Here is a 68,274-nt window from a genome sequence, read left to right on the forward strand (position 1 = left end):
TTATTTTTAATGGAAGGAAACAGCAGCATTTGAGAACCGGGGCGATTCAAGAAGGTCCTTGGGTGTGACAGTCACGGATAAGGACTCATGTCTTAAAACAAATACTTATTGGTGCCTAGCGTATGCCAGACCCTGAGCTGGATAGAGTGGTGGACAAGTTATGACCAAGGGCTTAGTGGGTTGCTCCGTGGGACGGTGGCCTGAGCTGAGTGGTGGTCCTGGCTCCAGCCTGATCAGCTGTGTGGGTGGCCTTGAGCAAAAGTCACCCAGATCACGGAGTGATGGGTCAAAGCAGGCTTAGAGGTCATCTGGTGCCATCTCTTAGGTTACCCAAGGGTGCACAAGTCTCTGCACCCCGCCCTACACCCTATGGGGCCTCAGTCTTTAAGTGTAAAATGGGGGCATTGGTCAGATGCCCTTGAAGTTCACTCTGGCTTTACTATTCTATAACATTACAAATATGAGGAAGTTCTAGGGAGGTGGATTTGGTGCCATCCCACCGTGATCTCTGTCCTCCACCCTTAATACCAGGGGGAGGGGTGGTAGAGTCCAGTTCACAGAGATGTTTCTCAAACACATTCACGGAGCCTGGAAGGCAGGCATCTGGCTTTCCTTGTTGCTGCAAGGTGGTCCCCAGGGGGGAGGGTTTGGAGGTGAGTCCTCAGTGGGATTCAGCCCATTTCCCCGATTCTCTTTCTAGACCCCAGAGTGGCTCCACGCTGCCTCCCTCTCCATGGCACACTCGGATTTCCTGCTGGGATCTTTTCGCTCTTCTTCTCTTCCTCACTGGCCCCTTAGCGCTTCGATCTCCTTTGTTCTCCCCACCGAAGGCCCCATTACTTCTTCCCCTTGAGGTCATCTGTGGTTCAGCTTCGTTCAGGGGTGTGCCAAGTGGGGTGAGAAGAAGGAGGAAGGGGCTTCTAATCCTCTGGAGGGAGGGGAGACTTGCTCACTGTTGTCTGGCCTGCGGGTAGGGCAGCCACAGGATGGTTCACATTGCTAGGACTGACTTCCTCATAGCATGTCCCTTGAGTGTCCATTATGCCGAGTCCCTGCTTATGCTTGCTTTGAGTTACATTATCAAAGGCACAGTATCCTAGTATCAGGGGCCATCCGGCTCTAGGAGCAGGCGGGTGGCGGGGAGGAAGAAATTGCCCTCCCACCATATAAAGAGGGACCTTTAGAAATTTCTAAAAATCCGAGCTGTCCAATGCTGCTCACCAGCAGTGGAGGAGCTTCAGGGAGCTTCAGTGGTGGTGGCTGGATGCCCCCTACCAGGCGTCCTGGACCTGGTGGGAGGCTCACGGAATACCAGAGGGCAGATACAGAATCTATCCTGGGGGGAGCCCCAGACTCCTGTGTCTGCTCCCAGTACCCCAAGGGAGTATTTTTCTTTTTCTTCTTATTTTTTTATTTTTTATTAAAAAAAAAATTTTTTTTAACGTTTATTTATTTTTGAGACAGAGAGAGGCAGAGCATGAACGGGGGAGGGGCTGAGAGAGGGAGACACAGAATTGGAAGCAGGCTCCAGGCTCCGAGCCGTCAGCCCAGAGCCGTCAGCCCAGAGCCCGACGCGGGGCTCGAACTCACGGACCGTGAGATCATGACCTGAGCCAAAGTCGGACGCTTAACCGACTGAGCCACCCAGGCGCCCCTCTTCTTATTTTTTTAATATAAAATTTATTGTCAAATTGGTTTCCATACAACACCCAGTGCTCATCCCAACAGGTGCCCTCCTCAATGCCCATCACCCACTTTCCCCGGGAGTATTTTTCTAAATGCATATTTTACTTCAGAGCCCAGGTGCCTCTGATCTCTAAGCTGATACACTCAGTGTGTGACCCAAGTGGATGGGCCTGGGCTGCGTGCCTGTGGAAGGAGCAGGGACACAGGCTGGGCTTGGAAATGTGCCACTTGCCCAGATCCTGGATGGAGATGCCTGGTTGGAGTGGGGTGGCGCCTCATGGATGATTGCTGGGTTGAGCAAGAGGAGGGACTTGGACACCCTGTTTTTCGGTTTCATTTCCAAATCCTGGAGCGTCTTTCAGCCAACGATGACAATAACACCTCTATTAACCTCGTAGTTTCTCCCAGTGCCACCAAGCGCCTTCCTTCTCCAATTATTGCAGGTCGATTCTCCCTCGAGAAGCTTCACTCTCTTCTGTCCAGTGTTTCCTGGGCACTCAGATGCTCCATCTGACCCCGTCTCTCCTTTGCCACCCCCCCCATCTCCTTCTCTGGGAAGCCTTCCTTGAATGACCCACAGTGACTGCTCGGGGCCATCGCTCCCACCCCCAGCCCCGGGGTCCAGGTCTCGGGCTGCTTCCTTGTCTTTGGGACGGGCCCAGCTCTCCTGCTGGTCTGGGAGCTCCGAGGGCAGGGTCTGGGCCTCCTTCTCCCTTGGGCTCCGCACGTGTTGGGCCCCTGTTCTACAGCCATGTCGGAATAGGTCAGCTGGAGACAGTGACAGATACAGTCAGGCCAAGAACATCTTGCTCCCCAAGGCCCAGCCCAGGCATGGGAGGGGATAAAAGTCTCGTGCTGGGGCCTCAGGGCAGGAACTCACACACTTCGATTATTGTCCGTCTGTCTGCCTGCAGCTGTGTGACCTTCTGTCTCTACCATGTCTCACCCCTCCTGCCAGGCCCAGAGGGGCTTCAGTGTTCGCTCGGCCTGCTCTCCTCGCTCTGGGGGCTGTGGCAGAGGCAGCTTCAGTAGCAGGAGCTTCGGTTCTTTTGGGGGGCGCAGGGGGGGCTTTCGTGGGAGGGCCTGGGCATCAGGGGGAAGGCTAGGGGTGTGGCTTGGGGAGGGCCGCTGTGGGCCTGGGCTTTCCCTGTGCCCTCCGGGGGGCATCCGGGAAGTGACCGTCGACCACAGTCTGCTGACCCCCTTGAAGATTGAGATTGACTCCCAGTTCCAGGCGGTGCGGACTCAGGAGACCCAAGAGATCAGGACCCTCAACAACCAGTTTGCTTCCTTCATCGACAAGGTGAGGGTCAACTCGGCTAAGCCCCTCTCTCTGGGCCTCCCTTGGAGGAACTGTCCTCAGTGGGTTTGGGAATGGAGAAGTTTCCTTGGCTACCACTTTTCTAATCACTTCTGCAGTGAGGAAGTCCTTCCAGTGGTTTAACTGCAGTCCTGATTAGGCTGAGGCCCTGCTGTTCTGTGGTTGGGGCACAGGGACAGAGAACAGTTGTTCAGCAGTGGGAAGCCCCTCCCCTGTTAGCCATCCTGATCACTTTGATGTGCTCAGAGCCTCATGCGAGGGCGTGAGGCTGCCCGTGCCCAGGCTGGATTTGGGAGGTAGGGGAAAGGTGGGCTAAGTGGTGGTGGGGGGTTCCTGGGGCTTGACTTTCCAGAGCCTGTGGCCAGGGAGTCCTACCGGAGCCTCAGGGACCCTCTATTTGTGCTGCAGGTGCGGTTCCTGGAGCAGCAGAACAAGGTCCTGGAGACTAAGTGGCACTTGCTACAGCAGCAGGGGGTAAGCGACAGTCCCCAGGGCCTGGAGTCTTTCTTCGAGGCCTATGTGGCCCAGCTCAAGAGGTGGCTGGAGCAGCTCCAGAGAGAACGAGGGGCCCTGGATGCCGAGCTGAAGTTTTGCCAGGACCAGGAGGAGGAGTATAAGGCCAAGTAGGCAAACCCCAGTGCCCCCGGGGGCCCGGGTGGGGTCCAGGAGGATTTGGATCGGGGCTGTTGGTTGGAGGGTCTCCCACATGCTGAGCTCCCAGAGACACATGGGTGGCCTCCCTTCTGCATCCCAAGCCCTCTGATTCTCAGGGTGCCCCGCTGTCACAGGTAAGGAGGCCCCACAGTGCCTGATGCCCAGGTCTGGAGAGCCTCAGTTCCAATAGATCCAGCTACAAGGGCCACGTGTCCGGTCAGGGCTGGGAGGGGCCTGTTTAAACAATGCCGCAGTGGGTTTTTCCTCGATAAATCCTGTTGAGCAAGCTGTGGGCTAAAATGACTCAGATGTTCTCTGGTCTCGGTAGTGGAAGGGAATCCATTTAGGGGGACCATCCCCAGGCTTGTGGCATGATTCACAGCTGGGCTGTGTTTCTGGGCTCCCCACCTAGGTCACCTGGTGGTGTGGAGAGAGCCCTGGACTAACCAGAGGCTTGGGTTTGGCGACTGTGAGCAAAGGGTAGCTGTGTGGCCTTTTGCCTTTGCCGGCCTCAGTTCCTTACCTGTAGGTTGGGAACATGTCACCTGCTCTTCTCAACTCCCAGAGCCATTGGGAGGATGGCTTGTGAGGCGGGGTGGGTCCTGCAAAGAGCCCAGGATTGGGACCGGGAGAGCTGGTCTTAGATCTGCTCTCGCCACCTAATTATCTACGACTTGGGCAAAGTCACGTGATCTCCCTGACACAATCCAAAATGTCCCCTTCACATGACGATTGTGAGTAGTGAGGAGAGGTGTGGGAATGTGCCTTACAGACGTGAAGGAAAGTGGCCTCATGTGGTCGGGTGGACACGGGCTGAAAGAGTGGAGAGGGTCATAGCCAGATTGTGACAATGACCTCCTGATAGGGAAGGTAGGGGAGCTGGCTGGTTATGTGTCCTGCTTGGAAGCATCTAAAGGCAAGAGGGGCCTTTTCTGGGAGGTTGTGCTTGGAGGCGGGGCATGGGTTCTGATCTCACCACCTCAGGCATCGTCCTTCTGTACGTATTTGACAGGTATGAGCAGGAGGCCTACAGGCACGCCACACTTGAGAATGACTTTGTGGTCCTAAAAAAGGTGAGGGGGGGTGTCCAGCTGCTTCCCGCGGATCCTGAGCACCCACCATGCACCTTTAAAGCCCAATTCAGGGCTGGGAGGGTAGGGGGTGGGAATCCTAATGCAGCACATGATCTCATGCAGCCTGTAGGGGGCCCCAGAGAAATGAGACATCTATGTAGACAGAGGGACCCCAGGATGAGATCGGATGGAAGGACTGCATGATGAGCTCTGGGTGTCACTGTGGGAGAGGGTGGGGAGGGAGTGGAAGAAGCAGAACTGGTTGAGAGTAATCCGGGAAGGCTTCCTGAAGGCAGTGTGGGTCAGTGTCAGGCAAAAGGGAGAACAGGGTGGGGCGGGGTTGGAGGAGGAAGGAGCGGGTCTGCGGGGAGAGCTGTGGACGAGTATTGGGCAGTGCGCGACCAGAATTCCTGAGCCAGAGTGGGACCCACAAGCAGGAAGTGGGAGTACATGGCTGCTGTCTTCCTGTCCCCAGGATGCGGATGGGGTTTTCCTGAGCAAGATGGAGCTAGAAGGCACACTGGAGTCTCTGCAAGGGTACTTCTGCTTCTTGAGGCATCTGTATGAAGAAGTGAGGATCCACCAATGCGGGGTGGTGGTCTGCTGAGGGCAGGTGGGAGTGAGGGGAGGGGAGGGGGCCGGCAGGCTCCCTGGCCACAGTGGGAGTGGCCAGGAGGCGAAGCCTGGTTAGGGTGACTTGGATCCAGTCCTGCAGACATTTGACAAGCAAATACTGAGAACGTACTGTGTGGATTGCTAGGTCCTGGAGATGCACTAGTCAATAACCAGACACAAATCACAACGCCTGCTTTCTGTTGGGAGACAGGCAATAAACAACAGACCTACTAAAGAAGTAAATTGTAGAGTACGTTAGAACGTGATCAGTGCTATGGCCAACAGGAAAAATCAGAGCAGGGAAAGGGGGCTTAAGAAAGTGGGGAGGGGGTAAGGCAGGTGGCAATTTCAGATAGGGTGGTCAGAGTGGCCTTAATTAATTTTTTTTTTACGTTTACTTGTTTTGATAGACCAAGAGAGACAGAGCACAGGTGGGGGAGGGGCAGGGAGAGAGGGAGACACAGAATCCGAAACAGGCTCCAGGCTCTGAGCTGTCAGCACAGAGCCCGATGCGGGGCTCGAACTCACAAACCACGAGATCATGACCTGAGCCGAAGTCGGACGCTTACCCGACTGAGCCACCCAGGCACTCTGAGGGCCTTATTTGGAAGACAAAGTTTGAGAGAAGATTAGAAGGCTGGTGGGGAAGTTAACCAGGCAGGTGGAACCGGGGAATTGCAGGTGGAGCGCAGGGCCCCCAGTGGAGCACTGGTATCTTTGTGGAAATGAAGAGGCTGTGGGGGTTGGAGCAGAAGGAGCGAGAGGGAGGCAGGTGTGATAAGAAGTCAGGGCAGTGATGGGGACCAGGCGATTTCGAGCTTGCAGGACATTTACCTTGAATGTCCACGCTGCAAGAGTCATCAGACATCACCTCCTACAACCCTCCTTTTCAGGAGAGGAGACAACAGAGGGCATGCTCAGCACCACCCAGGGGAATGAGGGCTGCCCCCTGACGGAGTGTGGGCAGAAGTCAGGCATCCTGACAACCTGCCCGGGACTCCAAGGGGGAAAGGGAGCAGGGGCAGGTGGACACTGAGTCAGTCTTCCCTGCAGGAGCTGAACCAGCTCCAGACCCAGGCCAGCGACACGTCCGTGGTGCTGTCCATGGACAACAACCGCTGCTTGGACTTCAGTGACATCATCGCTGAGGTCCGTGCCCGGTACGAGGAGATTGCCCGGAACAGCAAAGCCGAGGCCGAGATGCTGTACCAGACCAAGGTGCCAGGGCCAGGGGGCAGCACCGGGCTGGAAAGGGCTGTGTCTCCATGCCCATGCCCCAGGGTGGTCGTCCCCCTCGGTCCCCTTGGGGCAGTTCTGATAACCTCCTTGGGGCTCCAGAGCTGGGTGGGCATGGCCACTTCCCCTCTCCAGGAGGGGGGCAGTGAGGGAAACCAGGGGACACCAGCCCAGACTGGCGTGGGCTCATCCCACTGTGTCCTGCCTTCAGCGTTTCACCTGCATTCCGAGTGAGGATGCGAGGAGGTGAAGAATTGGGGACACGATGTTTCTCATGGTCTTGGGGTCAAAGGTGAAGGTCCTCTCAACTAATGGTGTCACCTCTGTCCCCCTCAGTACCAGGAGCTTCAGGCGTCCGCCCAGCTTCACGGGGATAGCATGAAGGAAACCAAAGTCCAGATTTCTCAGTTGCAGCAGGCGAGTCAGAGGCTGCAAAGTCAGATTGAGAACCTCAAGAAGCAGGTAAGGCTCCCAGAGCTCCCCAGGCCCTCCCGGTACTCTCTTGGTGCCAGGGTCACTGCTAGGTCTGTGTCCAGGTTTGAGTACTGGCTGAAGCTTTGGATAATTTGGGTGGAGAAAACCTCAAGCCCCATTTCGGAGGAATTTGACCTCCTTCTGAATTCAAGCCTGTGTGTGTTTTGCACTGAACAACTCCAGGGGGCGCTGCTCGCGCTGCCTTTCATGGCCAGGTGTACATTTGGCTTTTGGCTCCTTGGGGGAGAGTGTTAATCCATCTGTTTTCTAGTCTCTTCGTTTGAGTCTTACTCCTCAAGCCCAGCGGAGACTCTAAGGCTAGGTGCTGACTTTCTGGGTCCCGCGTTGGGGAGTGTGAGAGCCAGGAACTCAGGGGGCAGGCGAGATGGGAAGTGGAATGGGGGTGCATGGGGGGGGCGAGCCCTCCGTAAGCAGATGCTTTAGATGCTATGTGTGGGTTGGAGGTGATGCTGTAGGTGCCTGGTGTGGGCTGGCAGGGGGAGAGGGAGAGGGCAGCAAGGAGAGAGACATGGTTTCCTGCTAGTCCCGGAGACCTCACTTCTAGACGTGAAGGATTACAGACTCTTCAGCTCTCGGTATCTTTGCACCCACTTTCCCCAAACCCGAAGAATTGGTTTTGGGATCGGCAGAGGGTTGAGAGCCGAGACGGCAGATCAGGCGGGCTCCTCACGCACTTCAGCTTGGCAAGCAGGGCGCGTGTGACCCGTCCACTCCCCGGTGGGGCCCCCCTGGGAAAGCCCTTGGAGCTCAGGCCATTCAAAGCCCAGACGCAGTCTCCACCCATCCTCACCTGCTCTCCTGTGGGATGTGATTCGGGACCCGAGATGAAGGTGACCAGGTCCTATTGTTCAATTTGCTGCCAGTGTTTTGTCCATAGATTTGAATTCCTTGCTTGCGAATGCCTCGGCGATGTCTGTTACAATGCAGATCCCTGGGCCTCTGTCAGACTGAGGGAATCAGTATCTAAGGGCAGAGCCCAGATACTTTCTAAGCTCAGTTCGTTCACCAGGGTGACTGAGGGTGCGGAGCCTCAGCCCAGCAGCCAGTACTTAGGAGTGCTACTCTGTCCCCACATCTGGGACCCACAGCTTCTGCCACACAGCAAGGTGCCTGTCCTGCGAGAATCCCTCTTGGGAATTCTTCCCACCCGGCCCCATTTTCCTGCACACACATGGTGGACTGGATATCCTTGTGCCAGACCTAGGGCAGAGCCCCGCGGTCTAGGACCAGACATCAGCTGTCCGGGGTTAGGGTCCCAGTTCTGCCCCTCACCGTTTTTCTGAACCTCAGTTTCTTCATTTGTAGGATAGAGATATTTCCCAACAACAAGGTGCTTGTGAATAGAATACAAAAGAAAAGAAAAGAATAGAAAAACATAGAATAGAATAGAATAGAATAGAATAGAATAGAATAGAATAGAATAGAATAGAATGGAATGAGACTACACTGGGACTAGAATAATGAGAGCCTTTAGGGAATGCCTTCTTTCCTGACCCAAACAGGAAGGTAAACCCACTGGATGGCAGATTAGATAGAGAAGTTTTTCCCCTTCTGGGAGTTTTCTATCAGATCAGAGAGGTAAGCACAGAGAGCGTATTTCTCAACCCCCAAACCGAGGCACATGGTTTGATATATAGTAAAACCTTGGCTTGCAAGTAACTTGTTCTGCGAGCGTTCCGCAAGGCGAGCAAACGTTTCTAATATATTTTAACCTGACAAACGAGCGATGTCTGCCAATACGAGTAGTATGTGACACTGAACGTCACATGATCACAACGGAGCCAATGGTTCTTGAAATTCGCTTTGATATAGGAGTGCTTTGGATTACAAGCATGGTTCCGGAATGAATTACACTCCCATACCAAGGTTTTACTGTACTTTGTTAACAGGACAAAGTGTTTGAAATGGGGCTGTTCTCAAACCATCAAGGATGGTGGTCACCCTCAAGATGAGACTTGTAGATACTGCTCCATACAGGACAGGAAGGGCATTAAGTGCCTGGGTAGAGCTAAAGTGCCTCGGGTAAGGAGCTAAGGGGCAGGAGTGGGAAGAAATAGGGGAAGATCATCGGAGGAGGTGAGACAGGAAGCAGATGAGTTTGCTGTGGCTGCCGTAACAAAGTACCACCAACTTGGAGGCTTGAAAACACCAGACTGTGTATTCTCTCAGTTCTGGAGACTAGAGGCATGCCATCGGGTGTTAGCAGGTGCGCTCCCTCTGAAGGAGCTGGGCGGGGGAATCCTTCCTCGCCTTTTCCTAGCCTTTGGCGGCCCTGGGACTCCTGGGCATTCCTTGTCTTACGGTTGCATCACTCCAGTCCCTGCTTCCGTTGTCACATGGCGTCATCTCTCTGTGCTTGTCTCCGTGTTCTCTTGTCTTTTTCTAGGGACACAACTCATTGGATTTAGGGCTCATCTTGCATGCAGGATGCTATCATCTTGTGGTCCTTAATGCATTACGTTTGCAAAGACCCTCTTTCCAAATAAGACCACAGTCTGAAGTTCTGGGTGGACATGACATTTTTGGGGACACTAGTCGACCCACTCGGGGAGTTAAGGAAGCAGAAGAGGCAATGCGTTCCCTTAGGATGAGAGCAACGGGGAAGTGGGGGTGACCATGGATACTTTGAGCTCATGAGATTGTGGTCTACCCTGGGCTTTAAGCTCCATCCATAGCAGGTGACTTGGGAGGCTGTATTGGGCTTGCAGCCACTTTCTCCCTCATTTCTATACACATCCCAGAATGCCGACCTGCAGGCCACCATCGCTGATGCTGAGCAGCGTGGGGACCTGGCCCTGAAGGACGCCCAGGCCAAGCTGGAGGAGCTGGAGGCTGCTCTGAGAGCGGCCAAGCAGGACCTGGCCCGGATGCTGCGGGAGTACCAGGAGCTCATGGGCATGAAGCTGGCCCTTGATGTGGAGATCGCCACCTACCGCAGGCTGCTGGAGGCCGAGGAGTGCAGGTGGGGGGCCTGGGAACTCAGCTGAGGGGGCAAAGGGCGATGGACTGCCACTGCAGTGCTCTCCTTGCTGAGGGGGATTCTGAGATTTCCTGGCACTCCGAGCCACTAAGGGCAACCCATTCTGCTGGGGGGCGGGGAGGCAGAGATTTAAAATTAGGACTGTGGGTTTTATCTGCTGATTGGGTATGTGAGCTGCTCCAAGAAGCTAAAAAGCATAGGGAATGCATTCTTTGCAGCCCTTCTTAGCATTTCCTTCTCTTGTCCTTTCTCCATCAGGATGTCTGGGGAATGCACCAGCCAGGTCACTGTCTGTGAGTATCAGGGGACTTGGGGAGAGGGGTCCCGGTGGGGAGCTGAGGACCCTGCAGTGACTCTGGCGCATTTCTTGGCAGCTGTAGGGGGAGGCAGCACCATTGTGTCTGGAGGAGCTGGTGGTGACCTGGGGGGCGCTTGTGGACTCAGAGGTGGGAAAGGAAGCTTCGGGTCTGGCTGCTCCAGCATCGTGACCGGAGGCTCCAGCGTCACCCTGGGCTCTGGGCAGGGCCCGGTTTGGGGCCCCTGCTCTGTGTCCGGCTCCGATTTCAGCTCTGGCTCCAGCTCTGGCGGTCACACCATCCTGAAGAAGACGGTGGAGTCAAGTCTGAAGACGTCCCTCACGTACTGAGTGACTTGGCAGCCGCTTGCTCCTCTTGCCTTCCAGAACCTTCTCAGTCCAGTTCCCACCTCCACCGCCCTTCCTGGCCAGCTCTGTGTCCCTTGCCCACCGCCCTTCCTGGCCAGCTCTGTGTCCCTTGCCCACAACCTGAGCCAGCTCACAGGGGACTCTGCACAAGTCAATAAAATCATGCCTGCCCGCTGTTCCGAGTGTTTGCCCAGTCTCCCTTGCTCTGCATACTGACCCACATCTCCTTTGCCTGCTGTCCACCCCAGGCCAAGTCCACAGCACCCTGTCCTCTAGCCAGCCAGCCTCGTCCTCTCCTCCCCGCAGCCCTCAGGAGGAGCTGGGAAACCCCTGATGGGCTTGGCCAGCCAAATATTGTCCTTTGTGGGGAGGGGAGAGGCCTGAGGCCCACTGACCAGAGCCTGCGGGCTGGAATCACGGGCCAACCTGCCTACTCCTCTTCCCCTGTCTCTGGACCATTTCTCTAGCTCTTCTGTGACATGAAACAGCACCCACTTCTCCCTGAGGGGGCATCTTCCCTTCTCTCTCTCCCCTCTCCCACTCTTTCCCTTTCACGAATTCTACTGAGTGCAAACCATACTTGAGGCACTGTGCCAGGACTGGGCTATGCTGGCAAGCTGGATCAATCCCAGCCTGCCCTCCTAATGGGTTCAGTCTCTCTTTCTCTCTCTTTGAGTAAGTTCTATGTCCAATGTGGGGCTCGAACTCATGACCCCAAGATCAAGAGTCACATGCTCCATAGACGGAGCCAGCCAGGTGCCCCCGGGGTTCAGCATCTTCCCCGTCCCCTTCAGTTTCTGGGTTCTCCAACATAACCCCTCCCACCCATGAGAGCCAGATCGTCCTTCCAGAGGCCTTGGTTACCAGGGCCAGAGGCCAGCCTCCTGTAGCTAATTCAGACAGCCTCCGTTGGGGGGATGGGGGTTTCTGGTGAAGTTCCCTCTGTGTCCTGCCCCTTTGTACAGTCTCCTCCAGGGACACGCTGGCTCCAGCTCCATCCGAGGTAGCAAGCTGGATCCTGTTGCCACAGCCCCACCTCATCTCTGAGCTTTAACCTGGCCCTTCTCCTGGACAGCAGTGCCCCCAGGAGATTAACAATTCAGCAGTGATGCTAAGCACTAGCTTTAAACAGGTGATCCCAGGGCATTTAGAGGGGAGGCTGAAGGGCAGAGATGAAGGTGCCCTGTGGCGGTGTGCAGTCTCTCTGCCACTCCCTCTGGCAATTCAGCTCGACCCCCAGGCTTGCACCTCACCCAGTAAAACAGAAGCAGGCCTGCTGCCCAGCCCACGCTCTCCGCAGAAGTCAACCTGGGAAATATCGATCACTGTTTGGGAATATCCAACGGGCATCCCACACCTCATCCCAATCAGCTCATCGGGGGGCTCCTTCTAGCCCTCTGCTCTGCTCCCTGGGATGTCCTTCATTCCCTCCATCTCTGCTGATGTTTCAGTATCTCTTCTAGCTTGTTCCCTGGTAAATTGGCTGTACTCCTGACTGAACACAGCCCCTCATCCCTGTTCTTCCTTCTTCCCATGCCTGCACCGGATTTTTCTCCTCCTGGAAACCTTCTCTAATTCCCTCGGTCTGAATGCGCCAGACCCTTTCTGTCCCCGGCCCAGCCTGGCTGTACCCGTAGCTATCCTTGGCTCTGTCTCTGTCTGGTTCTTGCCTGGGACCCAGGTTTTCCCATTAGCCTGGGACCCATGGGCAAGTTCTTCTCTTGCACCCAGGATGGGGACCAGCTGCTCGGCTTGTGCAGGGGGGCTCTGGTGGGCACTTGGGACTGAAACTCAGCCCATCCCCTTACCTCTTGACTCTCATCCCACCACTGGGCCTGTCTGAACATGAGACTGGAAAAGTCTTCTTCCCTCTTCAGTGGGAAGCTCTGCAGGAGGCCAGGAGTGTGGGCATCAGGGCCAGATGCTAAGAGGGTGGGGAGGGTCACCTTCTCCCCCCGGGCCCCTACCCCAGCAGCCCGCTGGCTCCTACACGGCTCCTCTTGTCTCCTCCCTCCCTATGTGGCTAACACCAAACTCCATGGTCTTGGCCACAGGAAGTCAGGCCGTTCCCCAACCCCCGTCCCAGTTTTAAGGGGAGGTCAGCCCTTTTCTCAGACCATCTCCACCAAAAATGTCTGAGAAGGAAGCTTTTGAGCCTTCTTTAAGGGAGACAGGGGTTGGGGGTACACAGCTCAGGAGCCAGGATTCCTGGGCTTGCGTCCCAGCTCTGCCACTTACTAGTGGTGTGGCTTTGACCAAGCTGTGGAACCTCTCCAGTTTCCTCATCCGTGGAAAGATATTAATAACAGCGCTTGCCTCACAGGGCTGGCAGAGGGGCGTGCCATTTGGCGTCCCAGCAGGAAACGAAATTCACCCGAAAGGTCGGCTAAATGGACTTTAATGAAAGGAGTACCTATGGAGGTGTGGGCGTGGCTAAGGACACAGAAAGGATGGAGGGGCCCAGAGGCTGGGAGCAGTGGGAAGCCACTGCCATCCCCAGAGATAGCGAGGCTAGTGGTTTGTCCAGGACTGAGCCTTTTTCCAAGACGTGGGGCTTTCAGTGCTAAATAAGGACAATCCTGGAAGAACCAGGGTGAGGAGGCCACCCGGTGTAGAGCCAAAAGACAGGAGGAAGGAGTGACAGATGAGACAGGAGCAGGGACTCTTGGGGGGATCACTTGGAAGAAGCCATAATCATGGAAGAGGCTGGGGAGAAATACCAGTCCTCCCTTCCTCTCTCCCAGATCTCCTACTGACCCCACCTCCCGCCCCCCATCCCCTCTGCCTTGGCCAACCCACCTGGAAGCCGGAGAGCGAGGGAGCAACCTACAAGGGTCTAGAAGGTAGATGACTGATCTGGGGCAGGAAGGAGGTGGACGGAGCCTACCCATCATGGACGTGAGATGTGTTACTGCACTGATGTGTCTGCCACGTAGGAAGTGCTCAGTAAATGCTGATTATAAGAACCATTGCTGTTAGTTTAGAAAGTCCTATCCTTGTATGAGGGCTCCCAAGGGCAGCAAGTGTTTTCTTTACCCCGTATCTTTCTTTTTTTTTTCCTTTTTAAAGTTTGTTTATTTATTTTGAGGGGCACCTGGGTAGCTCAGTCGGTTAAGTGTCCGACTTCGTTTCAGGTCATGATCTCGCGGTCCGTGGGTTCCAGTCCCGCATTGGGCCCTGTGCTGACAGCTCAGAGCCTGGAGCCTGCCTCGGATTCTGTGTCTCCTTCCTTGTCTTCCCCTCCCCGGCTCACGCTGTCTCTCTCTCTCTCTCAGAAATAAACATTAAAAAAATTTAAAAAAAAAGTTTATTTATTTTGAGGGGGGAGGGGCTGAGAGAAGGAGAGAGAGAATCTGAAGCAGGTTCCCCACTATCAGCCCAGAGCCCAGCTCCACGAACCATGAGATCATGACCTGAGCCAAAATCAAGAGTCAGACACTTAATGGACTGAGCCACGCAGGTGCCTGGCACCCGTATCTTTCCTACCGCTCTGTCCCCAGCCTGGCCTATGTTGGGTGCTCAGCTGACACCATCAGCCATCTTACCTTGTCCCTCCTGCGGCAGCCTGCCATCCCCTCTGCTCTTGTGTCCTGCCACAGCGGGGGAGAGGGGGGACCCCAGGCAGGTGACAGTCTGCAGACACAGAAGCCCTTGGTTGGAGCGGCAGCAGAGGGGAGGAAGCGATTCCTAAGCCACAGAAAGAAGGTCTAAGCTTGGGTGTTCAGTATGAAAGCAGAGAGGACAGTCAAGGCCCCAAGAAGAAGGTCCCAACGGTGGCTGGGTTGGGACCCGTGAGCCCCCCATCCCCCCCACTGCCTAGGAGGGAGCATGTCTCCAAGCAGTAACTCAGAGAACAAGCCCTGGGCGGCCTGTGCCGCTGTCTGTCACCAGCTTTCAGCACAAAGCCTGGCTCAGCGTGCCAGGTCAATGACATGAGGCTGTCGTTCCTGGGGAGCGGTGGAATGTTTGTTTGTGGCCGAAGCTACTCCCACCTCCCCGGCTGCCCTGACTCAGATGGCTGACATCACTCCCTTCCCCACCTTCCCCAGAAGCCCCACTCCCCGCATCCCCTCCCACCTTCCCCCTCCCACACCCCTGCAGGGAGAGATAAAGGAGGCTGAGAAAGTGATCACAGCCTCGGGGACTGCAGGCAAAGGTCAGTGGGAAGTAATGGCTCAGTCCTGGGATGGCTGGCCAAGGCTTTTTGAAAGGATTTCCCCTGCGGGCTCTGCTTATAGGCAGAGGCAAAGGAGGCCCAGCGAGGTTGAGAGAGCAGCCCCAGGACACACAGCTCAGTGGGGATTCCGTCCCAGCCTGGCTTGCCCCAGTGCCTTGTATCCGAGCTCCCAGCAGGGAGGAAGAGCCTCTCTTGGGCAGTAAGGGTCTAGTTCTCTGAGTGCCCTTCACCCCATCCCTCCTGGGTGTTGGGTTTGACCTAACTTGCAGCCTCTCACAGTGGTCCTGGGAAAGAGTCCCATAGCCTCCCCTGGGCCTGGAGTGGGCCCGCTCTCCGCCTGACTTCCTTGGGTTGTGGAGCAGGCCATGTCCTTTCCTTCGGGATCCTGGGGACACAAGTGGCCACAGCCCCAGCTCCCTGCCCAGCCACTGTGGGAGAAGCACGGCAAGCACTGTGTCTGCTCCTTCCCTCAAGCGAGTTTCTCTCACCTCTCTGGGCCCATTTTCCAGTTTTCCAGATAAAAGCTCAAGCGGGGAGGAGGGACATCTCTGAAGTCACCTCCTCGACGACGTTGTCTCAGTCCTAACGGCTGACACCTCCAAGTCTTCCTTTGGGGCTGTGCCTGGGACTGTGTGAAGTGATTGAAAAGCCTCCGGCCCTTGGGATTCAAGCATCAGGATCCTTGGGGGCTGGGAAGATGAGAATGTTGGGACGCCCCGTGGGCCTCTTGTGGTCTTTGTTGGACACATACTTCTCAGATCTGTACTTATGTCCAGTCCGAATGGGGCCTCCAGCCCCCTCCAAAGTGGCTGGGCCCTTCTGGGGATGCTCAGCTGCAGGGCAGAGGGTTGGGGGGTCTCAGGTGATGGTCAAAGCCCTCCATCTCTCTTCGGTCCCTAGAAGAATGTGCTTTTCCCCACTCATCTCCCTGGTCTCAGGGACCCCACCCAGCAGACCATCTGCCCGTGTATGACTGAAGAGCAGACTGCTCCCGCCCCCGCTCTGTCACCTGTGCCCCCCACCCTGGACCTGCCAGGAGGCAGTGAGGCCGTGGGTTGGGAGGCTGGGACTGGAGCAGGCCTGGGCACCCTCTCCCCAGCCCATTGCTCAATGTTCCTTCCCTTACCGCCTGTGCAGCCATGGGCCCTGGGGCCTTGGCTTACGACAGGGGCCTGGGCCAAATCCCACAGAACAGAGCCCCATTGATGGCGGCCATCAGGGCTGAGTAGGAGGAGACCAAGCCAGCCACTGGGTGGTGGGGGTGGCCGTGGGAGACTGTATCATCCTGTTCCAAGTCAGGAGAGCCCCGGGGGGAGAAGGTGGCATCCTGCCCCACACGGTCTGGGCTCAGCCCCAGCTCTGGAGCACAGGTGATAACTGGGCAGCTCCTCCCTCCCACTGGGGGAGAGGGGACTCCCCTGGCCCCCGGGGCCCCTCCCTCTCTTCCTGGGGCAATGGGGCAGGAGTGTCTGTGGATCCCAGGAGCCAGCCCAACCGGGAAAAGATAAAAAGCCCTTCAGTGTCACAGAAGCTCACTGCGTTCCCTCACAGCTCTCTCAGCCTGTGCTCCGGCCCCTCTGACAGCCATGAGGTCCTCTATGTCTCGGCAGACATACTCCACTAAAGGAGGCTTTAGCTCTAACTCTGCAGGTGGAGGAGGCGGGTCCCGGGCCCACACCAGCTTCAGCTCGGTGACGGTGTCCCGGAGCAGTGGCAGTGCCGGGGGAACCCGCTGTGGCCCCAGCAAGGGGGGCTTTGGCAGCCGAAGCCTCTATAACTTGGGGGGCAGCAAGAGCATTTCGGTCAGTGTGGCTGGAGGGGCCTCCTCAGGGAGGGCCCTGGGGGGCTTCGGCTTTGGCGGTGGGGCCTATGGGGGCCTGGGCGCCGGCAGGCAGACATTCGGGCCTGCCTGTCCTCCCGGAGGCATCCAGGAGGTCACTGTCAACCAGAGCCTGCTGACCCCTCTCAACGTGGAGATAGACCCGGAGATCCAGCGGGTTCGTACCCAGGAGCGGGAGCAGATCAAGACCCTCAACAACAAGTTCGCCTCCTTCATCGACAAGGTGAGCCTGGGTGGAAGGAGGCCGGGAGGGGCCCTTGGAGTAGAAGCAGGGTCCCTAAGAGAGGGTGGGCTGGGCAGAGGCTGATGTAGCCCATGTGCAGTGTGGTGGGGTTGATGGAATGACTTTTAGAGCTCTCCCGCCTGCGCCTGGGATGCCCAGACGTGGATGGCTGGAGACAGTCTTCTGGATCTTACTGTCATTGCTCAGGTGAATCTCAATTCTGCTCAGGAGGTCTGCGGCCAAGCCCACCTTGACTGTGGTGCAGCCTTTTCCCTGGCCATCATTAACACGGTCACATAGCAGCCTATCCCACAGTGAAGGAGCAGACTGTCCTCACTGCTCCTCTTAACAGGGTGGTCCTTATGGCCTCTTGTCATTTCACCGCTGGGAAAACTGGCTCAAAGGTCACACATGTTATCCAAGGAGCCCCATCTGTTTCCTGTTCTCTCAGTTTTGGAGAAGGCCTAAGGACAAAGATGTGATTGGGCGCGATAGAGGGGGTTGTCCTGGGAGAAGTCACCTTTCTCTTCTATTCCTACTTGCTCTTCTGGCCAAGAAGGTCAAGTGGGGATGGACGGTGAAGAGGGTGGTCACCAGAGCTAGGGGTATAGAGTTTGGTCTGTTCCAGATCGGGGGCGTCCTGACTCTTTCCCTGGCCTCCAGACTGACCGCGTGGCTCTTGTACTGCCTTCCGGCATTTTCAGGTCCATTTCACTGTATCGTCTACTTCTACTCCAACCCCCCAGGTAGAGGGACCATGATGGGGAAAATCACGGCGGATGACCACACCTTGGTTCAGTGATGTGTGGGTTCCCAGAGAACATTCATGTCCTTTTCTGACGTGAAACCTACAGTGTCCCATGAGGAATCAGAATAGGTGATATTGTGTCTATTTTAAAGAAGAGAAAACAGAAGTCTAGAGGGGTCAAGAGATTTTCCCAGGCTCACACGGATACTTGGAGGCAGAGGTGGGCCTGAAACTCAGGTTCATGGGCCCTATGGTCCTTGGCATTAAGAGGCCCTGTCACCGCTCATGGCAGGTGCACCTGCTGCATGGTTCCCAGGCCATGTGATTTAGGGCCTGGGGTGCTGTGGAGGTGGGACCTGGAGAAACCAGATGGTGGAAGGTGAAGCAAGCTATTCCGCCCACCTCCTCACCTTCTCCCCTAGTGACTTTTGGTCCTCCTGTGGGACTGTCCCAGAGGTCAGACAAGCAAAAACCTCTCCCAGGCTCTCAGCATCACAGTCTAGGACGTGGTCTGTGTGGTTGTCCCTGTCAGCCGGGCAGAGAAGCCCCCCAGAGCCCACCCCTGAGCTCCCTTCTAAGTCTTTAGAGATAGGACTGGGCATCTAGAGTTAAAATTTAAAAAAAAAAATGTCAAATTTACAGAAAAGTTACAAGCACAGTACAAAATATTTCTAACTATTTTTTCACCCAGATGCACCCATTTTTAAAATTTAATTTTATTTCCAATACGGTTAACCTACAGTGTTATATTAGCTTCAGGTGAACAGTATAGTGATTCAACAGCTCTATACATCACCCTGTGCTCATCATGACAAGTGCCCTCCTCAGACCCTGTCCCCTACTTCACCCGCCTCCTCTCTGGTAACCATCGGCTTGTTCTCTCGAGTTAAGAGTCTGTTTCTTGGTTTCTCTCTCTTTCTATTTTCTTTTCTTGTTTGTTCTGTTTCTTAAATTCCACACATGAGTGAAATCATATGGTCTTGTCTTTCTCTGACGGACTTATTTTGCTTTAGATTCACCAATGTTTACATTTTGTCACATTTGCTTTCTCTGTATATGTGTGTGTGTCCACACGTCCATACATACATGTTTGTATATATGCATACATACATTCACATACAGTATATATGCATTTGCATTAAAAAATTTTTTTTAATGTTTATTTTTGAGAGAGAAAGAGACAGAGTGCAAGCGGGGGAGGGGCAGAGAGAAAGGGAGACACAGAATCCGAAACAGGCTCCAGGCTCTGAGCTTGTTAGCACAGAGCCTGATGCGGGGCTTGAACTCACGGACCGCGAGATCACGACCTGAGCTGAAGTTGGACACTTAACTGCCTGAGCCACCCAGGTGCCCCCATCATCTGCATTTTTAACAGATGATTTTGATGCAGAATGAGGGTTCACAAACATTGATCTAGTCCAGTGTAATCAGTGTAAGTAGGAAAGGGAGATGCAGAGAGAAGTGATTTGACCATCACCAACCACCAAATGACTGAGCTGGGGCTTTGATGATTTATTAACTCTTTAGAGTCTTGTCATTGGATTGGACTGTCTTTTTCCAGCAAAGAATGTTTTCTCAGGAACTCCTCCCCTTGGCAATGTGTAGTCTGCACTGGCCCTGTGATGTCCTGGTCGGAGATGGGTGGTGGTGATGGGCCCAGTCCTGGGTCCCTCCTGGGACCAGAGGAATGGTACCAGCCCACCACCCTTCTTGCTCTGGCTCAGGTGCGGTTTCTGGAGCAGCAGAATAAGGTTCTGGAGACCAAGTGGGCACTGCTGCAGGAGCAGGGCCAGAACACGGGTGTCACCAGGAACAACCTGGAGCCCCTCTTTGAGAGCTACTTGGGCAACCTGCGGAGGCAGCTGGACAGCCTCCAGAGCGATCGGGGGAGGCTGGACTCAGAGCTGAGAAATGTGCAGGATCTCCTTGAGGACTTCAAGAGCAAGTAAGGAGGACTGGACAGGCTGGGAGCTTGTGGGGGTGGGGAGGGGACAGCGTGGGAAATCACCCCATTCCCAGGCTCCTGGGACCCACCCGGGGCAGTGCCCAGACAGAGCTACTCCCCTTGGGTGTCCAGGCTCTGGACCCATTGCGTCCTGGAGAATTGTCCCACTTACTTGTGTATTGTTCCTCATTGTAAAAACTCTAAGGTAGGGGGGACAGTGCAATGAACATTTATGTCCTCATTACTCAACTTTAATAATTCTTAACTCGTAGCCCATCTTGTTTTATTTCTACATCTACTTGATTTTTCCCTTACCTTATTGTCTTGAAGCAAATCCCAGCCATCGTGTGATTCCATTCACAAATATTTGCTGGTTATATTCATAGAGCCTATCTGCATAACTTGACTTAATAAAACATAAACACAATGCCATAATCACACCTAAAACTTTAAAAATTAAAAAAAAAATTTAATGTTTGTTTTATTTTTGAGAGAGAGACAGGGACAGAGTGCCAGCAGGGGAGGGGCAGAGAGAGAGAGAGAGAGAGAGAGAGAGAGAGAATCCAAAGCATGCTCCAGGCTCTGAGCTATCAGCACAGAGCCCGACGTGGGGCTCGAAATCATGAACCGTGGGATCGTGACCTGAGCTGAAGTTGGACGCTTAGCCGACTGAGCCACCTAGACACCTCACACACCTAAAACTTTCAAAAGAGTAATTCTTCAATATCATCAACTGTCCATTCATTATGAATTTCCAATTGTCCATACGTGTCCTAAGTTTTAAAAATACAGTTTGTTTGAATCAAGACCCAAATAAAGTTCACATATTATGATCAGTTGATATGTATATTTGTCATTTTAGGGCCCAATCTTTCATAACTTTTCCAATAACTCGATACTGGCAATTTCTAACCCTTCAAGTCTCAGCAAAAGCAGTTGGAGAGAAGTTAGTTGTTTTAAAAGATGTCCCGTCTGTTGAAAGTGAAAGCAAAGATGAGCCACTGTGGACACATCTTTGCCTGTTCTTATAAAAGCCTCCTCAGGGCTCTGATCCAAAGAGATAGTTGTTCTTGGTCGCCATATTATTGCACAAATTCTGTGTCCATTTCCTCAAAGGGGGGCGGGGCAGGAATATTTAAAGACTGTACCCCAAGTTTCTTCACTGGTGGGCTGTATTACAGAACTCCTTCTCAAAGGTGTTCTTAGATAAAGTGGGACCCAACGGGGCTTAAAGCCGAGTGGGTTAAATGTCCCAAAAGGCAGAACCTGGCTGAGCCTGGCCTGAGTCTTCCTGTGTAACAGGTATGAGGATGAAATCAACAAGCGCACTGCAGCAGAGAACGAGTTTGTGGTGCTCAAGAAGGTGAGCAGGGTGGCAGGGAGTGGGGGAGGTGGTTTTTGGGCTTGCCAGGGTGCTGGGCTGACTCAGAGGGAGGTGAGAGTCCTGGGGGCTGAGGCATCTGCCCTGCTGTCTCTCTTGCCCCCAGGATGTGGATGCTGCGTACATGAGCCGGATGGACCTACACGGCAAAGTAGGCACCTTGACCGAGGAGCTCGACTTCCTAAACCACCTCTATGAACTGGTGAGATGGCAATGGACAGAGACAATTACATTTACATATGGCATTGGGGATTCCCCCGCAGGTCTGATCTGAATTCATCAGTGCAATTTAATTGAGGGAATATAGAACCTGGGCCTTTAATTAATACAGGCTTCCATGTATCAGGTGCTAAGGATGGGTCAGACACTGGGCTAAGCTTTATATGATCCTCTCAACAAAGCCACAATATAGATACCATTATTGTTTCCATTTTATAGTCAGGGACACTGAGGCTCAGAGTAGCTTCCTCATGGTTACATAGCTAGTTAGATGCAGTGCTGGAAATAAAGCCTGGTTCTTGGACTTCTTCAAAGTCTGACTCTTATTCCTGTGTTAGACCGTTTTCCTTCTAGACCATTTGTAATGGAGCAAGGGTTGGAGGAGCAGAGATGGACAGAGAGGGGATGGAGATTCCAGGTTGGCTCGGGAGTTGAGGTATGGGTAGTGGGTAGATTGTAGAATCCAGGCCGGGTCCCAGGAAACAAGGGGCTTTGAAGACCAGGCTAAGAGGGCTGAAGTTAACCTGAGTTGATCCTAGCATCTCAGACTCAGACTTGGAAGGTACCTCGTGGCCCCCCTTCCCCTCCATGCTGGAGCCCTTCCTCAAACATCGCTGATAGGAGTCATGTAGTCTCGACTTGAATGCTTTTAGTGGCAGGGAACTCACTATTTTTAGGGCAGACATTTTCATTGTTGATCAAATTAGAAAGCTGACTTCAATCTTCTTCCCGTGACTTCTGTTCTTGATTGGGCCTGCTTCTGCCCTCCAGGCTGCACACATCCGTGTGGCATGTGTCTTTCATATGGCAGCACTTTAGAGGTCAGGATGCTTGGGTGACTGCCATCTGTGGCATCTGAGGAAGCTGAGGAAATAGGGTTCTGATCTCAGACTTTGGAAAACAGGGGAGGTAGGGAGGGCGGTTACGGACTTGCATTCCTGCAGCCTAATGTCGCACTAGTTTATGTGTCATCTTTAGAAGTCACTTCACGATATTTGATCCTTCATAAAAACCCTGGAGTTTTTCACATGAGTGCTTTCAAGTGAGGTATGTATCTGTTTGCTTCCAGCTTCCAAAGACAGGAAGTTGGCCGTTGAATTTTTGTAACCAAAGAGTTAATGAGTCCCATTTCTCCTGTGAAATGTCATTGTGGTTTCATCCCATTGTCTGGGCAACTAGACACTATTGGACACTTTGAAACTTGATTTCCCCCATCCATATGTTGGAGATACCCAGTTGGGTAATTGGACATATTTATTGATGATGCCCCAGCTTTGGGTTCCCTGTGGACCTGGTCAACTTTCAGTTCAGTGGGGTGATAACATTTCGGTGTAAGTGACTGGTAAGCACATTAAAGCAGACGGGGCCAAGAACGGAGTCCTAGTGCAAGACCTAGGCCTTCAGTGGTGCCTTTCTCCCAGGCTGACCTCACTCCACCAATCAATAATTTATGGTTCACGTGGCTCAGCTACTGTAAAATCTAGGTGACCACATCATTATCTGGCCCACATCTTTCTGTCTTGTGTTCAAGAAGTCGTTGGTCAAGCAATATCTGTAACGGTCCCTTAGCATTTTAGTAAGACAACCATAGTAGAAAGTGAAATCCATTTGGCTTGGCCTTTCCTTAGGGAAGTCTTGCTGGCTCCTTGCCTCTTACTTATATTTTGTATTTCTAGAGGTTCATAGGAAGTTGACATCAAGTTTAAGTTGAAAAAGTCTAAATATCATCCCCTCAAAGATGAGGACATTTGCCGTGTCTGGGGTTCTGGAACCTGTCCTACTCTCCATATTTCTCGTGGATCTCTGGGAGTGTTCATCCCCTTGGCAATGCCATGGCCTTCTAGGATATGCTCCTTTGGCCTGGACCCCTGAGATCCCCAACAAGGCCAAGGCCTCTCATACTCTCTGTGTCTGTCTTGGTTTTCCATTTCTTCTCCATCATGCTGCTCTTTCTAGGTTGATGATTGTTCTCTTTGATGGGAAAGAGCCAAATGACGTAGCAGTTGAGTTATTGGTGTTTTGGGTTAGTCCAATGCTGCTTCTCTGTTCTTTTCACCTAGAGCTTACCTACAGCCCTTGTCTACTGGCCTCAGCATTTCCCCTGGCTCATCCATGGCTGTGTTTTTCTCCTTCCAACATCTCCATCTGCCCTGTCAGAATGGAACTTGTTGGGGAGTGTTCTGTGCCATCATGATGATTTCCTAGGTGCCTCCCCACTTTTTTCCTTGCTGGACCACTGATGGTCATTCATTGCTTGCGGATTCCTCATTCTCCTCTCTTAGATTCTTTTTGCTTTTGGGCCAGGTCAACGGTGCCCACCCCCTCTTCTCTGAATGGACAACAATTGGCTTTCTTACTAAGACCCATGTCTGCATGCTCAGTGTTTCTTTCCTTTGCGGTCCCTTATTCATTTAACACATATTACTGAGTAGCTTCCACATGGCACCAGAAGGACAAAGTCCCTGCTTTGGGGGCCCTGTATCTCCAGTTACCATGTGGTGAGGCCGTGCTGGGACAGAGACAAGGTATATGGAGCAGGCTGCGCCTGATTCTTCCTGGGAGAGCTGTGGGAGCTTCAGAAGAGACGGGATTTGAGACGAATTTTGAGGGAAGGGCAGGAATTCTAAAGGAAGAGCAGGAAGGGCCTGCTAGCCAGGGTCCAGCCTGCACAGTGACACGGAGGCAGCATAGAGCGCCTTGTGTTTGGGGAGCAGCATGGATGTTCACCCCTTCCTCTTCACCCATCCCACATTTTTTTTTTTTTAATTTTAGAGAGAGAGATAGAGTGAGTGGGGGAGAGGAGAAGAGGGAGAGAGAGAGAGAGAGAGAGAGAGAGAGAGAGAGAGAATCTCAAGCAGGCTCCACACTCAGTGCAGAGCCTGATGTGGGGCTTGATCTCATGACCCTGGGGTCATGACCTGAGCCAAAAGCAAGAGTCAGATGCTCAACCTACTAAACCACCCTGGCGTCTCTGGATGAGATATTTGTTTGGCGCTGGGGTTTGGGCAGTTTGTTGGGAGCCCAGGGCAGGAAGGACCATGGGAGAGACGGAGGCAGAGCTCAGCTGGGAGCCAATGCACATGGCGTAGCGATAGAGCTGAACCCAAAGCCAGAACACAGAAACTAAGCTGCTGTTCATGACATCTTTAAATGCCTGTTTATATGTCAAAGTTGATGGTCCTAGAAACCCAGGAAGGGTCCAAGAATATCACCATGGTCTATAAATGTCAGTATATTCTAGAGGAAACAATTTGGGATTTGTCGCTCAACTGACTGGTTCCAGTTGGGCTCCAGGACAGGACTGGATGACCTTGGATGTGTCACTTCTCTTCTCCAAGACTCTTTCCTCACCAACTTCCGTCAGGACCACCGTGAATGATGGTGCAGGTTGTTAACTGGCTGAGTGGAGAGTGGGGTTCGAATCAGGCCCACGGTCAGCTCCCTGGGCCCCACCAGCTGCTTCCATTCAGAGGGGAGACTTTTCCCAACTTGACAAAAGCACCCTGTGCGCCAGTCATGGCCTTGCCTGCCTCCCAGGGCTTTCTGATGATGAAAGGGACTGGTGGACGTGCTGGCCGAATGCCTGGCACCAGGGTTGAGGGCAGTAAGTATGCATTCTTTCCCCTTCTTTAATCTCTTGGAAACTTGTAAATGCACAGAAAGAAATGGTATTTACCAAAATGAGAGCGCCATTTCACAGCCGGGGAGAATGATGCGTTTCCTTCTAGGCTGGAGCCTGGGGCAGGGCACAGGCCTCCTGATGCCACCTGGGGACCCCATCCTTCACCCTTCAGCTGTCTCCTGGGGGCCTGGAGCAGGGGCACTGCTGGCAGCTCTCTCTTTTTCTGCAGGAGCTGAGCCAAGTGCAGACCCACGTGTCTGACACCAATGTCATCCTTTCCATGGACAATAATCGCAGACTTGACCTGGATAGCATCATTGCTGAGGTCAAGGCCCAGTATGAGCTGATTGCCCAGAGGAGCAGGGCTGAGGCTGAGGCTTGGTACCAGACCAAGGTGAGGAGAATGGCCGGTCAGGTGTATGGGCTGGGACTGGACACAGAACATCCCCCATCGTGAGAGGCCTGGGGCCAGACACACCCAGCCTCCGCAGGGCCCCTAGTCACCCAGGAGGGCCGGGAACTGACAGCTCACAACAGCCACCTTTTTGGTCTCTAGTATGAAGAGCTGCAGGTGACAGCCGGGAAGCATGGGGACAACCTGCGGGACACTAAGAACGAGATTGCTGAGCTCACCCGCACTGTCCAGAGGCTGCAGGGTGAGGTGGATGCAGTTAAGAAGCAGGTGAGCCTTTGGCTGGGAGCCTGGGGGTCAGGCCTGGGTTGGCGGAGGTGGGGACCTTCTCACTGTCATGCTGAGGGGGTCAGAGCTGCTCTTCTCCTGATGGATGGGACACACTCAAACGCTGGATCAATGTACTCCTTTTACAGGACAGGAAACTGAGGACTGGGGAAGGCCACATGGCATATTAGTGGTAGAGCAGTTGGGACAACGTCCTCCAAGGAGGTTGGTCCCATGTCCAGGGGGTCAGAGCAGGAGGCTGAGGGTTCAAGTGTTCAGGTCCTAGATGCTGATTCCATTCAGGGCGTGGCTAAAAAAGCAAGGGCTTGGGGCGCCTGGGTGGCACAGTCGGTTAAGCGTCCGACTTCAGCCAGGTCACGATCTCGCGGTCGTGAGTTCGAGCCCCGCGTCGGGCTCTGGGCTGATGGCTCGGAGCCTGGAGCCTGTTTCCGATTCTGTGTCTCCCTCTCTCTCTGCCCCTCCCCCGTTCATGCTCTGTCTCTCTCTGTCCCAAAAATAAATAAACGTTGAAAAAAAAAAAAAATTAAAAAAAAAAAAAAAAAAAAAAAAGCAAGGGCTTTCCCCCGTATCAGGGTGAAGCACCTGGTGAACGGTGAGGTTACATTATTTATTTTATCTCTTTTGAGGCACTGGGTTGAGTTGCAGCAGGAAAGGCTAAGGTTAGACTTCAGTAAGGACTTCCCCAGTGGTGCCACAAGACCCTGCTTGTGTAATAGTATTTCTTCTCTCAGAGGAATATTTCTGCTTTCTTTCCAGCTCGGTTAGTCAGGGTGGGTGGGGTGGTGGGGGATGGTGACGTCTGGTTTGAGGGCAGAGAGGTGGATGTGATGACCCTGGAGGGTGTCCCCAACCCCTCTCATCCCCTGGGCAGTGCCAGCAACTGCAGACTGCCATCGCAGAAGCGGAACAGCGTGGGGATCTGGCGCTGAAGGATGCTCAGAAGAAGCTTGGGGACCTGGACACGGCCCTGCACCAGGCCAAGGAGGACCTAGCCCGGCTGCTGCGTGACTACCAGGCCCTCATGAATGTCAAGCTGGCCCTGGATGTGGAGATTGCCACCTACCGCAAGTTGCTGGAGAGCGAGGAGAGCAGGTGGGGGCCCCTCCTGCTTCAGAGGGCTTCCCAGCCCTGCCCTGGGGGAGAGCTTGACCGCCTCTGCCACGCGTTTCCTCGGTTGGCACAGCCATCGGTAATCCTTAGGGTGTCTGGAATCCCTGTAAGAGTGAGCCTTCTCCTTCCAACACCAGGTGCCACCACCTTTGGAGCTTCGAGAAAAAATGAATCATCTCTGTCCTTGGGAAGGCACGAGATGTAAAGAAATTCCCCTCAGCCAGAAACTGGGTGTCTTTTGGCATGGGCTGTTTGCTGTCCGTGGTGTGCGTGCAGAGGGAAGTGCGGACGGCGCAGGACGGGGCCACTTGGCTCGCCCTGGCTCTGCTTTCTCTGCAGCAGCGGCTGGAAGGGCCACGACGTGTTTCTCGTGTCTCCTGGTCTTGTCTTGCGGGCCCTGGCTCGAGAGATGACCCACTGAGTTGACCCATTGTAAAGGCAGAGAGTGGGAAGGAGGGAGTCGGGGAGACAGAGGGTTTTCGCTTGGGCTCCGGGGACCCCTGACCCTTCTGGTCTTTCTGTTTCTGCAGGATGTCTGGAGAGTGCCCCAGTGCAGTCAGCATTTGTGAGTATTTTGCTGCCTTCCCCTGCCCCAGGCCCAGCTCCGTCCTCTGCTCAGTCCACTCAATCTATCCTTGGCCGGGAGCCCATGTTCCCCCCGCCTGAGCCCCTGGAGACCAGTTAGGGGGTTCCCAAAGAATGAGCTTCCCGCCCCACCTTCTCCATCAGTGTTCCATGGCTCCACGGCCTGCGTTTGTTGCTGTCCCTCACTGGTTTCTCCAAGTCCCCGGCCCTCCTCCAGCGCGGCTGCCCTACCTCACCCAGACCCTTTGTCTTGCAGCGGTGACTGGCAACTCCACCACTGTGTGCGGAAGCGGTGCCGCCGGCTTCGGGGGTGGCATGTCCCTGGGCGGGAGTGGGGGTGCCGGCAAGGGCGGGTTCAGCACCAGTGTGGGCTACAGCACCAAGGGAGGGCCCGTCTCTGGGGGTACCTCCATCCTGCGGAAGACCACCACGGTCAAGACGTCCAGCCGGAGGTATTAGCTGCCCAGCCTCGCAAGCGGGGCTCCTGCCGTTTTCTCCTTGCTCTACTCACCGCACCTCTGCTGCCCTCCCTGCCTACCTCCATAGGAGCGGGAACAGCCCCCGGACCACAGGTCCAGGGTTACTTGCATGCCAGACTCTTTGCACGTGATCTGCATTTTGGGAAGGCTCAAATCTGCCCAGGTTTTCTCCTTGCTTCTGCAATGTGATGGGAGGGGGGCGGGGGTTAAGGCTACCATCTTGAGTGATGTATTTGAGTGCTTTGGGAGTGATCTTTTGACAACCGAGAGGAGGCTAGATTTCCCTCAGTTCCTCTGCTTGTCTGCTGTGCACTCGGGACAGGCTGGGGGAGGAAGGAGGGAAGTTGGGAATGGTCCCCGAAGGCCTTTCAACCTCCCCAGGCTCCCACCAACCCCCAATCCCTTTCCAAATTTACCCACCCCACCTCCCCTGTCTGTGCCTGTGATGTATCTCAATAAATGGTAACTGCAGCTAGATGTCTGTGGCTCCGGTCTCTCCTGCCCCGGGGAACTGAAATTGTCAACCACATGCTCATTAGGCCCCCATGCTAATTACCGTGTTAAAAGCACATCCACTGATAACCATCACCACTGTAGGCCTGGCTCTTACTCTCTCCCTTGTGGAATTCACAGGGGGAGACTTGAGGGAATATCTAAGTTGTTCAAGGCAGAACCCAGCCACTGAGCATCTGCCTATTACCAGCCCATCCCCTGATGCTGTTGAGCCCTCTGTTAAGGGGCTCAACTTGGCCTTCAGAACTGGGCCGACTTGGGTTCAAATCCCAGTTCTGCCACTTACTGTGTGACCTTGGACAAGTCACTTAACCGCTGAGCCCCAGTTTCCTCCTTCATAAAAGCAAGGTGTAATGAGAACATGTGTAAATCACCTGGCTAATGAGGGTCTTAACAGGAACCAGTTCTCTTCACTTGCTTTCCCTCTGGCTCCTGGTTTCCCAAGTAATTCATCATCGTGGCGTCAGATAGCTTCTCTCTCAGCCCTCATATCTGGTCATTAAGAAAAATCCACATTTTTCCAACAACAGCAGAATACACATTTTTCTCAAGCACACACAGAGCAATTTTCTAGGGTAGATCATATGTCAGGCCACAAAACAAGTCTTGGCAAATTCGGGAAGATTGAAATCATACCAAGTGTCTTCTCTGGCCACAATGGTATGAAACTAGAAGTCAGTAATAGAAGGAGAACTGAGAAATTCACAAACACATGGAAATGAAACAGTAGTTTCCTCAACAACTAATGGATCATAAAAGAAATTCAAAGGAAAATAAAAAAGTATCTTGAGACAAATAATAATGGAAAAATAACGTACTAAAACTTATGGGATACTGCAGAAGTAGTTCTCAGAGGAAATTTTATAGCTATAAACACACATGCCAAGGAAATAAGAGGGGCTCATGAGTGGCTCAGTTGGTTAAGCATCTGACTTTGGGCCAGGTCATGATCTTACGGTTCATGAGTTTGAGCCCCATGTTGGGCTTTGTGCTGACAGCTCAGAGCCTACAGCCTGCTTCAGATTCTGTGTCTCCCTCTCTCTCTGCCCCTCCCCTGCTCACGCTCCGTCTCTCTCCCTCAACATTAAAATAAACCTTAAAGAAAAAAAAGAACATAGAAAGACCTTAACTAAACCACCTAACTTTACACCTTAAGTAACTAGAAAAAGAAGAACAAACTAAGCCCAAAGTCAGCAGAAGGAAGAAAACGATAAAGATTAGAGTAGAAACAAATGAAATAAAGAATAGGAAAACAATAGAAAAGACTAACCAAACTAAGAGTTCTATCTTTGACCCTTCAAACAAAATTGACAAACCTTTAGCTGGACTTCCCAAGGAAAAGAGAGAGAGGATCCAAATTAACAAAATTATAAGTGAAAAAGGAGGTACAATAACGGATCCCATGGAAATGCAAAGGATCATAAGAGGCTCCTCTGAACACTCATATGACAAAAAACTGGACACCCTGGAAGAAATGGCTGCATTCCTAGAAACATACAACCTACCAAGATCTAATCAGAAAGAAATACAAAATCTGAACAGACCAATTACTAAGTAAGGAGATTGAATCAGTAATCAAAAATTTCCTAACAAAAAAAAAGTCCAGGACCAGATGGCCTCACTGGTGAATTAAACATTTAAAGAAGAATGAATGCCAATCTTTCTCAAACTCTTACAAAAAATAGAAGAGGAGGGAACACTCCCAACTATTCTACCAGGCCAGCCTACCCTGATACCAAAGGCAGACGAGGGCACTACAAGAAAAGAAAAATACAGGCCAATATCCCTGATAAACATAGATGCCAACATTCTCAAGAAAATTCTAGCAAACTGAACCCAGCAGCACATTAAAAGGACGCTACACTATTGGGGCTCCTAGGTGGCTCAGTTGGTTAAGTGTTCGACTTTTGATTTTGGCTCAGGTCATGATCTCATGGTTCAGAAGATGAAGTCCTGGGTTGGGTTCTGCACTGACAGCATGGGGCCTGCTTGGGATTCTCTCTCTCTTCCTCTTCCCTGCTTGTGTACATGTGCCGTCTCTCAAAATAAATAAATAAGCTTAAAAAAAGAGCCTTACATTGTGATCAAGTGGGATTTATCTCTGGCATACAAGATTGGTTCAAAATACACAAATCAATAAATGTGATACATCACATTAATATAATGAGAGATAGGGATGCTCGGGTTGCTCAGTTAAGTGTCTGTCTTTGGCTCAGGTAGTGATCTCACAGTTTGTGAGTTCGAGCCCCACATTGGACTCTGTGCTGACAGCTCAGAGCCGGAATCCTGCTTCAGGTTCTGCCTCTGTTCTCTCTGCCCCTCCCCTGCTCATGCTCTGTCTCTCTTTCTATCTCAAAAACAAATAAACCTTAAAAAACTAAAAAAATATATAATGTAAGATAAAAATCATATGATCATCTCAATGAATGTAGGAAAAGCTTTTGAAAAAACTCAACACCCATTCATAGTAAAAACTGTCAGCAAACAGGGCCACATATAACAAGCCCACAGGTAGCATCATACTCAATGGTGAATAATTATAAGTTTTTCTTCTTGGATCAGGATCAACACAAGGGTGCCCTCTCTTACCATTCCTATTCAACAAAGTACTAGAAGTCCTAGCCTGAGGCATCAGGCAACAAAAAGAAATAGAAGCTGTCAGAATTGGAAAAGGAAGAAGTAAAATGGTCTCTCTTTGCAGATGACATGGTTTTATATATAGAAAATCTTAAAGACTCCACCAAATAACCATTAGATCTAATCAATGCATTCTGTAAAGTTGCAGGACACAAAATCAACATACAAAAGTCAGTAGTGTTTCTACACACTAATGATGAATTATCTGAAAGAGAAATTATGAAAATGATCTCACTTACAATAGCATCAAAACCAATAAAATACTTAGGAAGAAACTTAAGCAAGGCAGTGACAGATCTGTACACTGGAAGCTGTAAGACATTGATGAAAGAAATTGGATAAGACATAAATACATGGAAAGATATCTGTGTTCATGGATTGGAAGAATTTAATATTGTTAGAATGTCCATACTATTCAAAGCCATCTACAGATTCAATACAATCCCTATCAAGATTCCAATAGTAATTTTTTTTTTTTTACGAAAGTAGAAAAAACAGTCATAAAATTTGTATGGAACCACAAAGGAGTGCAAATAGTCAAAGCAATCCTGAGAAAGAAGACCAAAGCTGGAGGCATCACACTTCCTGATCTCAAAGTATACTATGAAGTTATAGTAATTAAAACAGTATGGCACCAGTGTAAAAACCGACTCAGAGACCAGTAGAACAGAATCAAGAGCCCAGAAATAAACCCATTTATGCATATACAGTCAACTAATATTGATAAGGGAGCCAAGAATACTCAATGGAGAAAAGACATTATCTTCAATAAATAGTGCTGGGGGAATTGGGTATTCACATAAAAGAATAAAACTATCTCATAGCACCCACAAAAGTGAATTCTTTAATGGATTAAAAACTTAAAGGTAAGACCCAAAACCATAAAACCATAAAACTCCTAGAAGAAAAAACAGGGAAAAAGCCTCTTGACAGGGTCTTGGCAATGATGTTTTGTGGGTTTGACACCTAAAGCATAAACAACAAAATAAAAAATAAACAAGTGGGACTCTATCAAACTAAAAAGCTTCCACACAGCAAAAGAAACAATCAACAAAATGAGAAGGCCACCATGGATTGGGAAAAAATATTTGCAAATCACATATATGATCCAAATTATATAAATAACCTTTACAACTCAAAAGCAAAAAAATCCAGATAACCCAATTAAAAAATGGTCAGAGGACCTGAACAGACATTTTCCCAAAGAGGAAATTAAAATAGTCCACAGGTACATGAAAAGATGTTCAATGTCCCTTATCTTCAGGGAAATGCAAAGCAAAACAACAATGAGATATCACCTCCCACCTGTTTGAATGGCCCCCATCACAAAGGCAAGAGATACAAATGTGGGTGAGGATGTGGAGGATAAGGGAAACCTCATGCACTGTTGATGAGAATGTAGATTAGTGCAGCCACTATGGAAAACAGTGCGTAGTGTCCTCAAAAAATGAAAAATAGAACTCTCCAGATGATCTCGTAATTCCACTCCTGGGAATATATTTGAAGGAAACAAAATCACTATGTGGAAGAGATCTCTGCACTCCATGTTCATTGCAGCATTTTTTTTTTTAAGTAAATGTTTATTTATTTTTGAGAGAGAGAGAGAGAGAGAGAGAGAGCGCGCGCACATGGGAAGGGCAGAGAGAGAGAGAGAGAGATGAGAATCCCAAGCAGGGGAGGCTATTAAGGCTCACGGAAGCTAACTCTCACACCAGCAGCCATATGGCTGGTTAGTGGCTTCTAGGGCTGCTGATATCAAGCCGTATGTCCCTTTCCTGTGAGGCTATCTCTGTCCCACCCCTGCTTCCCTCTCTCTCCAAATCTTCTCGTCCTTCCCCTATCGTGGCTCTCAGAGTCACCCCTTTCCCTCTTCATCTCCACAGCTCCCTACTCTGAGCTTGGACCCCACTCCTCAATCTACACCCAACTGGTCTATGCCCTCCACCGCCCCAAACCTTACTACCAAATCAGGAGAGTGGCCTCCTGTGTTGAGGCTATCATTGTATCCACCCCATCCCGGACAACCTTAGACCTCCTGATGATTCATCTGAACCCCTCTTGGTGGATGTCCCCTGTACTCTGAGCCTGGTCACCCCATCCTCCTTGGAAGAGCCCAGACATGCCCCATGAAAGCTTCCTCTAGGGTTACGGGAAGGTCTGCAGACGGGCTGTGAGCCAAACCCTAAACCACAGCTTAGGAACACAAAGACTTAGTGCTCGGCAAAACCAGTTCCACCTTACCAAACTGGGTGGTCTCCAGCTTGGGAAGACAGTCACACTTTCAGAGTGATGTTTCTCGTTGCAGGGGGTGGATCGTAGGCCACCCCTGATGTCCAGCGCCTTCTAGGAATAACAGCTACTGTCCCCTAGTGCTTACTGTGGGCTGGAGCCACTGTCAACGCTCTAGCTGATTCACTCCTCCCAACAGCCTCTGATAGAAGTACTGTTATCATCCTGATCTTGCAGATGAGGAAGCTGAGGCACCGAATGGCTAAGTAACTTGTCTAAGGGCACTCAGCCAGTAAGTAGCAGAGATGGGCATGGAACCTAAACAATCTGATTCCAAACCCCAAGTTCTTAACAGCTGGGTTATGCTGCTTTTACGAAGAAAGATACAGAGGACGGGATGCCGAAGCTGGAAGGGGACCTTGGATGCGATCCAGTCCAAACTTTTGATTTAATATGTAAGAAAACTAGGGTTGAGAGCTGGGAGGACTTGCTAATGGCTGAATAGAACAAGCAAACAGTTTTACTGAAATTATATTTACAGCTTAAAAACTCGAGATATTTGGGTTATCATGCAATAAAACACAAGGATTCTATCACTTGTCCGGAAGGTCCACTAACAACAACGTGTTCCTTAGAAATACTTGTTGAAGGCTGGGAATGACCAGCACACAGGGGTTCCCACACAGAGTTCCTGGAGCCTGAAGACCCCAGGGACCGCTTGGGGTGGGAGTGGGGTGGGGTGGAGGCTAGCCCGTGAGAAACCCACACTTCCCTGCTCATAACAGCAGTCGGTCAGAGTATGTCTCCTTTTGTCTGTTTTACAAGTGGGGCCATGCAGGTCTTGGATGGCAAGAATGGTTTTGCCATCCATATGTGTCAGGTCGTCCCTGCTTGCACGTGCCCAGGGTGGGAAAACCTCCCCTCCCCCATTCTAGGAGTCCTCACCTCTCACTGTTCTTCCTGGCCCCTTCCTTGAATGCCGACTGCTTCTTTCCTACCAAGTCTCTGATCCCCAAGTTGACTCTGGCTGCCCGAAGGGTGACTCAGGCCCAGTGTGCGGCCGAGGTCCAGTGACAGTGACTGCAGGCACAAGGGCACGGATCGGCCAGGGAGGGCGGGGGTACTTTCTCACAGCGCCAGCCAGCTTTGGGGCTGCGTGAACGACCTCGGGATCTCTGTAATCCCAGGCTGAATGCGAGTGCACACCTGCCTCACTCAGAAAGCCCTAAACAAACACACCCTCCTGCCCCTGCTCCACACCCCTGTCAGCGAGCCATCCTCTTTTTAAGTGTTCTCTTTTTTTTTTTTTAAATTAAAGGTTATTGCTTATTTTTGAGAGAGAGAGAGAGAGAGAGAGAGAGCAAGCAGGGGAGGGAGGGGTAGGGAGAGAGGGAGACACAGAATCTGAAGCAGGCTCCAGGCTCTGAGCTGTCAGCACAAAGCCCGACGCGGGGCTCGAACCCACTGACCCTGGGATCATGACCCGAGCTGAAGTCGGTCGCTTCACCATGGTTAAGCGTCTGACTTCAGCTCGGGTCCTGATCTCCTGGCCCAACAACCTCTTTGATAGGAGTGGGAACAGTGGCTGGAGGACAAAGGGTCACCGAGGACAATAGCGGAAGCTGGGGGGTGGGATGGCAACCAGCTTTTAGACTTCGCTGTCTGGTAGAGTCACCTTGCTCCACCTCCTGAGTCCAGCCTATGTGGGCAGCAGCCGTCTCTCCCTTTTCTAGGGAAAGACCCTCATGTGTGCTTCTGTCACTCCAGGAAAAATCTGCCCCTGCAGACGGGAGGCATGTCTACCTTCGGTTTCCCATGTTACAGTTTGAGGGGTTTGTGAACTTCTGGCAATTCTGACTTAATAAAGGCACAGACTATGGCTGTAGTCTAGAACTTTCTTCCTGTTTGGCTTGGGTTTATTGTAGGATGTATAATTAAGTTAATTTGCTTTTAATGAAAAAAAAAATTAAACAATTTTTGTAGGTGCATACCTTATTTTTTGAATGCTTCAGGTTTTTATTTAAATTCTAGTTAGTTAACATATAGGGTCATATTGGTTTCAGGAATAGAATTGAGTGATTCGTCACTTACATACAGCACCCAGTCACAAGTGCCTTCCTTAATGCCATCACCTACCTCGCCCACCCCCATCAACCTTCAGTTTATTCTCTGTATGTAAGAGTCTTTTATGGTTTGTCTCTCTCTCTTTTGTTTCTTTTCTCTATGTTCATCTGTTTTGTTTCTTAAATTCCACATTTGAGTGAAATCATATGGTATTTGTCTTTCTCTGACTGACTTATTTTGCTTAGCATAGTACCTTCCAGTTCCATCTAGGTTGTTGCAAATGGCAAGATTTCATTCTTTTTGATTGCGGAGTAATATTCCATTACACACACACACACACACACACACACACACACACACACACACCACATCTTCTTTATCCATCAGAATGGCTGACATGAACAACACAGGAAACAGCAGATGTGAAGAAAGGGGAACCCTCTTACACTGTTGGTGGGAATGCAAACTGGTGCAGCCACTCTGGAAAACAGCGTGGGGTTTTCTCAAAAAGTTAAAATAGAACCACCCTACTACCCAGCAACTGCACTATTCACCCAAAGGTTACGAAAATATGGATTCGAAGGGGGCACGCACCCTGATGTTTATACCCTGATGTTTGTCTACAGTAGCCAAATGATGGAAAAAGCCCAAATGTAATTACATTAATTTGGATCTGGTTAATTGAACGACACAGAATCGCTCCCTTGGGACAATGTCCTACCTAATTGGATACTTGCAAGGACGAGGTAATGTAAACAGAACAACCAATCATGGAACGAGAGAAAGGGCAGAAGGAGCAGAGACAGCTCTACAGAGCATGCTCGTTAAGGACCCTGTTGATGCCCTGTTGGATTATAAACTATGGTTCTGTAGAAGTTGCTGTATGTTTGTTTTTCTTTTTTTCCTGCAGGTATTGTGTGGGGCAGAGTCACTAAGTGGTATAGAGGTTAAGGTCATTAGACTTTGCAGTTAGACGGATAAGACTGGTTTCCCACTGCCATCACTTCCTAGCTGTGTGACCTCAGGCAAGTTGCATAACCTCTCTGAGCCTCAAATGCCTGCAGCCCTAAACTGAGCATAGCAACACCTCTTTTACAGGGTTGTGGTAAGGAATGGAACTGTTATCAGAAAAGCACCCAGTGTCCCGCAGATAATGGCAACTGTAAATGACAGTCCGTTCTACCTGGAAAGCACTAAGCCCTTTCCTTTGTTTTATTTTTTGTCTCAGGGTGGTGTGTGCGTTAGCATTAGCTCCATGAGCAGTACCTCAATTGAGAAGCACCCACAGGCACAAAATAAGTTGAATGTTATATATCATCTCGCCCCAAATCCCTTCCATCCCCACTTGCGTTCTCTTCTAGGCTCTGGGCACGAGTGGACACAACTCCAGGTGCAACACCACATCATTTTCTCCTAGCATGGGAGTGTCATAGTCACAGACGACAAGGCACAATGGACATCTCAGGAGCCTCCTTGGGGCTTCACCTCTGCAGATATAAACCTTCCTCCTAGCCAGGAAGGTTCTCGTCAACCGTTCAGGGGCAAGAGGATGGAGCTGTGAGTGGGAGGTGTGGAGACCCAGGTGAGGCAGCCGGGGTCTGAGCTCAGGCTGCAATCCTGGTGGCCTTCCTGTCTCCTCTCAGGGCAGGACAGCCGAGCATCAGCTCCACAAAGGGGGTGGCGCCAGATCTCCTCTGCTCCTATAGCTGCAGCCCCAGACACCTGGAGTAGCTCTGCCTTCCTACCCAGCCATGCCCATACCTGCGGTCAGGGTGGAGGGCAGTAGACCCTCAGAGCCCCCTTGACCTGAATGGTCGGGTCAGCCAGGTTTGTTCAGGTGACCAATTCTGGACTGGCTGCTGTAGAAATTAGACAAGAGGCTTCACGCCGGGCAGGGTGATATGGTGAGAGGCCAGGGACACCGAGCCTCTGGGATGAGACTGATGTGGGTTCCAGTCCTGGCTCCACCACGTGCTACTGTGTGACCCTGCAGAGACCCTTTAGGAAGACAGAATGGTGCCCTGTGTGCAAAGCACTCAGCACAGGGAGGGCATGAAGCTGGCGTTCGATAAATACTCATGGAAGGAGGGAGTGAAGTGTCAGCGGCATCCCTTGTAGGAGGTGGTCCTCGCTCTAGGGTGCTCACTTACTCCAGGGGGACGGACTACCCAGTGGGTTTTCTTCCGTGGACCTTCCATGGAGCCTGGGAGCCTCCTGTCTTCACGGCCACGGCTCCTCCACCCCCCTTCCACCTGAACCCTGACAGGTGGAGCTCCGCAGAGGCTGAGGTAGGTGGGACTGAGGGGGGGGGGTGTTACAGATCAGAGGGAGAGAGGGGATGGGGGAGGGGAGGGGGAGAGGAGAGAGCCCCCCTCCAGTCCATTCTTCCGTGCAGCCCGGTCCCTGGGAACTGGACCCACCGCTTCCCTCTTTGCACCCCACGGGCCCTGTCCTTTCTCTCCGCAGGGAGGGAGTTGTTCATTTCTGCCGTGGCCAACTTTTGGTAGGTCATGGTCAGCTCCGGCCTGTGGGAATTACCCAGGCCCCAATCACTGCTGTGCCTCAGATTTGCAACGGCAGTCTTATCAGGGCTTTAGAAGAGGAGGAGGACCACAGATTTGTCTAATTTCTCATCTTAAGTGGCAATGGCAAGGTCTGGGCCGGGTAGGAATGAATGTCCACTGACCTACTATGTGCCAGGCCCCGTAGGTACGTAAGAGGCAGGTGTCGAGTTTCTAGATGAGAAGATGGTTTGAATGCATTCAGCTAAAGTGAGATAAGTCATACAGAGAAAGACAGATACCATATGTTTTCACTCTTATGTGGATCCTGAGAAACTTAACAGAAGGCTATGGGGGAGGGGAAGGAAAAAAAAAGAGAGGGAGGGAGCCAAACCATAAGAGACTCTTAAAAACTGAGAATAAACTGAGGGTTGATGGGGGGGGGGGTGGGAGGGAGGGGAAAGTGGGTGATGGGCATTGAGGAGGGCACCTTTTGGGATGAGCACTGGGTGTGGTATGGAAACCAATTTGCCAATAAATTTCATATTAAAAAAATAAATAAAAATAAAGAAAAAAACAACGAATGCATTCAGCTAGTTAGTGGCACCAGGTGGGATTTGAACACAGATCCATGTCACTTAGTGGGGAAGAGTTTAAGTTAGGGCTTAAAAACTAGGATTTTGCACTTATTTTCACTCATTTATTTCTGTTTATTTTTGAGAGAGAGAGAGAGAGAGAGAAAGAGAGAGAGACAGAATGCAAGCAGGGGAGGGACAGAGAAAGAGAGGGAGACACAGAATCCGAAGCAGGCTCCAGGCTCTGAGCTGTCAGCACAGAGCCCCCGACATGGGGCTTCAACCCTTGAACCATAAGATCATGACCTGAGCCGATGTTGGACGCTTAACTCAGGCACCCAGATGCCCTTGGGATTTTGTGTTAAAAACATTGCTCTGAGAAGGGGCTCACGGGCTTCACTGTTCTGCTAAAGGGGTCCTCAGCACCAAAAGAGTTACAAACTCCTGCTCCGAATGCGGGGGTCATTACAGGAAAACAGAACATGCCCTGTCCTGGTGGAGTGGAGGGAACAGCTGGGCAGCAAACGGAGCAGTGGGGCACACGCCGTAGGGATGGGACCCAGGCTGGAGAGCGCTGATCTAGAACCCCACAAACACAGACCCGAACAGAGGCCAGAGAAGGAACCTGAGTCTTGAGGGCCAGAGACAGAGTTCTGTCTCCTCAGTCCCCAGCTCCACGCCTGGCACATAGTAGGGTCTCGACAACCGTGTCAAGTTGAGGTGAGTCTTGATCTAGGTTTGGAAGGCTATAAGGCTGGAATACGGGTTTCTCCTTTTGTGTGTGCATGTGGGCCCCAAGTGTGCGTGGAGGAATAATAACGAGGAGAATAAACATGGGGGCAGCTTCTGATGGTTTACGATTATCATCTCGTTGCATCTTGAGAGGAGCTGCAGGTAAATGTTTGTATTATTTCCAACTTCCGGGGGAAGCATCTGAGCCCAGGGCAGTGACTCGCTCCAGGTTTGCGGAGCAGGGGAGGGCGGGCCCTGCACTTGAACCCTCGGTTTCCAAAATCTGTGGAATGAGAGAATGGGCAATGGGCCATCTTGTGTGGAGCCGGGGGGGGGGGGGGAGCCCCTGAGAGGCTGTTGAGATGGAAGGGGCAGTGGGTGGGGGCCCCTAAGGGCTGGGTCCAGGCAGGGGCCTGTGATTCAGGAGGCCCTGGGGCACCGGTTCAGGTTCTCCTGGAGGGGATTGTGTTGGGATCCTGTAACCTGTGCCCTCCGAATGACATCTGTAGGTGTGTTTAGTGACATACTCAGCAGGTACGGGAAGGATGGGCCTGTGCCAAAGGCCAAGCCCAGAGATGTTTCAGATTTTTCCCTTTATGCCCCTGCAACCAAGCCCTGCTGCTTCAGCACATATAAGAGACCCAGGCTGGGGCTGCAGCATTCACGGGCCTGTCCCCTCGAGTTTCTCTGAGAAAGCCAAGCTCGCTCTCCTCTCCGCAACCATGATCTCCAGACAGCAGTGCGTCCGAGGCGGGTCCCAGGGCTTTAGCTGTGTCTCGGCTGTCGTCGGCGGGGGCAAGAGGCCTGCCTTCAGCTCAGTCTCCACGTCTGGGGGCACGGGCCGCTGCTCCTCTGGGGGCTTCGGCAGCAGGAGCCTCTACAATCTCGGGGGGAGAAAGAGCATCGCCATCAGCATGGCCGGGTCCCGGCAAGGCGCTGGCTTCGGGGCTGCTGGAGGTTTTGGCGTTGGCAACTTTGGTAGTGGATTTGGGGGTTCTTTTGGTGGACGGGGTGGTCCTGGCTTCCCCGTCTGCCCTGCTGGGGGGATTCAGGAGGTCACCATCAACCAGAGCCTGCTGACTCCACTCCACGTGGAGATCGACCCCGAGATCCAGAAGGTCCGGACTGAGGAGCGCGAGCAGATCAAGACCCTCAACAACAAGTTCGCCTCTTTCATCGACAAGGTGAGCCGCCCCTTTGGCCAGACACGGTGCTAGAAACCAGGGGTCCTGTGTCCTGGGCTTTCACACCTGAGCCTGCCACAGCGTTGGGAACCACTGAACTTCTCTGGGCCTCTGTTTTCTAGCCGTTAAAGGGGGCTCATTCCTCCAAGTCTTCCTCTTTTGTCCACGGGGGTGGGAAGACAGGCTACTCAGAGCAATGCAGTGTTGGGAGTCTTCTTAGACGTGCTCTGTGACACTGGGCAAATTGCTCAACTTTGCTGAGTCCAGGCATCCCTGCTATACGGTTTCCCTGGGTGCATTGTTTCCCTGCTGTTTTCTCAGGTTTGGTTTTGGAAGTAACGTGGCTAATAATCTAATGATTAGCCAAAATTAATTATAGTTAATATAAGAATTTAACTAGTGGCACTTTTGTTGTTGGAGCAGAAGAAAACCACGCTGGTTTCCCAAAGGCAAAAGGGACCAATGGGACCCTGGAGAGTCATCTTCTTCATCCTCCTGACTCTGGGCAGACTTGCTCATTTCTGGGTCTGTTAGAGAGGAGGGGTTGGGTCTCTCCTTTTCTCTTTGTACTCTAACTTCGTTTCCCATGCAGGGTCTAGAGATTCAAGTCCTTTTTTTTTTTTCTTTTTAGATTTATTTATTTTTGAGAGAGAGAGAGAGAGAGAGAGAGAGAGAGAGATGGAATGTGAGTGGGGGAGAGGTAGGGAGAGACGGAGACACAGAATGCCGAGCTGTCAGTACAGAGCCCGATGCGGGGCTCGATCTCATGAACCGCGAGATCACCACCTGAGCCGAAGTTGGATGCTCAACCGACTGAGCCACCCAGGCGCCCCTAGAGATTCACGTCCTTGAAGCTCAGTTACAGCCAAGTATGATGGATGATAGCAAGCAGATAAGCCCAGATTTCTAAGTCATCTGAAGATTAATGATTTAGTGGATGAGTGTAGTACATTTAGTCAAGGGTGCCTTGATTGTCTGTGCATCGAAATCTCAGTCCTCTTAGAATGTACGGGGCAAGAATGAACAATCTTGGAGTAGACTGAGTGGGAACGTTTTCTCTTCTTACTAGTTGGATAAGCCGTCAGTAGCTTAAAGAGGCTTTATGGTGACTCTAGGACACGCAGATATAAAAGCAAGGCCCGGAGTTCGGTGCTTCCTTGTCTCATCTCCCCTCATTGCATCTTGTGGGTTCAGACTGTGATCAGTCACCCTTACCTGCTTTTCTTTCAGCTCTGAAGCACATACAGTGGGAATATTGTGCCAAACCGCTACCTTGGCTTATCTTGTTGGATCTCTTCGTAGAGAGAGGGAAGGTTCAGGGAAGTCCCCTTGGAGAGCGAGCCTGGCCGAGACTGGGAATGTGTCTAGGGCCTTGGTGCTAACTATTGATACTCAGTTGTGCACAGGTTTAAAGAGACACCTCAGGCCCATTTATTCCAAAAATCTTCAGCGAATTTATCATGCCTTTGCCTTGGGTCAGCATCGCTTTGAACGCAAGAGTTCCCAGACTGTGGTTTTATCTCCTAGTTTTTGTTTATTTTATTATTGCATAGAAGTTCAATGTTCTTCTCAGCAAGTTGCCTCAGGGCCTCTGGGTCCCCGTGGTCAGGAAGTGGTGCCTGCAACACATGCGTTCCATCGTTGCCATGGAGCAGGGCCGCCATGTTGACCCCAATGGATGGTGCCTGGAGTTGTGACACGGTGGCCCTACTTGTATGGCTTTTGGGTCACCTGGGTGGCTGTGGCCAATCCTCCTGCCAAAGCTTCATTCAGGCCCTCATGGGCTGGCCGGTGCCTTTTTAACACAGGTGCGGTTCTTAGAGCAACAGAATAAGGTCCTGGAGACCAAGTGGAACCTCCTCCAGCAGCAGACGACCACTACATCCAGCAAAAACCTTGAACCCCTCTTTGAGGCCTACATAAGTGTTCTGAGGAAGCAGCTGGATACCTTGGCCAATGACAAAGGACGGCTGCAGTCTGAGCTGAAGTCCACGCAGGACAGCGTGGAGGACTTCAAGACCAAGTATGTGTGGAGCACGGAGGGACACCGCCTGCCAATATCTGCCCAGCCATGCCCCAGGGTCCCTGGGTTCCAGTCCAGTCCTTTAGAATCTCAGCCTCTGAAGAGATCCCAAAAGCGTCAGGAAGGTTTTCTAGTTTGTTCCCCTGCATCCACATGGTCCCATTAAAAAATGGTGTGAGGCCTTGTTGCCCCAAATAGAAAACGAGTGATGCATTTGGGGAATTGGGCTTGCTGCATACAAACAAGATCAGAAACTGCACAGATGAAAAGTAGTAGGGCATGGTCAGAAGAATACAGGTTGTGGAGACAGACCTTGTTTGGATACTGATTCCTCCACTTACTAGCTGTGTGATCTTGGGTAACTTGCTTAACCTCTCTGAGCCTTAGTTTTCTTCATCTTTAAAATAGGCTAATAATCCTACCTTTTAGCTTTTGAGAATTAAATGAAATTAAGTAAGATCGAGAAAAGAGGTAGCATAGCAATGGACATAACATGAACATTTAATGCAGTACCTCTTCCTATACTTACTATGGTGTAGACCTGAGAAAATACTGATCTGCTCTCTCCACTCGCTCTCGCACCAAACAAAGAGAGCTGGAGCACTGGCAGCATTCCTGAGAATTTAATCCACCAAAGGGTCAGCCCTTCTATAAAGATAAAACCAACCAGACCATGCGGGGTTCTCCTCTTCACGCCTTATTTCTTGAAGACAGTCTTTATAAAGTTTGATTTTTCACTTCTCTGAATAAACCAGGGTCTAGGCTGATCTCTCATACATGGTAATTAACAAATGTAAGTTGAATGAGCATTTGCATGAAAACAGCAAAATGCAGCCAATTACTTGGATATTTCCAAAGAGTTAGATGTTTGAAAGCCAGCAGCAGAGATCGGGGAAACACTAGCTCACTGTGCGGCTTTTGTCTTTTTCTTCCCACCCCTCCCCCCAGGTATGAGGATGAGATCAGTAAGCGGACGACTGCCGAGAATGACTTTGTGGTCCTCAAGAAGGTAAGAGATGAAGGGGGGGAGGGGCTATGAGGGTATCCCTTCCCTCGAGAATCATGGAATCATGGGTTTGGTTCATCTCGGCCTCATCTTTACCCCACTTGGTACTCTCCAGATCTATGTGGTCAAAGGAGTGGGTAACTGCACCAGACCCTAAGGAACTGAAGTTGGGGATAAAAGCCCATTTGGATAAGTAGTTTCCATTTCTGCAGCTGGCTTTAGGGGCAGAGTATGTCAGACAATGAGTCCTTTGTCACCTCACCTGTACTGAGAAGCTTTCCCTACATGCTGCCGAGAACATCTTTGTGTGTCACTTGACATTCGTTCCCTTGCCCCGCTTGTGATTTCTGTACCTTTGTCTCTTATCCCCCACCTCTGCAGGATGTGGACATCGCGTACATGACCAAGGTGGAGTTGGAGGCCAAGGTGGATGCTCTGAACGATGAGATCAACTTCTTGAGGGTCCTCTTTGCTGCGGTGAGGACTCCATCCCCGTCCATTCAAAGAAGGCAGTCCCTCATGTGTGAGGCTGCTGCAGGCATTCACAGTTCTTTGAAAGGACTCCAGCTCCCTTACTTGCTGAGGGCACTCTCAGCAAGGTCATGGGTAGAAAGAATTGAAGTGAGAGACTCAACTCGGAGGTTTTTGAAACCAGATGTGGTCTTAGGAGGAGTGATTAGATCCAAGATTGCATGGGATGGAATGTCTTGCTGTCCAGCATTTCCCTGGTGAAATGAATCCATTCATTGATCACCTGCTTATGGTTCCCAGAGAGCAGCAAAGACCAGAAGCATTACTTTTTTTGTCTTGAAATGTCACCACCAATCACCTGATTTCTACATAAAAACTTACCGCTCTCCCTACACATTGGGATGTCAACCCTACTTCCATCTGAGTCTGTGGCATGGCCATTTCCATCACCACAGTGGATTTTTGGTGTCAGAGATTAGGGAAGACTCTCTGGGGAAACTGACACGAGACATTTTCCCTGCAGGAGCTGTGCCAGATGCAGACTCATGTTTCAGACACGTCCGTGGTCCTGTCCATGGACAACAACCGGAACCTGGACCTAGACAGCATCATCGCTGAGGTCCGTGCCCAGTATGAGGAGATCGCCCAGAAGAGCAAGGCGGAGGCTGAGGCGCTGTACCAGACCAAGGTGGGTATTGGGGACCTCTCAGGAGCTGGGGGTGGTTTCTGGGACTCTGCTTTTGATGTTTGTGAGCAGGTGATCACCACTCAAGCCTGAGAGATGTCAGAGATGAACTCATGTCCCGGGCATCACTGGTCCTGGTCTAATTTGAGATTACATGATATTTTGTATTATCCCTGCCACCTATTCTTGCTGACTTCACTTGAGAGTGGACCCTATCCAAACAGCCCTGACCCTTCATTCCCTGTGTTTTCCTGGATATTAGGTCCAACAGCTGCAGATCTCAGTTGACCAACATGGTGACAGCCTGAAGAACACCAAGAGTGAGATCTCAGAGCTCAACAGGATGATCCAGAGGCTGCGGGCTGAGATTGAGAATGTCAAGAAGCAGGTAAGTGTCACCACCTTCTAGCCATGGAACAGGGCCAGGGCAGGTGTCTCCATAGCAGACAAACAGATCTGGTAGCAGGCCAGGAGATCCTAAGCTTGTGTGCAGGGGATTTGTGACTCCTTATGTAAACCACACTCAGGTCTTCTTAGCAATGTTCTACTTAACCTGACATGACACCCTGGTAAATAAGGTTTCTTGGCTCTTTTTCGTTGGTTTTTGCTCATCTTTATCTAATCAGTCTGGTAGGGATGTTGGCGGGCCCTGGTGGTAGTAAAGGAAATGTATGAATAGGACAGGTGGGGAGAAGGACAGAATCCTGACATCTTAGCCCAAGTGAAGCTGGCACAGCAGAGGGGCAGATGGAGAAGGCTTGACATTAGGGCACTGATGATTGCCTGTTCGATGCCGTTGTCTACAGTGCCAGACTCTGCAGGCGTCCGTGGCTGATGCAGAGCAGCGTGGGGAGCTGGCCCTCAAAGATGCCTACAGCAAGCGCACAGAGCTGGAGGCCGCCCTGCAGAAGGCCAAGGAGGAGCTGGCCCGGATGCTGCGGGACTACCAGGAGCTCATGAGCGTGAAGCTGGCCCTGGACGTGGAGATCGCCACCTACCGCAAGCTGCTGGAGGGCGAGGAGTGCAGGTGGGATGGGCAAGGCAGAGAGGGAAGGTGAGGGAGGGAGATATTCTGGAGCCTTGAGTTTGCACCTCTGCTGGGCCACCTGCTTCAGTGCTGCATGGGTGCGTTATGAAGCAGGGCAGTGTGGGCAACAGGTTCACATTCAGACCTTTAACTTGGCTACATAAGGATGGGATATGTGTTTGAGACCCGCTCATTGCACGGAGCCTGGCTCCGGGCTCTGCTGTGACTCACTGCTCTTTCTCTCCCCCACAGAATGTCTGGAGAATGCCAGAGTGCCCTGAGCATCTGTAAGTACCTTCCACCCCTTCCATGGCCTTTTGTCCACCCCGGTTCGGGGGAGACCCCTGGGTGCCAGTGTTGTTGGAATAACCATACCCTTTGTGTCTCTCCTGCAGCTGTGGTTGGTGGTGGCGCTAGTGCTGGGACCATCGGCGGAGGATTAGGAAGCTGCTCTGGGTTTGGCCTGGGCAGTGGCTTTGGCTCTGGCTCCGGAAGTGGCTTTGGGTTTGGTGGCGGTGTCTGTGGCAGTTCTGGCAGCAAGATCATCTCTACCAGCACCATGATCAAGAGGTCCCACCGATAGAGGAGACAAGGTCCCTGCAGCCCTTGAGCCCAGCTGGGCCCAGCCCTGGTATCTCTGTGCTTCTTTCACCCCTGCCTCCACCCTCCCTCTCTGGGGCTCATCTTCCCAGTGTCACCTCAGTGTGGACTCTGCCCTCCTGGAGTTTGGTATCTTCCTCTCGATTTGGTCCTGGTTACCACCTGGAATGAAAGGGGTGTCAGCTGATTCTTCACCTCCTACAGGCAGAGGAGAACACAACCAGGAGTTTCATCTCCTGGTTAATCAGGGTCACGTATGTCCCCTCCCAGCCCGTGGCCCCGGATATCTCTCTACATCAGGACCAAACTCCTCTGTTAGTTGGCAGCAACCTGGCCTGCAAGGTCAGGACAGGAACCACTCAGGGTCCCATCCACCTCTTCTCCACCTCTCTATCCATTTTGGGTGAATCTCTAATAAAACGCTTTTGTCATTCACTCTGAGTCATTGTCCTTGTTCCCTGGAGAGAAGTCTCCAGAATTCAGGTGGGATCAAAGGAGGCTGGGGCCTGAGGGATATGTCTGCACAGATCAAGGCCATCATCTAATCTGGGAGAGACGTGCTGTGTGTGGAGTCTGAAGGCTGCTCCAGAACAGGGGCACAGACTCCCAACAACCAACAAGTACACAAAGATGGAAGACAATCAGAGCAGGTCCATCTCAGTGTGGAGCCTGCAGTGAGCCTGAAGGGAAGGGGGTAGAGGAGAGGCAGTCAGGGGGTCTCCAATGAATATGGAACGAGAGGTTAGGGAGCTTATGGAGAGTTTATACTCAGTGTCTAGCAAGGCCTCCCTACTTTCATGAAACTCCACGCATGGGACTCAATCTAACTGGACCAGCAAGGGTTTCTGGAACTTCTTCTAAGAATCAACAAGATCCCGATTGCTGGATGGAGGGATAGAAGCATGTTGTTCTCGCAGAGCTTTCATGCCCTGCCCACTTTCCCATCTCAGGTGATTATGTCTAGGGTTGTGTCCATACTGCTGTCCCTGAGTGGTGAGGACGTGGGGGACGGGAGGCAGGTCTGCTAGAGCAGTAGAAGGCGAGGCTGCCTGATTGGGCCAGCCCTGGAGAAATGAAGATGAGGAAATGAAGATGAGGTGAGGGCAGTGAGAGGTGGGGGTCTGGTTATAGCATTTGTGGACACCCTGTTTCTATATTGGACCAATTTCAAGCTATGCCGAGGAGCATAATTTTCCTGCACCGTTCCCCGTGTGGTCTGACCTAAATCCCTCCGACTGCAGATGCAGGAGGCACTCATTCCCTTGGCCACTCAGTTGGAGCTTCCCACCCTGGACTGCCAGGCAATTCATTCAGACTCCAGTCCCCCCAGCACAGTGCCCATGGGGCCCTTCTGCGTGCAGACAGAAGGGCACACGGGTTGCCCAGGGCCTGTCCCTGCCCAAGTGGCCTTCACACAGACCTGGAGGTGGGCTCAGGGCAGCAGGGGCAGGCAACAAAGCGTTAATCTCAGGGGCTTGTGCTCCCTGGGCTGGAAAGGCTGGTCCTTCTTCAGCCCCGCCCTAGTCTCCCCTTTGTCTTGGGGCTCACCCCCATGTGTCAGACCAGGAAGTCTTTGACTTCTTCCCACCACTGAGCCCCTCCCCTGGGAACATGCTGAATTGGCTCTTTTGTAAGTTCCTGGAGCTGGGAGGAGGAGTCAAAGGTTAGCAGTAAGGGAGGGACTTCTCAAGTTCACCCACCAGGAAGGTTCGGGTTGTGATGGGCCACCCTGAGGAGCTGGGGGCAGGTTACCGAATTTCTCATACCCGCTGAGCAAGTCAAGTGTGGGACTAGCCAGCCTGAGTGGCACCGCTAGGCCTCCAGGGCCTCTTTAGTTGGATATAATGGTTTACACAGGAAACTCAGGTCAAGTGCGTGTGTGTCTTTGAATAAATGTGTTTCTGCAGGAAAGTGGTTATGTGAGTATGTTTGTGTTTCATTTCTATAAAGAAGACTCCTGGTTCACCTACAAGAAGAGAAGCATTCCTGTTGGTCTCTGTTACCAGAACAATCCAGGGGAGTGGATCCTGGCCATGAGCCATAGGTCTGGAGCTGGCTGGCTATTGAAAGGGGATTATTATTTGTGGGGAAAGTCCAATTCTGAGATGATAGGCACCGCTCTTCTCTTAGATCTTTGAACTGGATCTGGCCAGCTCTTTGTGTTCAGGGAGCTATGGAGACACAGACTGTATTACTTACCCTTTGGAAGGCCCTGCAGTCTCCACACCCTCCCCCCACCCCCAAATGCTTTAACATGAGGAGTACTAAAACCACTTCTCACATTGTAATGGCCCAAATGTGGGTTGGCAGATGTTTAACTCATTTTATTTGGTTCATCTGCCTTGACCCCCACTCTTCAGGCTCTTGACCTCCAGCCTTGGCTGCAACCTCACTGGTGGTTTGGCTCAGGCTCCAGGCTCACAAGCAATGACCTTATTTGCATAGGTCCCTCCCCCTTTGCCAAGACCCTCTGCTCTGAGTCCAGCCCTCCCAGTTTCAGAAAATTCTTGCCAACACTTCTGAAGTCTTTCTGCCTTGTTGCTAGTAAAACTGAAGGATATAACAGAGAGGGATTTATTTAGTGTTGCCCCCTTGTGGGATTTTGGTTTTGCCTGCTATGGGGACTCAGGTTTTGGATTCTAGGACCAGAGGACCTCAGAATAAGGCAGGTCCACTACCATGTCTTGAGTGATGGTCAAGGTTTAATGAGACAGCGATCTAGGGAAATAACTAAGGGAGCTGTGTCCTCCTTTGTTAGCCCTGGAGGCAAGGGAATAATGGGTCCGGCCAGGGCAAAGAGAAGGAGCAAGCTGAAGGAAGAAGCCATTTTAGCACCTGTTCCACCCTTTTGCTGTTTGAAGGTAGAGACTTAACAGTCATCTTTCTATCCCATGGAAAGAAGGCTGGGAGTGTAGGACCGTGGCCATGAAGGGTCTTGGTGGGAGCCCCAGGACTCAGGCTTGTTGCTGCCCATGGTTTCTTGCATCTGTGGGGTTTTTACTTGAAGTGCTGTGGATTTGGTCCTCAAAAATTCAAAGGAGAAGCTAGATGAGCTAGGAAGAGGTTTTGGGGAGAAAGAGTTTGGACTGCCATTTGCCATTCACCTGTCTGTCATCCACCATCCATCCATCTACTGTCTATCCCATCCACCCATCCATCCACCCATTTATTAGCTTTTCAATTTTCTAGGGCAGGGACTGTGTTTATTCATTTTGATATTTCAAGGCCAGTGTGCTTGTCACATAGTAGATATTTCACAAATGTTGGTTTAATGAACCAATGTGAGTTGGTTTAATGAACAGATGTCCTAGGCAATGTTCTAATAAGAATTAGACGATTCTTTCAAGGAGTTTTCAATCAGGGTAATAATGTCTAGATAAAAACATGCACATATATAACCTGGAAGAGATGAAGAGGGAACTCTGGGCCACCTGCTTTTGGGGTGTGGCCTTCAGGCCCAGGGTATGCTTTGGATTCACATCTGGGAAGTGCCCCACGTGCACCTCTCTCCCCTTCAGGCAGCTGTAATGCTAAACCTTGGCCCTGCTCTGCCTCCTTTCCCACTCTTGTTTACTGTGAGCAAACGTTCTGGGGCCCAGCAGGTTTGTCATCACTCCCTTATTTCCTGGTAGAATCGTCTTTCCCCTAGCGACATCCATTCCTTCGATATTTGCTGCGTGCTTTCCTTATGCTGGGTGCTGTCTTCTTGGACTAATTACATAGTATCCTGTGGTCCCCTTATTTCCCACCATGATAGCACCCTCTGCCTGGTGTCCAACTGGATTCCCTCAAAGCTGCAGCAGAGAGGAGAGCCCTGCTTTTCAAATCATTGCCCGGAAAAATACATTTAAATTTCCTGTTAACTTTCTCTTTCCCAGGTTAAATGATCACTTGACCTTCCCCCCCCCCTTTTAGTTTTTGTTTCAGGCAATTTATTTCATAACTTCCTAAGTTGTTTTTGGAATCTCCCACGGAGGACAAGATGGGATTTCTGCTACTGACAATCTCCAGTTTGAGAAGCATACTGGACAAACAGGATTCAGCACAAACATGGTGGAGAGCTCCTATCACTCAGGACAATCTTGCTTAGATAAAGCATTATTGAGGGCGAGCCTCCCTCTCGGTTTTATTGTCTTTTTTATCTTCTCTATAAGTCTGCTTTGCGGCCATTGTTCTTTCAGTTTATTCTTACAGCGGGACGTGGAAGTGAGTTTTTTAAAATCAGGATGCAAGTTTCTGTCTTGGAAGGTAAAGAAGGTGAAATGGGTCTCAACACAGTCTGCCTTGACCTCATAACCTACTCTCTACACAGCTGCCAGACTCATCCTTTTACAAGTCACCTCACGTCGGGGCACCTGGGTGGCTCAGTCAGTTAAACGTCCAACTTCGGCTCAGGTCATGATCCTGCAGTCAGCGGGTTCGAGGCCTGAGTTGGGCTGTGTGGACAGCTCAGAGCCTGGAGCCTGCTTCAGATTCTGTGTCACCCTCTCTCTGACCCTCCCCTGCTCATGCTCTGTCTCTCTTTCCTGAAACCCTTCAGTGACATCTCCTCTCACCTCTTCCCTCATTCTGCTTCAGCTCTGCTGGCCCCATGCCGTTCCTCAAATGCTCCCCATTCTCCTGCCTCAGCCTCAGGGCCTTTGCACTTGTGATTCTCTCTGCCCAGGACACCCTTTACTCACATGCTTGCATGTCTTGTTCCTTCACTGTGTTCGGATTATCCGCTCAGGTCCCCTTAGACCACTCTCTATGAGATAGCACCCCTTGTCATGTCTACCCCCCTTTCCTGCTGTATTTATTTGGTAGTGCCTTCCACTGCCTGACAAACATGTATTTATTTCTTTATTGTCTGTTTCCCACTGGCATTGTGGACCCTAGAAGAGTGGGGACTCATCTATTGTGTCCACTATTGCTTTCCTGGTGCCTAGAATGGTGCTTGGTAAATAGTTAAGTGCTCAATAAGTATTCATTTTATAATTAGACAGAGCCCAGGAAGGCTGATTCGAGCTGATGTTTGCATCTGTGGAAGAAGAGGATATTAAGTCAAGAATATGATGGAGAACACAGGATGCTTGGGTCCTTGCTAGAGCAATTAATTCATTGAATTAACCTGTGAATGTTCCAGAGCAACAGAAGGGGCCCTACCTATTCTCACATTAGGACAGAAGCACATCTCAAAGTGACACACAATGACAAATGGAAAATAATAGTGACTGTTTCCTGAGTACTCAGTATGTGTAGGTACCATCCTTAGAGTTTGCCATGCATTATTTAATTCAATGCTTGCGACAACTGTGGAAGATTAATTTGCTATTATTATCATCTTACAGAGGAGGAAACTAAGGCTTGGAGAAGCTTAGTGACTTGCCCAAGAACACAAGTGAGAAGCAGAGCCAGGATTCAAGCCCAGGACTGCCTGATTTACCTGGGTAAAGCCCCTATCTTATCTCCAGGTGGGACCCACATGAGCCAACAGTTAAAGAAGGGGACAGAACCCTAACCTGCAGTGAAAGAAGCACAGTGTCCACATCACAGACAGTGAGGGTCCTCCTAGGGGTTTTGCCACACACTACGTCACCCCTGAGCATTATATCTTCATTAGGCACTGTGATTTTAAGAGTTTCGTGGACAGAATGAAGAGTCCTGGAAGGCACATGCACAGAAAGAAGACTGGGAGGAGGGTCTGGGTGTATTGAACCTAGAGAACAGCTTCTGGAAATTCAACAGCATTTTCTAATATTGGAATAGTCGTTGTGCAGAAGTCAGGGAGCTTTGTGTGTATTACTCTGGAGGGTCAGACAAGAGCGAAGTCATGTCAGTTCAGTTCACATCCGTTGAAGGCCTGATGGGACCAGATGTTGATGGACACAAAGGCAGGGAGGGCTGGCAGTGACAGCACGCAGAGGGGAGTGGTCCCGCGGGGAGCTCCAGCAGGGGACAGTGAGCCCTGTGTAACGGACAGTGGAAGAGGCTGATCGGTAGGAGTTTGAGACCTGGGGCTTAAAGATCTCAGGTGGTTGTTGGGTTACTGCCAGGGTTCTGACCCTCCAAATGCACACACGTGTCCATAGACTGAAGAAATCAAATGTCTTTCACACACGTGTGTTACCCTTTTGAAATGTAGGCAAGTATAAAAGGCAATTTTAATGTTTATTTATTTTGAGGGAGAGAGGCAGAGTTGAATTCACAGTAAAAATAGATGTTCTCAAATGACCCTGAAAGGATAGAGTCTAACCTACGTGAAGGACAATATAATTTTTAAAAAATGTTTATTTATTCTTGAGAGAGAGACAGAGACAGAGCATGAGTGGGGAGGGATTAGAGAGAGGGAGACACAGAATCCGAAGCAGGCTCCAGGCTCTGAGCTGTCAGCAGAGAGCCTAACGCGGGGCTTGAACTCATGAACCGCAAGATCATGACCTGAGCTGAAGTTGGACGCTTAACCAACTGAGCCGCCCAGGTGCCCCTGTCAATATAATTTTTAATGTCAAAAGGGGCCTTCAGATCTGGAGATGGGTGGGTGCCATGGTGGTATGGTGGTCAGGTGGGTGAGACCCCTGCCAACCCCAACTTCACTGATTCCATGAAGAAGAGGTAGGCTCCTACTGGAGTAGAGGGCATTGAAGCTAGAGCCAAGAAGAACTTCCTCAGCTCAGGGTGGTGGCTTGCTGGCCTGGGCAGGCCAGAAGATTTGATGAACAGCCTTCCGTGGGGATCCTGAAGAGCAAAGAGAGGCTGCAGGGAAGTGAGGGGACCACCTGGAGGCAGAGGAGTGCTCTGGCTGGCTTCCTGGGTGCAGCACCCTATGAGGCTCTGATTTTATACACTGTAACACAGTGAGTGTTTATCTAGGGAGAAAGAACCTAGGGTATTTAGTTAAGCTTCAAATAATCCAGGTGTTCAGGGTGAGTGTAAACCAACAAGTGTTTTCTCCAAATATTTTTTGGGTCCCCAAGTCTAGAGGGCTGGGCTGGACCATCATAAATTTCAACTTGGGATTGCTTCCTCCCCTGGCATCACCTGTATCACTCATGACTCTCCAATCAGAATTGACGTTCTAGTCCTACTAAGGCCCTCCCAATCCCTGGTTTACTTCCGGTTCCCTCGTGAGCGATGTCTGCTCTGAAACCCTTGCTGTAGAGTAAGAATAGATTAAGCCCTTCCTCTCACTCCTTCTGCCCCTGGCTGGGGAGGTCCCAGCTGTAGTACTAGGTGATGACTGTGGTGGCTGTGGCTTTGCTTCTCAAAGATTCTTCTCCAAGCTAATTCCCTCTGGAGGAATGGCAAGTATGGCTCAGGATCAGTGGGCTCTGGTCATGGCTACCCCCAGTGGGGGGCAGTTGGGGATCTTGATTCACTGGGAGTTTCAGAATCCCAAGGATCCATTCCCTAGACTTCAGGGCTGGCACCTGGCCATGCAGCAGCCTTGTTCTGTCTGGCACAAAAGGCAGGCCCTCCATCTGTTCTGCCTTCCAGGTCTAACTCATCACTGAATTGATCAAGGCTCATGCTTGCAAATATGAGCATCCATTCTGTCTTATGTAAACTGAAAATAATATATGAAAGGACATTATTGCTCGTTTGCTCTCTGGGAGCCGGGTAGCTTGGAACCATGCACAGCCACACCTGGAGGCATCTCTAGTGACAACAGTGTGACCACTGTTGCTGCACTGATGATGCCTAGGTAAAACGACAACATCCCACCTCTGCCCATGGAGGCCCAGATGTCTCCATCATTGCACCCTCCAAGAAGCTAAACTGTTCTGTCTGTCCATGGCTGCCTCCTTACATTGTCTATATCAGAATCCAAAATCTCACGAGGGTCTACCTCATTGGAACATTGTAGGTCACAGTCCTGGCTTCCAGGTGCAAAGCAATCTGGGAATGTGTTTTCTGGATTTTGTCCTAGGAAGGTGGGGATCACAATGGGGGAAATGATTGAAATGTAGGATAGGTGTTCACAGATGTTGCGTGGTCACAAATGACAAAAGTCCACCACGGTCTCCACTTTCTGAATCCAACTGTGCTTGTTTTCAACACTGAGCCTTGGCTCATGACCTCCTGGGATGAAATGCTTTTCCTTCTGTCTAATCCTGCCTTCCTTGAAAGCTCTGGCCCATGTCTCTTCAGGAAGCCTTCCCATGCGACTCTGTTTTTTCTGACTCTTCGTGCCCTCAGAGCACTCATTACACAGCACGTAGTTTTACAGTCTTGCTTTGTTTGGCTTGCCTAGACTGTGAGCTCTTTGAAAACCATTCTCTCTATCACATGGCGACTGAGGAGTCAAGGCTCAGTAAACACTTCTCATATTTGTTCACTGGTTTCTCTTTGGTAGGCTGGCAGCTGAAGTCCGCTTCCCCTCACCCCAGGTCATGGAGTTGATATCTATCTAGCTATCTATCGGGCCACAAACTGTGCTCACATCCCCTGTAGGGCCACCATGGATAAGTGCAAATGGACGCATCATTTTATGGGGCCGGTTCTTTGACGGGTGCGGAAGCTGAAATTCTCTGCGTGGGTTGCAAACACAAACAGTTAACAATAATAGTGAACACCGCTTGAACTCAGGTAGTGTGCTAGGTACTTTCCAGGCATGACAATGACCTTATGAGAGAGGTATCATTAAAAACTTAATTTTTTCGATAAGGAAACTGAGGCACAGAGAACCTGCTCATGGATGTGTCATGACAAAGCTGAGATTTAAACACTGGGCCTGTGTACACCTGAACTAATATGACATTGTACGTCAGTTATACCTCATTAAAAAAAAAACATCAAACAACTGGGTCTATTTGGCCTCAAAGTGCACACTCTTTAATATTAAGAAAAAGAAATATGGCCTAATTTTTTGTGATATGCAGCTTTGGTCATGGTTAGTCATGGGGTGGGGCTGGCCCAACTCTGGGTTTGGTTCATTCTTTTTTTTTTTTTTTTTTTTTAAATTTTTTTTTTTTTTCAACGTTTATTTACTTTTGGGACAGAGAGAGACAGAGCATGAACGGGGGAGGGGCACAGAGAGAGGGAGACACAGAATCGGAAACAGGCTCCAGGCTCTGAGCCATCAGCCCAGAGCCTGACGCGGGGCTCGAACCCACGGACCGCGAGATCGTGACCTGGCTGAAGTCGGACGCTTAACCGACTGCGCCACCCAGGCGCCCCTGGTTCATTCTTTAAAGTCTAGTTCTTCGGAGGGAGCCAAGTGGAGGAGCATGTCTGTGTGCGGCCACGCTGCGGGCCGTGGGCTCATTTCACATGTCATTAAGCCTTGGGCAACAGCTCTGGAAGGTCAGGGATCTAGTTCAGACCTGCTAGAGAGGAAATCCCAGTACTGGGCAGGGGGCAGATTATAGGACCTCAAATGCCCAGTCAACTTCAAGCTGATTCTGTGATTGATTGATTCTTTTTAAAATTTAAAATTTTTAAAAGATTTAAAAAATTTAAAGTATAATTGACATACAGTATTATATTCATGTGCAACATAGTGTACAACATAGTGATTCCAAAATTACATACATTACAAAACGCTCAGCACGATAAGTGTAATTACCACCTGTCACTGTAAAAAGGCTTGCAAGACTATTGACTTCACAGACCCCAGGCTCATTTATTTGATAACTGGAAGTTCATATCTCTTAATCCCCTTCACCTGTTTTGTTCATCCCCCCACCCCTCTGATTGAGTGATTGTTCTTTTTTTCCTTTTTTAGGATGACCACTTTTAAAAACATTTTTTTCTTTACATTTATTTATTTTTGATAGAGAGAGAGACAGAGCACAAGTGGGGGAGGGGCAGAGAGAGAAGGAGACACAGAATCGGAAGCAGGCTCCAGGCTCTGAGCTGTCAGCATAGAGCCCAACGTGGGGCTCGAACCCACAAATCGCGAGATCATGACCTGAGCCGAAGTCGGACGCTTAACTGACTGAGCCACCCAGGTGCCCCTAGGATGACCACTTTTTTAAAAAGTTTTTATTTTAATTCTAGTAGAGTTAACATACAGTTAACAGATGTACAATATAGTGATCCAACTATTCCATACCTCCCCCAGTGTTCATACCGACAAGTGCGTGCCTTAATTGATTGAGTGGTTCCTGATTGATTGATCAGTGATTCTTGATACTGTGATTCTACAACATTTTTTCCATTGGAAAAGAGGCGACACTCATTTTGCATGTATATTTTCTTAAGCTGTACACCAAATTTGAGGTGTCCACATTCCTCATGTTGAGATGATCTCAATTAACTTGGGGTACCTCATGTAATGGGATTTGAATTCTTTTTTAGAAAGTTTATTTATTTTGAGAGAGAGAGAGAGCGCGAGTATGTGAGCAGGAGAGGGGCAGAAAGAGAGGGAGAGAGAATCCCAAGCAGGTTCTGTGCTGTCAGCACAGAGCCCAATGCGGGGCTTGATTTCACGAGCCATGAGATCATGACCTGAGCCAAAATCAAGAGTCAGGTGCTTAACTGACTGAGCCACTCAGGCACCCCATGAACCCACTTTTGACCAGTTTCATTTGGTTGTAATCCAGGAAAGGCTTAATTTATTCATTAATTCATCAGTTAATTGATTGACTCATTCAACCAAACAATTTTTTATCAGCACCTGTTATTGGCAAAGCACTGTGCTAAGAACGAAGGGATCCAGTACATTACCAAGACTATAAACTTCCGGTAAGCTTACGGCTTTATTCTGGGGAAGGGGCCAAGAGGATGCATAGCCTGTGGGCAACAAATGGGCGAGAGAAGGACAAAATAGGAGAACCAGGTCACCGAAGAAAATTTCATTTCCTCTGCACTCGGGCCATTCCCAGCCCCACCCAGCGTTGAAACATCCCCTGTCCTTTCCTCCTTTTTCCTAATCTGAGACAGCTGCTGCCAAGGCGGCATAGGTTACACCCTTAGCAGGGCCTAACGTGCAGCAGACTGAACGAAGAAAGGCCTGTCCTGGAGAGATAAGCGGCTAATTTGGCAGGAAGGCTTTCCTCTTGGACAAGCCAAGCCCAGTACCTAAGCCTCTGAAAAACACCAGGCTGGCAGTTCTCAGGCTTTTGGAGTCAGACACGTATGGCAGTGCTGGGGCCCTGCCAGGTCTGTCTCCCCGAGGCCGGGGGTGGGGTATGGATGCTGAGGCCACAGACTTCTAGGAGCACAGCCCCTCAGCCCGAGGAGCGGTCTCACAGGGGATCCATGTATTTTGTTCACCAATGAGTCTCTGTACCTTGCACAGTGCCGGGCACGAGGTAGGCCATCGGTACCTATTTGTTGAATTGGTGGTAGAACTGGAGTTTGAATCGCTAGTCCTCTGGGTCTTGGGCTGAAACCAGAGAAGTGCCCAACACGTGGGGAGCAAGAAAGGAAGCTTTAGAGCTACACCAAAAGGTGGAATAGTGTATGGTTCCTCTGGGAAGTTTTCAAAACAAACGAGCAAACCAATAAACACTTCTCATACTGAATGTTGCTAACGACTCATCAAAGCGCATGGGTGTTTAATGCCCCTTTTCAAAACAGTCATGAATCCCAATACCTCTGTCTCCTGAACTACAGCCTGGGGTGGGCGGCAGGGGGCGGGGAGGCAGGAGGCAGAGTTTTCAGGGATCTGAGCTTTGTTTCCAGAAGGGGAGGCAGGGAGGTCATCGTTTCACCCCAAATCCAGCACAGAGTGGGGGCCTGCCGGGGACACTCCATGACCATGTGTTGTCTGTGGAGTGAACTGAATCACCCCTTCCGTTGAGATACTTCCCTCGAGTGCTTGGGTGGGCTTCATTGTTTCCACTACCCTGACAACCAGAACGTCCCCCACCCACCTTTCACTCCATTCTTTTCACAGCTGAGGGCAGACAAATGGCCGTTGGGCACCTGGCAAGGAGGAGTGTGCCTCTTGGGTCCTGTCAGACAAAGCTAAGGAGGTGGCCATGCCCAAGCATGGGGCAGTGCCGGGAGCCACCCCCTGCCAGGTAAGCCTGCCACCTTAGCATTTTTACCGTTTCAGATTATTTTCAAGGTGTGTTTAGTAGCCTGGAACAAACTTATTGCCTTGGAGGCAAACCCAACCCGTGACTATTTGGGATTAATTATCTCTCCTTCATTTGAGCCCAGCAACCTCCTTGATGTATATAAAGGGATTTATTTTGCACAGGCCTTCAGTTGCCTTCCCTCTTCCTCTGACTCTCAGTGTCCTGCTTAACTCTGGTACTTTTCCTTCACCAAGCTCCCTCACCATGAGCAGACAAGTCAGCAAGACATCTGGCGGTGGCGGCCAGGGCTTCTCGGGTCGCTCTGCCGTGGTCTCAGGAAGCAGTAGGATGAGCTGTGTGGCCCGCTCGGGGGGAGCCAGCAGAGGGGCCTGCGGGTTCCGGGGTGGGGCGGGTGGCTTTGGCAGTCGCAGCCTCTACAGCCTGGGTGGCAACAAGAGCATCTCCATCAGCGTGGCCGGTGGCTCCCGGGCTGGTGGCTTTGGGGGAGGGCGTAGCAGCTGTGGCAGTGGCTTTGGGGGTGGCTATGGAGGTGGCTTTGGTGGTGGCTTTGGTGGTGGCAGAGGAATGGGAGGTGGCTTTGGAGGGGCTGGTGGCTTTGGAGGGGCTGGTGGCTTTGGAGGGGCTGGTGGCTTTGGTGGAGCTGGTGGCTTTGGAGGGGCTGGTGGCTTTGGAGGGCCCAGTGGCTTTGGAGGACCTGGTGGCTTTGGTGGGCCCGGTGGCTTTGGTCCTGGTGGCTTCCCTGGGGGAATCCAGGAAGTGACTGTGAACCAGAGCCTCCTGCAGCCCCTCAATGTGGAGATCGACCCCCAGATTGGGCAAGTAAAGACCCAGGAGCGCGAGCAGATCAAGACCCTCAACAACAAGTTCGCCTCCTTCATCGACAAGGTGATGAGACTCAGACCGGGCCCCCATTTCCAGGCTGGGACTTTGAGTTTAACATTTAGGATCAATCTTGGATGAGCCAGGCTGGAGGGGGATGGTTAGGAAGAGTCTAGGATCTGGGAAGATGTTCGGGGCTGATGAATTTGCCGACGTGGTCACCTGAGTAGGAAAGACAATGGGCTCCTCTTTGGACCTGGACATCCTAAGTCCTACCTGTCTGGCTCCCTGCTCAAGTCTCCCGCCTGTTGCCTTATCTATGCCCAGGCTGGCAGCATTGGGAACACATGGAAAGAGCCATGGCTACTGGCAGGAAAGGGTCTGACCCAGGAGTGGGCGTTTATCAGACAGGAGGCTTCCCAGGAGGCCTGTTCCCTCCACGCTGCTGTGCCGGGCAAAGGAGACACATGCCCTGGAGAAGGCATTAGAGGGGCTTACCTGGAAACTTTAGTCTCAACAGGGTTGCAGAGGAGCTAGCAACCAGTCTGCACCCCGAACTGACCAGGTCAGAAGGAGAAGGGTGCTTGGTGTCCCCCAGACCAGGGTAGCTCACAGCTGTGGGCTCTCTCCTGTGGTGCTGATTGCGGCATTTCAATCAGTATCAGCTCCCAGTGATTCACATCCTTTGAAGGGCTGAGCGTCAGCAAGGCTTTAGGTAGGAAGAATGCCGCTGAGGCTCAAGCACATTTCTGCAGAGTGTACTGTCATTTTGGACCTTGAGATAGAGTCACGAAGTCCCCGGGGAACACCGAGGGTCATCTTTGCCATTCTGCTTCTGGACAGGGGCTACTTCCAGATTCCCCACCCATTTCTCCTCCTTCTGTAACTTTCCAAAGTGGTGCTGGATCTTTAGCGGCCCGACCTGAGCGGCCGTCTGCCCGTAGCCTCTCCAGCTACAGCAGAGGCCTAGCTTCGCATCCCTTCTGGGCCTCTGTGCCGGGGGATGGGGGGATTCAGAGGCTCAGTCCCACCTGAGCCGGGGCCCCTCCGCTCCTCTGCCACAAGTGTTGCCTGATGCGGCTTCCCCCCCGACGCGCGGCAGGTGCGGTTCCTGGAGCAGCAGAACAAGGTCCTGGAGACCAAGTGGAACCTGCTCCAGCAGCAGGGCACAAATTCCATCACGGGCACCAGCAACCTGGAGCCCCTTTTTGAGACCTACATCAACAACCAGCGGAGCTACCTGGACAGCATCCTGGGGGAGAGGGGCCGCCTGGACTCGGAGCTGAGGAATATGCAGGACCTGGTGGAGGACTTCAAGAAGAAGTGAGTGACAGGGACACGAGTGGGGCAGCCCTGTGTCGGAGCCCCGGCCCTTACTGCTTTCCTCCCACCCGCTGGCAGTGGTGCCAATGAGTTCATCTTCCTCTCCTGACCTTCGCAGACGGCAGCTCGATTCGCTGGGCTCCCCACTCGCCCTCCTTCCCCAAGGACGAGTAAAGTCATGGCAAGTGGGATGAGTTTAGGGCTGAGGAAGCACTTCCTCATGATCCCGGCTGGGGAAGATTCGGGTTCTAGGATCTGAAGATTGCCGGGACAACTCAGGGCATGCTGACCGACGGTCTGGTTTCCCTGGGACCGAGGGGTTTTCCCAGGAGGTGGGACTTCCAGTGCTAAAACCAGGCCAGTGTGCTTGGACAGACTGGAGTGGCTGGTCCTCCTAGCTAATAAGGGGCGAGTGAAGAGGGTGTGTTCAGCTAAGAGAGGCAGCAGAGGGACAGAGGGATGGAGAGATGAACTTTCAGAGTTTCAGACAAAAGTGTTTATGACTACCTCGAAACCCAAACTCAGCTATTTCTTTTTAACCCTTACAGATATGAGGATGAAATCAATAAACGTACCGCTGCTGAGAATGAATTTGTGACCCTGAAGAAGGTAAGGCTGTGTGTGGGGTTCCCGGGGCTTGTGGACACGCACGGGTTTCCAGCTGAGCTGGAGGAACCTTCCTACTCCACTGCCACAGAGCTGCCGAGTTCAGGCAGTTGGAGCAAAAAAACAGAAGCCAGGTGCATCGTAGTCTGGAAAGATCCCCAAGAGTCAGTTCATTGGTTTTTCATTTTTGAGTAACCATCCCAGTGAGACACGAGTCACTCCTTCACGTGGAGACCAGTCTTGGACAAGGGCCGGTCAATCACCAGCCTGTCCTGACCCTTTCCTGTGACACGTGCAGTTTGTTGTTTGTTCCTTGTGGGGAACGAGGCCTTAATGCTTCTGTCTTTCTCAGGATGTGGATACTGCCTACATGAACAAGGTGGAGCTTCAGGCCAAAGTAGATGCCTTAATGGATGAAATCAACTTCCTGACGACCCTCTATGACATGGTGACGTTTCCTACTAAGAGGGGAGCCAGGGAGGGTGAGATATTCTCAGAGGCTGGGCTGCTTTGGTATCTAGGGCCCAGGAAGACTGAGCCTAGAGATAGGGCTGGCCCCTTGTTGGGGTTCCACAGGATGGACAATAGACACGGGTTCTCTGAGGGGCTGGGGGGGGCAGGGTGGGGCAGATGCACATTCAGAACTGAGCTGGAGAATGGGTCTATTGTTCAGGAGTCTCTCTGCAAGACTCTGCTTGAGAAGTAACAGGCCCCTCTGTGTTGGTAGGAGCTGTCCCAGATGCAGAGCCACGTCAGCGACACCTCCGTGGTCCTGTCCATGGACAACAACCGCAGCCTGGACCTGGACAGCATCATCGCTGAGGTCAAGGCCCAGTATGAGGACATCGCCCAGAGGAGCAAGGCGGAGGCCGAGGCCCTGTACCAGACGAAGGTGGGAGCTAGGCACCTCTCAGAGGATCCCTTGAGGGTCTCAGGGAGGCTGTGGCCTGTGGGGACTGCTGGGTGGTGGGTCCCTGGTGGTCACTGGGTGGACCCCTCTCGCTTCTACCCTCTGGACACATCCTTCTAATGGCTGCTTGGCTATCCCTGGAGGAAGGTGATTCCACTGTCCCTTGCCAGGCCACATGGAACTGGTTCTAGCTTGTTCAGAGACTGCAGGGTAGGGGAATTCCTACCATGGTGACCCAGATATTCTCTTCCCTGCTGCCACAGAAGTGTCCCTGCTGAAATAAGATTCAATGTCATTTTAACAAATGCTTACTAAGCACCTCAAGGTTGGGTGGGTGATGTTAGGGATAGAGAAACAAGTCAGGCAAAGCCGCGTTAACACCCGATCTTCCCTTCTGTTCTCCAGCTTGGGGAGCTGCAGACCACAGCCGGCAGGCATGGAGATGACCTGAAGAACACCAAGAGTGAGATTTCTGAGCTCAACAGAATGATCCAGAGGCTGCGGGCCGAGATTGAGAACGTTAAGAAGCAGGTGGGAGGGCAATGCATATAGGCGCCTGGATGGACCAGTGGGGAGTGGGGCTGGGATCTCAGGACTCCTAGTCTGGAATGGACTGCTGGGGTCATCTCAGGCAGCATTGACCTCCGGCAAGTTCAAAGACTGAGCCAGTCCAGATGGCTGGTAATCCATGGGGAAAATATCTCCATAGATGAGGAAAAGATAGAGGTATTGGGGAGAGGGGGATGTTGCCTGGCTTTCAGATGCTTGCTATGGGGTAAGCCATGGTAAGACTCAGAGAGCCTGGGACCCTCCTGCTAGGCTCATCTCTTCCCCTGCCTCCCCCCCTGCCCCCATCCCCCAGAACGCCAACCTGCAGGTGGCCATCACCGAAGCTGAGCAGCGTGGGGAGCTGGCCCTCAAGGATGCCAATGCCAAGCTCCAAGAGCTACAGGCCGCCCTGCAGCAGGCCAAAGATGACCTGGCCCGGCTGCTGAAGGACTACCAGGAGCTGATGAACGTGAAGCTGGCCCTGGACGTGGAGATCGCCACCTACCGCAAGCTGCTGGAGGGCGAGGAGTGCAGGTGGGGCTTCCAATTCACTCTCCCTACCTTTCCTGACCTGGCACACATGCTGAGGGTCAGATGAGTGACTAAGTGAATGGGAACGGAGGCCTTTTGTATAGAGAGAGGACCCATCATTGTCAGTAGGCCCTGAAGAGGCCTTCACCCGCCCACTCTCTCCATAGATGGCCAAAGTGCACTCACGACCAAGGGCGCACAGGGGTTCTGAATGAAACAGAATCTTTGGGCAGGGAGGCAGGTGCCTTTTCTGGCTGGCATCCCTCTGTGGACAAGGCTAGGGTACTGCTCTGCTTGGCTTCTGAATTCAGTTCAGGTTGCAATTCATCACCTTCATCCATGAAAAATTGCTGGTTATTTGCTTTGTGACAGAGCTATTTCTCTGGCTTTGTCCTGTAGGATGTCTGGAGAGTGCCAGAGCGCTGTGAGCATCTGTAAGTAGCCAGAATAACCATGACCATGAGAACCGAATCTGAAATACCTGCAATCACACGGGCAGTAGCGCCTTATTTATTAAAAAAAAAAAAAAAAAATTTCTATGGAAGTTGGAGAGGTTTTCCGTGGGCAGAAGGGGCATGAGACCTGCGTCTGTAATTATTTTGGGTTCAGGGCACTATTAATAGATGTCTATGGGATGGGGAGTATGCAGTAGGGAGCCTATTCATGGGAGGAGAAATTCTGGATCTTCTCCAGCGTGGGGGGCGGGGCATCAAGAGTTGACCACGAGTAGAAGGAACTATTGGGAGAATTCATAACCACTTAGCACTATGGGATGAGCACCCTATGCCATTAGAACGTGTCACAATGATCAACCGGTGCAAAGCTGCCTTGGTCGCCTCCCCGTCATCCCGGGCCCCGTGGATCATTATGATACAGCTAGGAGGGCGAGGGGCGCTGATCGTGGTTCTGTCCTCTCCCCGGCAGCGGTGGTCAGCGGCGGCGGCGCTGCAGGTGGTTACGGCGGCGGCTTCGGCGGCGGCTTCGGCCGGGCAGGCGGCGGAGGCGGCGGCAGCGGCAGCGGCAGCGGCTTCAGCTTCGGCGGCGGCAGCGGCAGCGGCAGCGGCATCGGCGGCAGCGGTTTCGGCTTCGGCGGCGGCAGCGGCATCGGCGGCAGCGGCTTCGGCTTCGGAGGCGGCAGCGGCGGCTTCGGCTCCGGAGCTCGCTGCGGAGTCAGTGGCGGAGGTTTCAGCTCGGGCAGCAGCCGGGGCGGCAGCGTCAAGTTCTCGCAGTCTTCGCAGCGCTTCTCCAGATAAACACCGCGCGCCGCAGCGCCTCGCGCCCCCAGCCCCTGCTCCCCGCCCATGTCAGCGACATCCTCAGTGCCACCCCCCACTCCCGACCCCAGCCCACCCTCCCGGGGCCCGCTCTCTGGGGGCTGGAAGACCCAGGGCACTGGATCCTCCATCCAGACTCCTGGCCGAGCGCTGCCGTGAGAATTTCAGGCGCCCTCTCGGGCTCCGGTCTGTGCCTGTGATTGTCCACGTGTGGCCTCAGCCACCGCCTTCTCCTGCCCTTGGGGTCCCCCCCGCCCCTGGTGGAATGGTCACCACTGCTGATGTATATAACACAGGGACCCCTCTGCCAACCGTTCTGTCGCCAATAAAGTGCATTGTGTTTCACATCAGGCCTCGGGGCCTCCCTGGCCGCCTTTCTCCCCATTGGACTGACTCCTCTTGCTCCGTGCCAGTGGGCTGTGCTGTTCACAGAACAGCCTGGGTGCTCTTCCTCCGCGACTAAGGCAGTTACTCCCGACTGTCCTGTCCACTGTATGGTATCAAAACGGGCAAGAGCTGGTGGTTCATTTGTTCTTTGAGCGCTGGGGGCCTGGTGGGAGGACATTCCAGGAGGCGTTGTGGCCTCAGTTTTTAGAGGGGAAGGTCTGACCATGCACACATCGATTCCCTCCTGGCCTTCTCTCATTTGGGGGAACCTAAGAGGACCTTGAGTGGCTGAGGGGTTTGAGGACAGAGGGTTTCTTTCCTTGGCCCTGGTCCCTACTCCAGCTGACATCCTGAAAGCTTTCTCCTTATCAAGGTGCACTTGGGAAAGTGTGAGCTGCTAGAACTCCAGGGCTGCAGGGATTTCTTGAGAGTCACCTATCTCGAAGTCGGGCCCAAACAACGCCAGTCTGCTGACAGAGCTCTGCAAGAAAAAAAAAAAAAAAAGGGTTCTGTGTCCATTACATCTTTCCTCCTGGGAGTACGTATTAGAGTTTCTGAGAAGTTTTGTAGCAAAGAATACCTGTTAGCTGTCTTCAACTGGGCATTTCCCACAGAGGCCTCCCTTCTGGGTAGACGACTACTGACCCCTCAGAAAATGTCCTGCACCTGTCTGCATGCACTCTGGGTCCTCAGGTGGTGCGCCAGCCATGGAAACTTCCAGCACCAGGAAGCCCTGATAAAGTGTTAGCTGGCCATGGCAGTGCTGTCTGGAAGGTCATGGCTGGAAGAAACTCAGGCACAAGGAGTCCAGGAGCTTCATTTGCAAAGGAGGAGACTGAGGCTCAGAGAGGTGGAGAGGCTTGCTTAAGGTCATAGAGCGTCTGAGGGTCTGAGCCGGGAGTACAGCCGGGTATCCTGAGTCTCGAGCTCCTTCCACTGGCCCACACTGTCTCTGAGACTACAGTGGCTGTCCTTCTGGCATGGCCAGCTGCCTGGGTACCCAGAGAACACACAGGCAATGGAGTAGAAACATTTAGCCAAGCCAGGCCAGGGAAGCAATATATCCAACTCAGGCCAAAGCTGAATTTCTTTCAGAGAAGGGAAATGACAATTAAACAAAGAAAACCAGAAACTGGGGCTTGAGGATTCATATGGAAATCGCATGTTCACACTTAGCAGAGCAATCCAATGCCAGTTCTATCTGAGCTCCCAGGAAGGCTGTTTGGAGGAGGTGGGGTTTGGTAGCTATTGCTTCACCTTTGGGCAGGAAGGTGTCTTTTCTGGCTGGCATCCCTCTGTGGACCAAGCTAGGTGGGGAGACCCAATGCCTGCCCCAGCTCAGAGGGTTGGCCCGGTGGGAAGGTGCCAGGCCAGTGACAGGACAGCTGCTTCCCCTTGGATGAAGTCATTATTAATGAATTCCTTCCTTCAGCCAATATTCATTAACACTCGGGCACTGGACTAAATGTTGGAGATACAGCCGTGAGCCCTGCTCTCATTGTGGTAAGGGAGCACATCAACACAGTAAGCGAACAAATAAAATAACTTCAAGCTGTAATAAGTGCATGAAGACGAGAACCCAGGGGCCGAGCTGGAGAAAGGCAGGGCTTGTGAGCAGGCTGGATGTGGGGGTAAAGGAGAGGGAAGGTGTGGCTGTGCTTCCTGGTTTCCTCCCACCCAGTGGGAGCAGCTGGGTGGCTGGGTGGGAGCAGATGGGTGGGGAGGGGAGGGCAGTGGAAGGGAGGGGTGGAGCGGTGGGATGGGTCAGACGAGGCCCTTCAGGAGCTCCACTTTAGACAAGTTTGAGCTGCTCATGAAGTAGACATCTGGCCTACAGTTGGAGCAGTGAATGTAGATTCAGAAGGGACACCTGTTAAGACCAGAGACTCACATTTGGATGTTGTCTGCATAAGGACAGTTAGGGGAGTTTCTAGAGCCATGGGAACCGATGAGCTCTCCCAGGGGGAGGAAAGAGAAGAGGGACCAGGCTGAGCTCCAGCATCTAGAGTTAGGGAGAAGGGAACAGTCAGCTAGGCAGCACAGCCTGGTCTAAGTTTTCCAGAAACTTGGAAGCCTGTCCCTGAGATGTCAAGGGGTTTCTAAATGGGCTCCAAAGGAAAGCCACAACAGGGCCAGACTTCTTTGGGACACTGTCCACTGGTCTCAGAGTTCACATTCAGCCAGTGGCCTCTTTCCTTTGCTGCTCCTCCCTGGATTCTGGTCTATGCCCACTGGCCCCTGTGCATCCTGTGGGCATTTATAGGAGACCTCCCTTACCTAAGTAGCCTTCAGGTGGCAGGGAGGATCCATACAGCTTCTTATTAACGTTTTTTTTTTTTTTATTTATTTTTGAGACAGAGAGAGACAGAGCATGAACGGGGGAGGGGCAGAGAGAGAGGGAGACACAGAATCGGAAGCAGGCTCCAGGCTCTGAGCCATCAGCCCAGAGCCCGACGCGGGGCTCGAACTCACGGACCGTGAGATCGTGACCTGGCTGAAGTCGGCCGCCCAACCGACTGAGCCACCCAGGCGCCCCCATACAGCTTCTTAAAGAGAGAGTAGCCAGGGGTTAGTCTGGCTCAGGAAGAATGGCACCACAGAGAGGGCTATTTCTTGGAGATGTCATTGTCCCAGAGGAATGACTAGGCAGGTGAACTTGGTGCCAAGCCCTGAGACTGAAGGAGTTAACTCCACGCTTGGCTGGATAGTCTCCGCCCAGCCCTGATCATTTCTAATCTAGCCTGAAAACACTTCCAGGGAACTTTGCCTGCTCCCAAGTGCTCCTTCTTTTCCTTCTTGGCTTCAGCTTTCACAGAATTTCTTTGTGAAATTCTATGGTGATTTTTCAGGTGCTCTTAAGTCTCTGGGCTTGGGTTGGGTTTCTTGCCCTTGACTAGACTTTTTTATTCTTTGAGTAAGGAGCCAATCTGTGCTGTGCTGTCCATTCTTCTCCTGTCCTCTGAGGCATGCTTGTTTGCTCACGGGGAAGCTCTCAGAGATTGTTGAACAATGCTGACTTGTATGCCCTAAACTGGGATTTGGGGCCATTGGTCAGTGGTCAAGCATTTCTTTTGCTCTCTCTGCTTTGTTGCACGTTTCCTCCTTGGCTGCAGAATGATACATCCTCCTGAGGTGACACGGGGACCCAACTACTATCCCTCACCCCACTCCCATCCCCATCCACCCCTCTCTGCCTCCTCCCTCCCCAACCCCCACCTGGAAAGAATGCTCAAAACAGCACCTTCCTGTTCTAAGAGCTTCTTGACCCACTGGTTCACACATTCCTTGATGTTAAGGAAACCAAGATGGGTTTTTAGATTTCAGGTTATTTCATTCTTGTTCCTTCTGGGATGTAGGCTATGGGCCCGAGCAAGTATCAACAGTGATGGTAATACAGCCACAAAAGTCTCAGTTAAAGAAACCAGGGGATTGTTTCCTCCACAAGAATCTGCCTCTGGATAATCCAGACTGCTGATCCGGATTTGCATAGAAAGTTCTGGGTAATTTGTAGGAAAATCTCTATGTGACTTCTCTGTTTTGCCCAGAGCTGGGTGGGTGTTGGTTAGCCAACCATCAAAGGTCTCGTCTATTGGGATTTGGGCGGCCCCTTCCCTTCTTCTCAACAGTTTCACCCATGTGGATTCTCCCTCCACCTCCAAGGCCAGAAATGTAGACACCTACAACAAACTTGGGAAGCCTGAGAAAAACCCACTTGAGTTCTGAAAACACTTCTTCACTATTTTATCTATGTCCCTCACTAGCCTTTCTGGGATTCAGACTGCACAGTACACATCTCTCTTGTGCCTAAAATCAAACTAACCACCACCAATACCTCCAGTGCCATTGGCACAGGCTGAAGGTTGAAGACTGAAGTCTAGTTGGTTCTCCTAGGAAACTGATGGA

The 68,274-nt window shown here is 51.6% G+C and overlaps 4 protein-coding genes across 5 annotated transcripts; all 4 read left to right on the forward strand.

The window, feature by feature from the left end:
* Positions 1-2,549: 2,549 nt before the first annotated feature.
* On the forward strand, positions 2,550-10,900 carry KRT78 (keratin 78). Its single transcript, XM_025930725.2, has 9 exons — positions 2,550-2,989; positions 3,416-3,630; positions 4,674-4,734; positions 5,210-5,305; positions 6,403-6,567; positions 6,922-7,047; positions 9,822-10,042; positions 10,319-10,353; positions 10,435-10,900. Exons 1-9 carry the CDS (start codon positions 2,624-2,626, stop codon positions 10,704-10,706), a joined length of 1,557 nt encoding a protein of 518 aa, XP_025786510.2. The 5' UTR covers positions 2,550-2,623; the 3' UTR covers positions 10,707-10,900.
* A 5,524-nt stretch (positions 10,901-16,424) lies between these two features.
* On the forward strand, positions 16,425-28,230 carry KRT79 (keratin 79). Its single transcript, XM_025930724.2, has 9 exons — positions 16,425-16,964; positions 19,437-19,657; positions 20,960-21,020; positions 21,145-21,240; positions 25,109-25,273; positions 25,436-25,561; positions 26,451-26,671; positions 27,220-27,254; positions 27,531-28,230. The coding sequence occupies exons 1-9, from the start codon at positions 16,488-16,490 to the stop codon at positions 27,731-27,733; spliced, it is 1,605 nt and encodes a 534-aa protein (XP_025786509.1). The 5' UTR covers positions 16,425-16,487; the 3' UTR covers positions 27,734-28,230.
* Positions 28,231-39,646: 11,416 nt separating this feature from the next.
* KRT4 (keratin 4) lies at positions 39,647-46,219 on the forward strand. The gene is made up of 9 exons (XM_025930823.2): positions 39,647-40,188; positions 41,997-42,211; positions 43,160-43,220; positions 43,599-43,694; positions 44,212-44,376; positions 44,636-44,761; positions 45,180-45,400; positions 45,653-45,687; positions 45,796-46,219. Exons 1-9 carry the CDS (start codon positions 39,727-39,729, stop codon positions 45,981-45,983), a joined length of 1,569 nt encoding a protein of 522 aa, XP_025786608.1. The 5' UTR covers positions 39,647-39,726; the 3' UTR covers positions 45,984-46,219.
* An 11,996-nt stretch (positions 46,220-58,215) lies between these two features.
* On the forward strand, positions 58,216-64,329 carry KRT3 (keratin 3). Of its 2 annotated transcripts, XM_086713299.1 has the most exons (10): positions 58,216-58,857; positions 59,894-60,114; positions 60,663-60,723; positions 61,073-61,168; positions 61,448-61,612; positions 62,036-62,161; positions 62,493-62,713; positions 63,110-63,148; positions 63,381-63,416; positions 63,645-64,329. In XM_086713299.1, the coding sequence occupies exons 1-10, from the start codon at positions 58,216-58,218 to the stop codon at positions 63,961-63,963; spliced, it is 1,926 nt and encodes a 641-aa protein (XP_086569425.1). In that variant the 3' UTR covers positions 63,964-64,329. The 2 variants fall into 2 exon arrangements, with proteins under 2 accessions (XP_086569425.1, XP_086569426.1); XM_086713300.1 differs by lacking the exon at positions 63,381-63,416 and having other exon boundaries at positions 63,110-63,144; positions 63,635-64,329.
* Positions 64,330-68,274: the final 3,945 nt, after the last annotated feature.

This window comes from Puma concolor, chromosome B4 (genome assembly GCF_028749965.1).
Source record: "Puma concolor isolate L17-30 chromosome B4, mPumCon1.1.hap2, whole genome shotgun sequence".
Lineage (NCBI taxonomy): Eukaryota > Metazoa > Chordata > Mammalia > Carnivora > Felidae > Puma > Puma concolor.

What these genes read in the sequence shown, in the direction of transcription:
- KRT78 (XM_025930725.2), top strand. Translation starts at nt 2,624, where the DNA reads ATGTCTCACCCCTCCTGCCAGGCCCAGAGGGGCTTCAGTGTTCGCTCG. An exon ending in TGAGGCATCTGTATGAAGAA is followed by an intron (nt 5,306 to 6,402) that starts GTGAGGATCCAC and finishes TCTTCCCTGCAG; the next exon opens with GAGCTGAACCAGCTCCAGAC. An exon ending in CTGGAGGCCGAGGAGTGCAG is followed by an intron (nt 10,043 to 10,318) that starts GTGGGGGGCCTG and finishes TTTCTCCATCAG; the next exon opens with GATGTCTGGGGAATGCACCA.
- KRT79 (XM_025930724.2), top strand. Translation starts at nt 16,488, where the DNA reads ATGAGGTCCTCTATGTCTCGGCAGACATACTCCACTAAAGGAGGCTTT. An exon ending in CTTGAGGACTTCAAGAGCAA is followed by an intron (nt 19,658 to 20,959) that starts GTAAGGAGGACT and finishes CCTGTGTAACAG; the next exon opens with GTATGAGGATGAAATCAACA. An exon ending in AGGCTTGGTACCAGACCAAG is followed by an intron (nt 25,274 to 25,435) that starts GTGAGGAGAATG and finishes TTTGGTCTCTAG; the next exon opens with TATGAAGAGCTGCAGGTGAC.
- KRT4 (XM_025930823.2), top strand. Translation starts at nt 39,727, where the DNA reads ATGATCTCCAGACAGCAGTGCGTCCGAGGCGGGTCCCAGGGCTTTAGC. An exon ending in TGAGGGTCCTCTTTGCTGCG is followed by an intron (nt 43,695 to 44,211) that starts GTGAGGACTCCA and finishes TTTTCCCTGCAG; the next exon opens with GAGCTGTGCCAGATGCAGAC. An exon ending in TTGAGAATGTCAAGAAGCAG is followed by an intron (nt 44,762 to 45,179) that starts GTAAGTGTCACC and finishes CGTTGTCTACAG; the next exon opens with TGCCAGACTCTGCAGGCGTC.
- KRT3 (XM_086713299.1), top strand. Translation starts at nt 58,216, where the DNA reads ATGAGCAGACAAGTCAGCAAGACATCTGGCGGTGGCGGCCAGGGCTTC. An exon ending in TGACGACCCTCTATGACATG is followed by an intron (nt 61,169 to 61,447) that starts GTGACGTTTCCT and finishes CTGTGTTGGTAG; the next exon opens with GAGCTGTCCCAGATGCAGAG. An exon ending in CTGGAGGGCGAGGAGTGCAG is followed by an intron (nt 62,714 to 63,109) that starts GTGGGGCTTCCA and finishes TTTGTCCTGTAG; the next exon opens with GATGTCTGGAGAGTGCCAGA.